The sequence below is a fragment of the Pelecanus crispus genome, chromosome 1 (assembly GCF_030463565.1).
Source record: "Pelecanus crispus isolate bPelCri1 chromosome 1, bPelCri1.pri, whole genome shotgun sequence".
Classification (NCBI taxonomy): domain Eukaryota; kingdom Metazoa; phylum Chordata; class Aves; order Pelecaniformes; family Pelecanidae; genus Pelecanus; species Pelecanus crispus.
The window spans coordinates 146,951,223-147,023,311 of NC_134643.1; positions in this window are offsets into that span (position 1 = coordinate 146,951,223).

Here is a 72,089-nt window from a genome sequence, read left to right on the forward strand (position 1 = left end):
TCTTAAAGGTCTTTTCCAACCTAAATGATTCTATGATTCTGTGATTCTTGATTTGCATATCTACAGTATTTTTTTATTCTCCATGTTTTGTTACAGAAGTGGCTACCACATGAGCTGACTACTTATTCTAATTCAGTGAGATTGGAAGGGATTGGAAGGTGAATAGTACAAGAGTACTAGAATAAAATGTCATTGATTTAGATGGGAAGATGGTCCTATCAGCTGCATTATCAGCTGAGAGCAGTGTATGCTGCTGTCAGTGATTAGGAAACTAAATACTCTTCTCACTTTAGTGAAACTGCCCTTTTTATTTTTTATCCCTGATGAGACTTTGGCTTATTATATTTGGGGGAATTAATTAGGGAGTTTGTCTGTTAGGAATACAAAGGATCTGTAACAATTAAAAGATGACACAGGAACAGCAGTTCCTCAGCACAGAAAAAATCAGCAGTCTTTAATTTGAGTCATTTTAAATATAGATAAACAAATAATAAGGTTATTCTGTATAATTATAGGAGTAATTTATTTTCAAATTTTCACTATAGAACAATCCTTTGCAAGTAGGTCATATTATCAGAAAAAAATGACCAAACATTGCAGTTTTATTTGAGACTGAGATTTCCATGAGTTCTGAAATAGTGATATCCTCTGTGATTAATTAAAAGAAGAGGTATTTCTCGTTTTAAAAAATTGGTATTTTTTTATTATGCAACATGAACGACACCCTGAGCCCTGTTTTAAATAGATTAGTGGCATTTCCAATTTGTAGGTATTAGATAATTATTTTATAAATTTTATAAAGTTCAGGTGTCATTTTTAAAGTGTGAGTTTCTGAAGCAAGCAACACAGTTGTTTCAGCAAGGAAGGAAATAATGGCAATTATTACCAGTGGTGGTAATCACTGTCCCCTAACTCTTCTTCCCTTAAGATCATTGGACCATCTGAGTCTGATTCCTTTAGTGATCCGTCACTACTAGGGAGTTGTACTTGATTTATGCAGTGATGTACAGTGAGAGCATGATGAAATACTCCAACTATGTATATGTTAGAGAGACAGTCACACTGGATTGTATAATTAATCTACTTTGTTCAGTATTCTGTATCAGACTAGTCCCTCATGTTGTCTAGGAAGGTGAGATATGTTTCCACAATGTGAGAATTATGTGTAATCTGCCCAAACACAGAGGCTTTTTTTTTTTTTTTTACCAAGGTAGTAAGCACAAGAGATTCAGACTGAATCCTGCCTACAGAAGTGTAGATATTGTAGTTGCAAACAGTGTTCTCTTATTTTCTTTACTTTAAAAAAAAAAAAAAAAATTTTGTTCTTGTATTCAGTGAAGTATCAAACCAAGAATTTGAACAATGCTATACTGCATTTTTAAAAGGTGCTGCTGTCTTCCCATTCACCTCTATGATGCAGTAGGTATGTGTCTCTGTTCCTTCATATTCCCCTCCATGCAATTTTATTTTCTTCTTTTTGTATGTCTTATCTTCTTTTTTCTCTCCATTTTTCTCTATTTTTTGGTATATCTTTACTGAAGAACCTTTGTCCCATTCCTTTCAGATTACTACTGTTTTGCTGATTTTTGACCAGTATAGTATTATTTTTTATTTTTCGGTGCAGCTGTTATTATTCCTGAGATTACATATGGTGGAATCCTCAAAGGAAAAAGATTTCAAAGCCTGTTTATACATGGTGACTGAAGTAACTATGTAGAAACAATCATACAGAATTTTTAAGGCAATTACATATACCAATCTTAATCATGTGCCATTAAAAGGGCTACATAGTATAAAGTTAGCATATAGCCTAATTGTTTCTCTTGGAAATCTAACAACCACAGCTCAGAGAGAAACTTACTGATTTTTTTTCATACTGTATTTTCTCAAAGACTTTTTTTTTTTTTTTTTAAAGATGCTTATAGGACTGTGCAGTCTGAGTAACGAGTACAGAATCTGTATTCCTGCAACTTCTATATCCCCCAAGCACTCTCTCTCTAATGTCTTCTTCTCTGTCCCAGAATAATAATAGCTTTCAGTTATGATCCAAAGAGGAGGAGGGTTGAAGAGATTTCTTCAACTTTTTAACTTTATGACTTTTGGGAATCCACTGAAGCAACTCCTTTGAATGTCAACAAAGTTCCCTATGATCTATTGGAAATCTAAACCACTATTCAGTCTCTGCATTAGACTGCCAGAAGTCCCATTAGGCACAGAGTAGACATTCACTACATTATAGCTGCATTTGCAATATATAAGGAACAATGTTAGAAATCCTTAAAGACATGGTAAACACATCTATATAGTTTCTTGCAGATCTGCACCGAAAATTTATTTTAAAAATACATGTTAATATGTTGAAGTCAGCTTCATCTTTTTATAATTTTATTCATTAGCTAGTGTTTATTAAGCACCGACAGAAACATATTGAAAAGTAATTGGATTGTTTCTTGAAGCTAAGTGTGTTACACAGTCTATGCTTTATGAAAGCTGACCGTAATTAGATAGACCTGCCATTTGAAGAACGAAGAAGAGACCATTAAACACTATAAACTCTTTGAGATAGACTGAGTTAGAATATTGCATTTTTGCCGGGACTTAGGCTAAAACATTGACACTATTCTATCATTTATCCACACAATTTATGCATGTGTGGATGAAAGCAAAAATGGTTGTGGGAAGAAATATGATTCAGCTTTACAAAATATCACATAGAATTTACAATATGAAAAAGAAGTGAGAAAAAGGAGCTGTAATCTTGATGAAGGGCACAGCTGTCAGGTGTAACTGAGAGGCTGGGATGAGACACCAGCTTCTGGGAGGTAATATACTATATGCGTGGAATGAAGATATTTAAATTTGATGAAAAGCAATGAATGGAAGAACATTCTGTTCAAATGACTTCTACTAAGAAATTAGAGATGTCATCAATGATTCTCTTGTCCCTGAAAAAAAAACTTATGCAATGTCATAATTTTTATTGTCCCCTATCATGACTGAAATGGAGAACTTCTGAAATCAGTCAGGAAACTGATGTAGAGAAGTTATGTTTTAGATGCCTTCATTTGATGTGGAAAATTCATCACCAAGTTTTCCATTTGATTTAATACTAGCAGGGTCTCGAATCTGTCTTTTACACATTCATAGAGGATATCCTAAACACTGACATTTTTAATGAGGAATTACATCTTAGAATTGCGACTACTACTACTCCGAGAAATTAGGTTTATACCCAGGTATTTAGTATGTACTGAATTGTCTCTATGTTTTTTAAACTTGAACCTTGTTTAAATGGATACATGTATGAGCTTCAGATCCTAACTGTGAACGTGAACCAAAGGGAGGGTCATGGCTGAGTCACACATCAAAGAGTCCTTAAGAAGTGTTATTATTCCCAGTGGAAAGCCTCTTCTCTGATGAGGTAGTTCATCAGAAAGTTCAGGAAGTTGGTATGCTTTTTTCCTGGCAAGCCAAAAATAACTTTACCTGTATCAGTAGGCCTCTGTAGGTCTTCCAATTAAAACAAAGGGGGTACTATGCAGCTACAGTGAAACTCTTCTGACCCACAAATCAACCACGAATTGTGTAAAAATGGAAAGTCCCAAATCCTCTGTGTCTAGTATAATGCTCCATTTAATAGTCAGACTACTGGCTGCACTAAACTGGCGTCAGGTTAGGACTCTATCTTCCTGAAATGGTGAATTAATCTGCTGGCTGATGTTGAAAGAGTGGCAGAGGAATGTGCCTGGAGGTCTTTCAGCTGCCTTGAGAGTGAGAAAGCCCAAATGCAGACCCTCTTCGGTAATCAAATACATTAATAAAATGTATCAAAGGGAATCAGACAGAAAAATTGAAAATTAATAATAGATATGGATTTCTCAGAAAAACTGAAGGCGGCTGTTATTTTTCTAAATATCAGTTAAAGTTATTCTACATATCAGTTAAAGGCTTCGATTCCAGAAGGTATCCAGCTATCTAATGATGAAAAGTAAATAGTTTATACCTGAATTTCTGAAGCCAAGTGTGAATGAAGTCCATGAAGAGACTGCCACTGACTTCAGTGGAATCTTGATCAGATTCCAAAATTTTCTCTGGAGTGCTCTAAGTCGTCTGATGCTGAGCACAGGGTACTCCACAGCCTGCAGAAGTTAGTCATTCTGTAGTAGCTTCATAGACAAAACTTTGTATTACTTCTATCTGCATGCATTTTGAACAATTAACTCAGCCTATGTTTCATAATTGAATGAAATTATTTTAATTAAGGTTTCAAAGTGTCAAAAAATAGTCTGTGATGTGAGAGAACTGCATATACATGCTGTGGTTCTGAATGTATAACATTTTTTTGTCATCTGAACTTGACTGTCAATTCATCTTTGAAATGAAGAAATGTCTTTTTACATGCTTAATGATTAACATGAACATTTTAGAATGGTTCTGTTTTAAAAATAGTTTTGGTTTTTTTCAGAGCACTGCAATGGTAAAATTGCATATTTAATTACATAACAAGTCTAAACAAGAAAGGCATTTCCTCATAAATAATGGACACATTGTCAATCTTTTTAGTGAATAGTTCAAAATATATTGGCGATGACTCATAGTTATTTTGTACTATATTGGGAGAAAATGCAGAATTACAGCCTAAATATTTATGCTCATAAGTTGTGGTTTTTTTATTTTGTGCACTTTCACATAAGCAACTACAATATGGTGCCTCTTTAAGGCATGAGCTCATAGGGAAAGGAACTAGTTGGTTTATTAGGTCTTAATATAACTGAAGATGATACACAATAGTTTCCTAGAGAGAAACTGATACTGGTAACATTCCCATTTCTCAATCCATTGTTTTCTGTGCCTTTGAATTTTTATATGTGGATAGCATGCAAGATGATCCATAACAGAGCTCCCAGTGGAGCCTATGACCTAGACTGAGATCATATGACTGAATATTTATTCTCACGTCATGTTCTTATGCTCTTCTGAGAGGTCTTCTGTTTTGCCTGCATTGCCCTTGACTTCTCATTTGAAATGAAATAAATAAGCTGTGAAATAAGAGATGCATTTGTAATATATTCATCCAACATTAAGAAAAAAGTAATTAAGTAGAAGATGAAAGTGATATTGAAAATCAATCACTAATTTGAGTTCCAGGCACCTAAGGCCTACATATTGATAAAAACTATAGGTATTAATCACTGCTATCTGTAAAATAAATTATTTGTGAAATACTAGACTTTGTGTGTATGCAGATTAAATACTATGACTGAAACCTTCTGGGTGCCAAGGGTACACCCGAATCTATTGTCTGGATCATTAATAAAAACACTAAACATTATCAACCTTCCCCTAGTAAGAAAAAGAACAGCAGGCAACATGACACTTTTAAGGTTAATTTATTAAGTAGACCAAGAGAGGGATAGGCTGTGTCAGGGAAAGCTTTACATACACACACACACACACGTATACACACACACATCTACGGTTCCTTGAGATATGCCCCCAGCTCCACTCAGTGAAGCTGAGGTGAAGGCAGTTCGTGCTCCCACCAGCCTTATGCTGGCAACTAATACGTAAGCCTTCCCCCCTTTCCTTTGCCTCCAAGGTAGTATCAAGCAGCTGCGTAACAATGCTTTTTTCCCCATCCCCACTACTGAGGTTTTATAGGCACATGTTGGCACATGACATCCATCAAATCAGTTCGTGATCAGTCACGCTGTACCTTTCCAGCAGTTTCAGGTGTTGCTCTCCTGTCCCATGCCCATCCCACACTCAGGTCTCCTTTGCTGCTGGCTGTAGCTTGTCATACTCAGTCACTCACCTTGATCAAGGCGAGGTCATAATTCTCCCATTACAAGCCTTTTGAGGAAGAAGAGTATTGATACCTGAGGAATACCAGTAGCATTCAATTGTTAATTGGACTAAGAGCAAGGACTGAAGGCCTTGCTAAGGTCAAAGCACACAACAAAGTAAACAACACTTTCCACTTACAGAGCCAGTCATTTCATTGTAGGATGCAATCAAGTTGGTTAGGTGCGATTAGCCTTTGGTAAATCATCTTGGCTGTTCCTAATCACATTTAGCATAACTCAACCAGAGAAGAAAATTATTGGCACTCAGTCTTGAATTCATTTTGCTAGGCTTTCAAGCTTAGCTTATGGGAGCCACCTTTCTCGAAGGGGAAAGAGGGTCTTTGCACAGGAGCTTGCGGGGATCATTGACAGGGCTTTAAACTAGATGTGAAGGGGGAGGGGGAACACTTCAGGCTTGCCTGTGACAAGCTGTGGGATGGTACGCAATGGTTAGAGGGACGGGGTGCTACTGTGAGCCCTCAACCTGTTGCGCAGAGGCATGATGGGGACACTGCAGCATAGTTGAAGTCTGGCAGAGATGAGCCGGGGGCTCCTGAGATAGTTAGAACTCACAAGGAAACCTTCGTGAAACACCCCGAGGGAAACACGGGATGTTCCACTAAGAAGGTGACATGGCCAACAGCCCAGATGAAATGCCTCTACGTGAACGCACGCAGCATGGGGAGCAAACAGGAGGAGCTGGAAGCTGCTGTGCTACTAGACAGCTACGACCTGATTGCCATAACCGAAACCTGGTGGGACGAATCCCATGACTGGAATGTGGCTATTGATGGCTACAGGCTCTTCAGAAGGGACAGGCGAGGAAGGAGGGGTGGAGGGAGGCATTGCCCTCTACGTAAAGAAATCGATACAGTGTGAAGAGCTGTCCCTGAAGAATAGCCACGAGCAGGTCGAAAGCTTATGGGTAAGAGTCGGAGACAGAGGCAACAAAGGGAACCTTGTGGTTGGTGTCTACTACAGGCCGCCTGATCAAGGGGAGCCTGCTGACGAAGCCTTCTTCCTCCAGCTCCGGGAGGCTTCACGCTTCCAGACTCTTGTCCTGCTGGGGGACTTCAACCACCCTGACATTTGCTGGAAAAGTAACACGACGAGCTGTAGGCAATCCAGGAGATTCCTGGAATGCATAGACGACAACTTCCTAAACCAGGTAATAGACACACCTACCCGAGGGGACGCGACACTGGATCTGATGGTCACCAGTGCAAGTGAGCTCATCGGTGTTGTCAAGACTGGAGGCAGCTTGGGCTGCAGTGATCATGCATTGGTGGAGTTCACGCTCCTGAGGGACATGGGAAAAGCGAGGAGTACAGTCAGGACCCTAAATTTTAGGAAAGCAAACTTCCAGCTCCTCTTCAAGGAGTTAGTCAGAAGGACCCCCTGGGAGATGGTCCTCAGGGACAGGGGAACAGAACAGAGCTGGCAGATCTTTAAGGACACCTTCCATAGAGCGCAAGAGCTATCAGTCCCCAACTGTAAAAAATCAGGCAAGGAACGGAAGAGACCAGCATGGCTGAGTCGAGACCTGCTGGTCCAACTAAAGAGTAAGAGGGAACTGCACAGGCAGTGGAAGCAGGGACAGGTGTCCTGGGGGGAATGCAGGGAAGCTGCCCGGTTGTGTAGGGAGGAGGTCAGGAAGGCCAAGGCGAGGACAGAGCTGAATTTGGCAAGGGATGTAAAGAATAACAAGAAGGGCTTCTACAGGTATATCAACCAGAAAAGGAAGGTTAAAGAAAGCGTACCCCCCTTGATGAACAAGAAAGGCGAACTTGTATCAATGGACAAGGAGAAGGCTGAGGTACTCAACAAATTCTTTGCCTTGGTCTTCACCGGCAACCTCTCTCCTCACCCCTCCTGAATCGATGGACCAAAAGATGGGGACCAGGGGGGTAAAGCCCCTCCCACTGTAAGGGAAGATCAGGTTCGAGACCACCTAAAGAACCTCAATGTACACAAGTCTATGTGACCTGATGAGATGCATCCCAGAGTCCTGAGGGAATCGGCTGATGTAGTTGCCAAGCCACTCTCCATGACATTTGAAAAGTCATGGCAGTCAGGTGAAGCCCCTGGTGACTGGAAAAATGGGAATGTTGTGCCCATTTTTAAAAAGGGAAGAAAGGAGGACCCTGGGAACTACCAACCTGTCAGCCTCACCTCTATGCCTGGGAAGATCATGGAGCAGATCCTCCTAGAAGCTATGCTCAAGCACATGGAGGACAGGGAGGTGATTCGAGACAGCCAGCACAGATTCACCAAGGGCAAGTCCTGCCTGACCAACCTAGTGGCTTTCTATGAAGGAGTGACTGCATCAGTGGACAAGGGAAAAGCAATGGATGTCATCTACTTGGATTTCTGTAAAGCGTTCGACACAGTCCCCCACAACATCCTTCTCTCTAAATTGGAGAGATATGGGTTTGATGGGTGGACTGTTCGGTGGATAAGGAACTGGCTGGATGGTCACATCCAGAGGGTACCAGTCAATGGCTCGATGTCCACATGGAGACCGGTGACAAGTGGGGTCCCTCAGGGGTCCGTACTGGGACCGGTGCTATTTAACATCTTCATCAATGACATAGACAGTGGGATCGAGTGCACCCTCAGCAGGTTTGCAGATGACACCAAGATGAGTGGTGGGGTTGACACACCAGAAGGATGAGATGTCATCCAGAGGGACCTGGACAAGGTGGAGAGGTGGGCCTGTGTGAACCTCATGAGGTTCAACAAGGCCAAGTGCAAGGCCCTGCACCTGGGACAGGGCAACCCCTGGTATCAATACAGGCTGGGGGATGAAGGGATTGAGAGCAGCCCTGTGGAGAAGGACTTGGGGGTACTGGTGGATGAAAAGCTGGGCATGAGCCAGCAATGTGCGCTTGCAGCCCAGAAAGCCAACCAAATCCTGGGCTGCATCAAAAGCAGCATGGCCAGCAGGTCGAGGGAGGGGATTCTGCCCCTCCACTCTGCTCTGGTGAGACCTCACCTGGAGTACTGTGTCCAGGTCGGGGGCCCTCAGCACAAGAAGGACATGGACCTGCTGGAGCGGGTCCAGAGGAGGGCCACCAAAATGATCCGAGGGCTGGAGCACCTCTCCTATGAGGCCAGGCTGAAAGAGTTGGGATTGTTCAGCCTGGAGAAGAGAAGGCTGAGAGGAGACCTTATTGCGACCTTCCAGTACTTAAAGGGGGCCTACAGGAAAGATGGGGAGAATCTTTTTAACAAGGCCTGTTGTGACAGGACAAGAAATAACAGATTTAAACTAAAGAAGAATAGATTTAGACTAGACATTAGAAAGAAATTTTTTACAATGAGGGTGGTGAAGCACTGGAACTGGTTGCCCAGAGAGGTGGTAGAGGCCCCATCCCTGGCAACATTGAAGGTCAGGTTGGATGGGGCTCTGAGCAACCTGATCTGGTTAAAGCTGTCCTTGCTCACTGCAGGGGGCTTGGGCTGGATGACCTCTAAAGGTCCCTTCCATCCCAAAACATTCTATGATTCTATGATTCTATGATTCCAAAATTTTGGAAAAATTGAAACTTTATCAAGTATTAATGTAGGGCAAAACTGATGTCATGTAGGAGAGAATGCAATTGCTTGTCAGAACTAATGAAATTATGTACATATTATCTGTCTATGAGTAGTAGATACTTCACATAAAATTGATTGCTCACAATAGTATTGTTTGCCAGAAAAAAAAGAAGAAATTTTTTTCACTGACTTTTTACTTTTCCTTGTTATTTTTATACCTTTGGTGTTTTGTGAATTCATGTGCAAAAATTGTTAACAATAAGTCATGAAACATATGAGTTGTTGAAAATACTCTCTTGTGTTGATTTGCTGTATCTGCTAAATCACAGTTTTATTTAAATGATATTTGACATTTAAACAACTAGTTTGTGATCATTTGGCTTATGTTTGCCACAACAAAAAGAAGTTAATTGACTGTTTAACCTTTTCACTACTGTTTCTGCCATGTTTTCCTACAATGATGACATTACAAAGAAATTAAAACATAAAAGCATGTTTTTCATATCACAGACTCAGGTCATTAAGGAGCCAATGAAGGGGGTGTCTGCTGGACCTGATACTTACAAACAAGGGAAAACAGGTTGGTGATGTGAAGGCTGGGCTGCAGCAACCATCAGATGGTGAAGGTCAGGATCCTGAGAGGAGGAAACAAGGCAAAAAGCAGGATCACAGCCATAGACTTCAGAAAAGCAGACTATGGCCTCTCAGGGACCTGCTTGGAAGAATCCCATGGAGTACAGTCCTAGGGAGGAGAGCTGTTTGAATTTCAGGGTGACCTCCTCCAAGGTCAATAACAGTCCATCTGGAGGTGCAGGAGGTCTAGCGAAGGTGGCAGGATGTCTGCACAGAAGAATAAGCTTTTGACAAAAGGAACAGACATAAAAAGGAAGTATACAAGAGGTAGAAGCAGGGACAGCATTGGATTCTGTCAGATACTGGCTTCTAAAGGTACATCATAGCAAAAGGAAAACTAGAGAAAATGTGGGCCCACTGTTTAATGGGGTGGGGACCCTGGTGACAAAAGACATGGGGAAAGCCAAGGTACTGAATGCCTTCTTTGCTTCAGTGTTTAGTGGTAAAAACAGCCTTCAGGAATCCTAGATTCTTGAAACTAATGCCATATTCTAGAGCAAGGAAGACTTACCATTGGTAGAGAAGGATCAGGATAGGGAACATTTAGACAAAGTGGATGTGCAAAAGTTGATAGAATCTAATGGGATGCATCCACAAGTGCTAAGGGAACTGGCCAGTCTCATTACAAGGCCACTCTCAAGTATCTTCAGAAGGTCATAGTGATTGAGGGAGGGTCCTGATAATTAGAAGAAAGCAAACGTCTCTGCCATCTTCCAGAAGGTAAAGAAGGAGGATCTGGGAAACTAAAGCCCAGTCAGCCTCACATGAGAAGGTGATAGAGCAAATAATTCTGGAAACCATTTACACACGTGTGAAGGACAAGATGACTAGAACTTGTCCATAGTTAGTATGGACTTACGAAGGGAAAATCACTCACTTGGTGGATAAGGGGAGAGCAGTGCATGTTCCTTATCTCGACTTTAATAAAGCTTTTGACACTGTTTCACATAATGTCCTCATTGAGAAGTTGAGTAAGTTCAGGATAAGTAAATGGACAGTGAGGTGAACTGAAAACTGACTGAGCTGCTGGGCTCAAAGGGTTGTGATCATGATGTCCAGTTACAGGCCAGTCACGAGTGCTATTACCCAAGGTCAATGCTGGGGCTACTATGGGTCAACACCTTCATTAATGACCAGGATGATGGGACAGCATGCACCCTCTGCAAGTTTGTAGAAGACACAAAACTGGGAGGAGTAGCTGATACTTCAGATGGTTGTGTGGCCGTTCAGAGGGACCTTGACAGTCTGGAAAAGTAGGCAAACAGGAAACCCAAGAGGAATGACCTTATGCGTAAGTACACACAGGATGCCAACCGGCTAGAAAGGAGCTTTATAGAGGATGACTTCAGGGTCCTGGTGGACAACAAATAGATCATGAGACAGTGTTTCACCATCACAACAAAGAAAGCCAGCAGCCTCCAGGGCTGCATTAGGCAGAGCACTGCCAACAGATTGAGGGATGTGGTGCTTCCCCTCTGCTCAGCCCTGGTGAGATACACCCAGAGCGCTGGTTACGTTTCTGGTCTCCACAGTACAAGAGACACATGAACATATTGGATCAAGTCCTCTGAAGGGCCATGAGCATGACTGAGATTGGAGCACCTGTCATATGAGGAGAGGTCAAGAGACCTGGGACTGTTCAGCCTGGAAAAGAGAAAGCTCAGGGGGATCTTACCCATTTACCTGACGGGGGTAGTAAAGAAAACAGAGACAAACTTTTCTCAGTGGTGCCTAGTGACAGGACAAGAGCAAATATGCATGAATTGAAATACAGGAAATTCCATTTGAACATATAAAAAACCAAAAAACAAAAGCCAAAAACTTTTATGACTGCAACAGTGATTGAACACTGGAACAGGTTGCCCAGACAAGTTGTAGTGTCACCATTTTGGAGATACCTACAACCTGACTATACATGGCCTCAGCAACCTGCTCTAGCTGACACTGTTCTGAGCACAGATTTCAGGCTAAATGATCTCCATTTCATCTTCTGAACTTGACTGTTCTGTGATTCTGTGAATTTGTGGTTTAGATGGGCTCCAGTATCTATGCTGTATGCCTAGTTATCCTAAAGCACAGCTTCTTAAGCTAAACCTGCTCAAGAAAAGGTCAGTCACAAGCCAATACATGAACTATTCTATGCTATGGTTGCCATTGCTAAGAAGTTAAAGAAATTCTGATGACTACTTCCAGCTGTTTTAGTCCTAGTTCTGCTGTCTGGACCTATTTTAAATTATGGCTCTGTATTTTATGATCCTGAGCAAATGTCATAAAGACAATTTTAAGGAATCTATTTGGAAGATACTATGCTATATAATACTCTTGGTCTTCTCCAATCCAGAAATTGAATTGAATCCACTGAGTAAAGTCCCTCCATGACAAAATTTTCTATTTTTCGGTATGAACTTTAGAAAAATATATTATTAGAAAAGTTTTAATATCAGTATTGCAACAAGAGGTGGTTCAAATGTGTTATCTCAAAATATGAAAAACATGTAGAAACATAAATAAGGAAAGCTAAATAAATAAATAAAAGGGATTAATAAAATGTAAAATTTTATTGTAATAAATTAGGTGAATTTTATAGCCTTTAAGTAGAAATAGGCACCACTGAATTTTAGAATTGGATGACATCTGTCCTAATGGTACTTTTTTCTTGCTATTGACTGTACTAGATATCTGTGGTGACTAAATCAGATATCTGTGCTACAGGTGTTTAAAGTTAGACAAGATGAAATTGTGTGTCTATTACAGATATTAGCTTTACTACAACTACAAAAAAATCTTTTGCTTCCAACTCCAGCAAATGAGAAAAAGTAATATTTTGCCAAGTTACAAACTTCTGCTTTCCTTCATTGTTGCAAACAATGACATCAACAATGTTATGAAGCATAATTCTCAAAGCAAAACTCCATTATATCAAGGGCAAGTCTATTAATATGACATAAAAGTAGACAAGACAAGGTTAATATATATAAAATTTTTAAAATAAGTGTCCTGGTTTCAGCTGGGATAGAGTTAATATTCTTCCTAGTAGCAGGCATAGTGCTGTGTTTTGCACTTAGTAGGAGAAGAATGCTGATAACACACTGATGGTTTAGTTGTTGCTGAGTACTGCTTATGCTAGTCAAGGACTTTTCAGCTTCCCATGCTCTGCCAGGTGCACAAGAAACTGGGAGGGGGAACAGCCAGAAGAGTTGATCCAAACTGACCAAAGGGCTATTCCATACTATATGACGTCATGCTCAGTGTATACACTGGGAGGGGTTGGCCAGGGAGCAGTGATCGCTGCTCGGGAACTGGCTGGGTATCGGTCGGCGGGTGGTGAGCAATTGCATTATGCATCACTTGCTTTGTATATTATTATTATTATCATCATTATTATATTGTTATTATTATCATTACTATTTTACTTTCTTTCAATTATTAAACTGTTCTTATCTCAACCCAGGAGTGTTTCTCACTCTTATCCTTCCGATTCTCTCCCCCATCCCATCGGGGTAGTGGGAGTGAGCAAGCGGCTGTGTGGTGCTTAGTTACTGGCTGGGGTTAAACCACAACAATAAGTTGTTCTGTATTTTGAACTATATGTACTAACACAGTTTGACAGCAAGACGTGTAAAGAATATTTAATTTAATTTCTTATTACTATGTTTTAAGAATGATTATGTAAATCACAAATTTATTTTTTAATAAATGCAGATGTTCTTATTTAAATTCCTTTTTTATTACTCCATGTTACTAGAAAGGTATTGTTATGCTAAATATCATTCTAATGATATCTTTGTAACAAATTGTTCCCAGGTCAATAAAAGGAAATGTAGCCTCCTGTAATTTCGGAAAGTTTATATTTGTAATTACTGCAGACAAGTAGTAAATACCCAAATGTTTCCTTCAGCCATATGCAAAAGAGAGGATTCTAAAATTCATTATTTTCCTACTCACAGCCAAGTACAAATATAATTTTTGCTTTAATCTACCCTCAGTCTAACATCAATACTATTAATATATATGGGCTTAATATATTAGTATATACCTGCTTTCTGTGAATCATTTTTTCTGTACTAATGAGACTTGTTAACTTTTCTGTTAAGGATCATGTGCTAATCTATATAAAATCTCCACTAGATGACAAGAATGTAACTTGGTTGCCCCAGATATTTTGTTCCCATTTCTGAAATCCTGCTGTAATTCAGAAGAGATGATGAATCTTTCAGGAAATACTATTTTCTGACCTTGTAACTTGTAACTTGAGCTTGTAACTCCCTTGTAATTGAGTTGCCTCCCTAGTAAGACAAAGAGATTATGGAACAACCAAGTAGGATTTACTCTACTACTGACTGTTAGCAGCGTGACTATGGGACTGGTCGCGAGACAGATAACACAATCCCACAACGTAATCATGGGGCTACTCCAGCAGAATAAAAAAGTGCTGCAAGAAAAGAAGGCAATGGAAACATAGCTTTATGGTTGACAAAATATCAGAAGTGCTAACCCCAGAAGTAAACAGAGGGGACACATCCACCATGCCTTAGCTGAGTGGGGCCCGCCCTGCAGCACCCACAAGGAGAACAGGGCCTGGCTGGGGATGCTGCCTGGGGCCAGCTCAGAGCCCCACGGCTGCCTGGCAAGGCTGCCGTGATGGAGAGGACCAAGGTCTGCCTGGGGAGGCAAGAACTAGAGCTTCTTGAGAATTCAGTGGAATGAGGAGAGCTGTTCAGTTCACTGTACAGGACAGACATCTGAATTTGGGGCATTGTGAGAAACCTCGTTCATGGATATAGTAACAAGCTTTTTCTAGGTAGCTTTACTCCCTGTAAAATGAACATGTTTATGCATTTTTCCCCTTGTTCTCTCTAATATACTGCATTGATAATTATCTTCTTGCATATGTTGTAGTGAAGAATATATCACAGAACAGCAAGACCTACATTTTTTTGGGGGGGAGAGCATTATTAACATAATCGTCTGCCTTAGGCAAGGCAGGGTGGTAAGGAAAAAACCATTAAAATTAGGCATAGCAGTTAATGCCCTATATTGATTATGTTGCTACAAATGAGAGATTTCAGTGAAGAAGTTAAAAATAAAGCACTAATCCAAAATCATTCTGGTAAAAATCATGAGTAATTCCATATCAGATTTTGGTACTAAAACTCACTACTATGTATAAATTATGATGCACACAATATTACTTCAAAAGGATCAATTAAAGCAATTATACAATCATTCCATTGTAACTTCCCTGCTGGTCAGTTGATAATGTAATGAATGTTTTCAATATTCCATTTATACTAAGGGAATTAAAGTGATTGGAATATAAGGTTGATTATACAGTTATAATAAAACCCCATAAAGCTGCATTTTAGCACATTTACTTACACATAATTTCTTTTAACTATGTGCTGTAGCTCTAATAACTGTTTCTTCTAGCACAGCCTTAAGAATCTCTCTGAGATAGATATAGAACAGATTTTTCAACAAAAATAGATTTCTCTTAAGGGCCAGAAAAATAAAATACAATTGACCTTGGTTTTCAATGTTACTTTTGAGTAATCTAAACAGTTATTATTAGCAGTTTGGATTCAGTGGATCCTATCTGTGTGAAATCCAGTTTAACAAACATATAATGTAATATCTATTTAAGCTCAAATAAACTGGTATGAAAAGTTACCATTTATTAACAAGTAAAACACAGCGTTCCACTTCAAAACAAATGAAACCTGTATTTTAAAATCAATCATTACAGAAACTATTCTAACCAAAGAAATATTTTCCCTCTGAAATGAAATAAAATGAACACTCTAATTTTATTAGGGAAAAGTCAGCTAATTTCCTATTACTTCTTATATTCTGAAATTGAGGAAAATACTCATTTTAAACAATTATCTCTAGGAAAATAAAAATTGTATCAGCTTCATATTAATTATTCTAAATTTAAATTTGAGCACTCCGATCTGTTTATAAAAATTAATTTGGCTGAATTATAAAGTAATCTAAAATCTCCCAGTTAAAAATGGTTTAACAAAGAACTTTTATTACAGGGAGTATTCCAAACATTTTCTTCTATCCTTCTAGCTCTCCCAGAATGTTTTTCAACAAGTAATATCCAAAAATTTCCTGGTCTGGGTTAACTTTTGTTGGACCTGTGAGACAAATTCCATAGAGAAAACAATATGAAGGTTTAGTGTCTGAAGAAGCTAGACACGTTTCAGTTATGGTTGCCATATTTCCAACAATAAAAGCTTTGCCTAATTATAGTAGGGAGCTGAAAGCTGAAAAATATTTATCAACTCATTTTGAAACATTTTTTAAATCTCCTTATTTCTTTCAAAGTTTCTCCCTTGTTAGATCTGTGATTGCAGAGACTCTAAGTCCACCATATTGAAGACGTATGTGTTCTGCCAACAGGACAAAGAAGAGGACAGGGTTATCCTATATCCTGTCATCTTTCTTTGTGTTTCTAGTCATGGAAAGGGGATATACATGTCCTGAAACTGAGGCAATGTTACCTTCCATGTCTCTCCAGCCAAGAATAGTTCTTATAGTCAGAGAGTTAATGTTCACAGGTATTATTCAGAGAAGTAGCAGCAACTCTTCCATTCAAGTTCTAAAAGATGTCTCTCGAGTAAAATAATTCAACACTGTCCCCTTCCATTCCCTTCCCAGAGATATTGTTTCCTTTGTACTGAAAATTGCCTAAATGTGTTAATTAGATGTAAATAGTTTTGTAAATATTTACATAATCTGCATTTAAGAAGGAATGTGTCATATGATTTGCCCCATTTGGTTTTTGACATTACACTTGGTGTCCTATTGTAATGTAGGTTGAAAAATATTTAAAACTGGAATGGGCTTTTACAAATTGCTGAAGCATAGAAGTGTTTCCTTCCACCACCATTACGTTTAGTTTTGTTCAAGTCCATACAGTTGTTGGCTTGAAAACCAATATAGCAAGGACAACAGGAGATGAAGGTGGGAGAAAAAGTTTATTAAGCTTTCTTGAAGTTAGATAATCTCTTAAATAAGTGGCAAATATCCACCATGAACAGCTTTTCAGAAAGTATGTCATACAGGAATCACAACTGAAACCGACAATTAGGTACAATTCTACGGAGACTTACAAATGGGCTTTAAACATGCAGATTTCTCAGGAAATTCGTGGAGAATAACTATGTAGTTACACTTCTGCCAGATGAATAACTAAGTGCCCATTAAAATAGATATTATATTAAATAAAAGAACTCTATGTCATATTATTTGGGAGGAAAGTAAATCATCTTTCTCAAGAGATACAAGATCTTGTTAAGTCATGGATCATTCATTTTATAGTTATCTTTTAAACTATTTGCAATTACTTACTGCAGGCAGAAATCATGGACATGGTATCAAAGAACTGAGAAAGTTAACAGCCTCAGGTGACATGGGCATATTTTGGTTTGTTGGCTCTCATCTGTGGTCTCCTCAGGGTCTCATAATTTCTTCTAGAAAAGAGGATATTTATCCAAGATCATTGTTTCTCCTAAAAAGAAGAAGGGGAGGAACAAAACAATTTTATTCAATCATTTTAAAGACAAATATGGCAAAAGCAAAGTGCCGTGTGTGGGAGAGCAGTGCCTCTGCACTGGGAAGCTGTAGTGCAGAGAGGCTGGGGAGCAGCTCTGCAGGAAAGGCCCTGGGGTGGTGATGGGCACCAAGCTGACCATGAGCCCATGGTGTGCGCTGGTAGCAAAGGTGCGCAACAGCTTCTGGGGTGTACAGACAGTGGCACAGCCTGTAGATCGAGGGAAGGGATTATTCCCTGGCATGTGGCACTTGTCAGGCCACATCTAGATACTACATTGCCTTTTGGGCTCCAACACAAGAAAGACGCAGACAAACTGGAGGGACCTCAGGAGAGGGCCCCCAGAGTGCTGGGGCTGGAGCATTTGTCCTGTGAGGAGAGGCTGGGGGAGCTGGGCTGGGTCAGTCTGTAAAAGGGACAGCTTTGGAGCACCTAACAGCTCTCCAGCACCTATGAGGGGTCATCAAAGAGATGGATATGGCATCCTCACAGTGGTGCAAGATGGAAAGGTGAGGGTCAACAGGTTAAGTTGAAACAAGAGATGTTCAGGCATATAAGGAAAAAAACCCTTTTACTATGAAGATAATTAAGCATTAGAGCAGATTGCCCTGACAGGCTGTAGAATCTCTAAATTTCAGGCAACGCCTTTTTATTTAAAATGTGTATTTTCCTCTGTAGACAATCAGTTGTGTATACATTATGCTATTTTTCCTTAGAGTATATGAATTTATAAAATCAAATAAAATTCAAATATTTACAATATTTTGTGTAGCAAGTCTGGCAGGATTTGTAAAGAGAAATTTCACTTGGAACAACAACTTAAGTCCATCCACTAAAAGTTTAATTTGTCCTCATAGCCATTCTCAAATTATTTTGTGGTGGCATGGGTTGGTGTTCCTGAAATTAAATTATGTACAACAGGTAGTGTTAGTTCAAAGGTACTAGATTAGATTTTATTTGTTGTCTGCCAAAGCACTTTCTGAGGCAATGGAGTACAACTTTGCCATAGCACTTGGAAAGATTTACTCACCTAAAGATTTGGCTCTTTAAATCCAAAATGTTTAAAAGACTCAGATGCAGAGTAGGTATTCATAGCCAGAACATGTAATAATTGTCAAAAGAATACCAATCTGTTCCACAATATTTTTTTTTTCCAGTTAATCTCATGATAACTTCTGTTGTGTAGGTTTTCTACCTTGATATGTAAAATTGTCCACTGGTTTACAGACTTAAGTTGTGAAGGTCTATTTCATGTTCAAATGGAGACTATGCAGCTGAATTTCAGCTCTAAGTGTAAAAGCATGTTTATATTCTGAACTTTATGCACCTTTTTATTGGGTGATACATTTAATTTTACAGCTCTGAGCTTTCTGAGGTCCCTGCGACTAATACTTTGCCTTATGGGCATGCATTTAAACATGTGTTTTAAAACACATTTAAAAACAGACTGTTTTTACAATGATGAATTAGGGAGACTCTCTGTTAAGTGCCTTTTTACCATCTAATTCTATGCATTGCTAAGTTTCTTCTTCTTGTTCCTAGTGTCAATATCAACACATGAAGACCAATAAAGTTCTGGCAGTCATCCTGGATTCTGAAATGGACAGATGCTGCCAACCAAGGCAGATGTCAACACTTCTTTGATGTGGGATATTTTTTTCCATACCTTGTAGCATATCATTTTAGTTCTGTTAATTTACATGAAAATATGACATAAATAGTTCAGCACATAAAATAAATGTCCAGCACAAGATAGTAACAGACAAGTATTTGGACATTAAAGAACTATTCCCTGAAGGGAAAAGAATCCATTTGATCCATTAATAATGAGAACCTGCTCTTTGATCCTTTCTGTTCCTGTTATATTGGAGAAAACCATGAGATACAACATCTTGTGAAATGTGTCAGGTGTTGCCAAAACAGCAAGCAAAGCAGTTATAAACATAACCTTGGAAACAAAAATGTTAGGCAAGATCTAAAACAGATTCAGCATCAAAATTCCACAGGTCAAAACAACAGTTCTCAGGGCTTTCTGTCTCCCATGCTTTAAATCACATAGATGAAATGCTTATGAAAGCTAAAAATATTCCCATTTAAAAAAAAAAAAAAAAAAAAAGCACAACCAAACCCCACATGGTAGGTCTTTCATATTCATACTAAAAATAACATTTTGTTTATTAGGAAAGGAAAATAATTCAGGATTCACCAAGCAATATGATATTTTATGAGCTGTAGGCAACTTGTCACTTGTATGACAGAATTGATAACTTTTCATAAACATTTCTTGAGATAGCTAGTGAAGACTTCACAAGTGCTGGCATGTTTTGATTTCTCATCATACTGACCAGGCACACACATCTGTCCTCTGGACTAGTAAAAACTGACTATTGATGTTGCAACCATGGATCACCAGTACATTGAGCCAATACACCTTAAGCGCAGGTCCAAGATCAGCTCCAGAGGAGAAGGACAGCTAAGGGCAACAGAGTTGTAATTCCAGTGAGGGTAGTGTGGCAGATTGATTGGATACAGTTAAGGAATAACATCATTACTTAACTGGAAATGTCACTGTAATACTGTTCATATATTAAAATTTTATATAAAATGTCAAAATCACAACTTTATTCTCTTGTATTGGTTTTAAGATGTCAGATGTACTACAAAATAGCTACAAAAATAGTGTATTTTCATTATTTTTATGCTAATGTGAAATAAAAGCAAAATGTCCAGCTACTGCATTTTTTTCCCAGGTGGAAAGGCTGGTCATTGACCATTTTTGCTCATACAGTAACATCTCTCCCACTTGTAAGACATATAAGAAAATTATTTTGAGTAAATCTATACTGTCCCAGTGACATATGTAAACAATCTTATTGTTACAGGAAACATTTTTATGTGTACTTCACTGGTCTTAAACTCCCTTAAGATATGACTATATTGGGTACAATGGAGAATAGCTTAATAAGCAAAACTGCCTGAAATGGTTTTGGAATAAGGAGCTATATGACTGCATCAGCGTAAGTGCGATCTTGGGATTTTCTAGAACATGGTATCACATCATATTGACCTGCCCTTTGTCCTATGTCTATGTATGAGGCTGATGTGTAAGAAAGATTGGTACCAAAGAAAACAGAATACATAAAAAAATTAGTTAACTCCATAACAATTTTACAATTGTAAATTAAACTTACTGACTTTGTACTGAAGCAGATTAGGTGTGGTCACATGGTCTGTTTTGTTCTGTTGACCCAGTTCTCCATGTCACTGACCTATAACCAAGCAGTTGCAATAAACAGCTATGGACAAGGAGGAAGAGGCTGGTAGCAGCTTAAAACACCACCACATTGCTGAACACAGTACCGTAGTGTCTTTCATTCAACAAAAACTAGCATCAGAACTGGTTTCTATTGAATTACAAAAGAGGTCAGTGTACTTCATGCAAGAAACATGCAGGTTTATGAGCTGTCTTCTCTTTTCCAGAGAACGTTACCAAGATCTGTTGCATCTATTTCATTAAAGCTATGGTTTTAAAATGCTCAGTGGGTGTAAGATTAGTGCAACATAATTTCTCTCTGCAACACCAACATCCCTGTTTTCATGCTCCAATTGTCTGTCAGATTTCCCTTAAGACTGTTAGAAAAATGTCTGTCAAAACTTGGACATACCTCAAAGGAAATGATTCACATAAAAAAGTGAATAATAATCAAGAGAATAGATGGTGTTAATAACAACACTGGAGAATGAAAGCAAAATGTGAATATACCTCAAAAGGAAACTATAAGGGGGGAAAAATGCATTGCACGAGAGTTAGTTCATCTGAAATTGCTAACTAACCACAGAAATCCTACGAGACACTCAGAAGCTGTAAATACAGTATTGGAAGTTTTCCAGTTAGAGATACATGAATAATAATATCTGTCCTCTTTTATATGTCTTTCAAGTAATATCTAAAAATAATTCAACTCACTACATTGCATGCAACCTGTAAACAAACAGCTGTATGTTATGGAGGGGTAAACTAGGGACAAATAAGAGCTCAATGCTTAAGGTTCATTATGCGTAAGAACATAATTCAGCTAGAATTTTTATTTGTTTATTTTTAGAAAGTTATCATTATACCTTGAAAAAAGGTCCATGTTCTTTACATTTAATGTTATATTCTACAGAAAGACAGTGGCAGAAAGCAGAGGACTGGTGAAGTGTCCGTGATAGTGTACACTGCTGAAGAGACATATGCCTTCATTCTGCACTACTTGGAGTTTTCTAGAAGTGAAATTTTCTTCTTCATAGAGATTAATTTCCTGTATTGGGCTGGGAGCTTTTAGATAATATCTAAAAGTCAGAGATACCAAGCCATAGAAGGCTCTAAGAAGAACTTGGGATCATAACTGGAAGTCTGCCCTCATGTAGTTGTAGATCTGTAATCAACATCTTCATGGTGGTTGCAAAGTTCTCAAATGGTAGTTAAGTAGTATCAATTTTGACCAGCCATTCTTTCTTCAAGTTGGTCATGGCTAAATCCTTTCACCCCTTAGTAGTGATAATAAGTACTGATGCCAAGAAGTAGGCTTTTTGGGTTTTGTTTTGTTTTGTTTTGTTTTGTTTTGTTCTGTTCTGTTTGGTTTGTTTTTTAATGAAATTTTAAATAAGCCATAGGAATGAAACAACCTTTTGTCAGTAAAGAGCATATAATAATTGTTCAATAAAAAATAATGCATCGCTTGAACTGAACTGCAACGAAAATGCTACATAGATATCTGGTAATATAGGGGCCCCATCTGGTTTGAGTGAACAAAGTTACTTGCCAAAATTAGAAGTTTACAGGTTCCTTAAATATGGTGTTAAACCTAGGATTAGGGTAGGATTCAGGAATTAGACTTTGGCAACAGCAGATTCTAAGAGAAAGATTTACTGCTGAAAGCTTTTGAGCAGGGTGCAACATTCTTCAGGGTTTAGACTATAATCTGTTTTGGGGGAATGTAGAAGTTGTTTGGAGTGTGGGCAACTTATTTTATGGACAGTGGATTGCTGCTAATCCTGCAGTTTGAATTAAAGGTGGGAATGGGAAGACAACATTTGAAGAACTTCATTCATTTCTAGAATGTACATGAGCACTTCATTTCTAGAATGTACATGAGCACTGACGCAAGTAAGGAAAGTAACTTCTGTTTCATTCTCAATTAAATAGAGGGTTCTGAAGTAAGATTAGGTGCATCTGCTGTCACCTGAGGATAAAAAACTAGGTTTGCAGAATTTTTCAGACTTCATGGAGTACTGCACTGCTGTGATTTTGCTTTTAGTGTAACGTCAACTCAAGTATCCACGTATGTCCACAGCCTTCTCTGAATTGGGGAAATCTGCCTGACAGCTGGAGTTCTATGGTCCAGAGCCATTAGTAGCCATTATTGCCTCACCTCAAGCCCATCACACTTTCACTAGACAGAATTCAGGCATCAAAATTCTTCAAGTCATATGTTTGTAAAAAGAGAATAAGTTGCCAGAGAGAAAATATTGAGATGGAAGTCTCACTTCAACAGGTAAAATCAGAATCTGAACATGAGGTTATTTCTATGGTACTTACTGCCAAATAGTTACACTGAAAAAAGAACATTTTAAAATGTTGATTTTTACGCATACATGAATAAACTATATTACATTTCTAAGACAAATGAATAAAATAATTATAAGGTAGGTGACAGAGCAAAATGCTTCAACATCAACAGGTTGGTAGCTATATAGGAAGAGAGGGAAGATATTCACAAGAGGTAAGTCACTAAGAAGTCTTAGCCTGACAGCTGTATACCAAAGATAGTGTCACATTTTTAATCTTCCAAATCTGAATAGGAGTGTAGATAGTGAAGTGTTGAGCAAAACACTTTGCTGTTACTCTGCCTGTCTACCTCCATGCTTTTAAATAAAATGGGCCAGGACTATTCTCTGATCTTAAGTCAAACTGCTATATTATGGCCCCTGTCTGTAAGACTTAACTTGCTTTCTCCGTAATAGCATGGTTTCATCCCTACTGCTGACTGAGAACAGCTGCTGGCCTGTGCTGCCCTTCAAATCATTCCTGGGTATTGTTTGGAAGAGAACAAGTTGCTCAGGCTACAGAATGCTAAGGAACATACTAAGCATGCAAGAGAAAGCCCTATTTCATTTGGTTTAAGAGGTCAGCGAATTTAGACTGGTTTTTCACTTACACGTTAAACTAAATTAGATAGATTCTCCTTCTGAAGTGGGTGGTGGGCTTCAAAACAAAATAAAAAATGTGTAAAGTGTACCTGCAATCTGTAACGAGATGCTTTCAAATATCTTGACTTCACCATTTTTCCACTAGTCATCTATATTGGCTGCCTGTTCAGCTCAGATCAGTATTATGAATCAAATCAAATGGAGCAGCAATTGTCACAAGAAAGCAGCCACTGGTTACATATTGTATGACATGTTTTACGGATGTGTTCAGCAAGCTTTGGGAACTCATACTGGATGGATGCAGGAAGGGTACAGAAAACAGCTCCAGGAATCTGTGGAATAAATATTTGAAGCTGCAGTACATGACCGCATGAAAGGCAACCCAAGAATAAAACCAGCCCTAAATTGCTGGAGGTGGCTGTTCTGTTCTCCCGACAGTTATGGATTTTGTATTTCCACTGTTATCCTCACACTTCAAACTGCAGCCTTCAAGAGATTTGGAGTTTGTATTCGGTTTGTGTGGCAAGGTTTTGGGAGCAGGGACCTACAGGGGTGGCTTCTGTGAGAAGCTGCTAGAAGCTTCCCCTATGTCCGATAGAACCAATGCCAGCTGGCTCCAAGACGGACCCACTGCTGGCCAAGGCCAAGCCAATCAGTGACAGTGGTAGCTCCTCTGTGATAACTTATTTAAGAAGGCGGGGGTGGGGGGGGAAGGCACAACTGCAGCCAGAGAGAGCAATAAGAATATGTGAGAGGAACGACTCTGCAGACACCAAGGTCAGTGAAGAAGGAGGGGCAGGAGGTGCTCCAGGCACCACAGCAGAGATTCCCCTGCAGCCCCTGGTGAAGACCATGGTGAGGCAGCTGTGCCCCTGCAGCCCATGGAGGTCCACGGTGGAGCAGATATCCACCTGCAGCCTGTGGAGGACCCCATGCCGGAGCAGGGGGATGTGCCCAAAGGAGGCTGTGACTGCACGGGAAGCCTATGCCGGAGCAGACTCCTGGCAGGACCTGTGGACTCATGGAGAGGGGAGCCCACGCTGGAGCAGGTTTGCTGACAGGACTTGTGACCCCACGGGGGACCCATGCTGAAGCAGTCTGCTCCTGAAGGACTGCACCCTGTGGAAGGGACCCACGCCGGAGCAGTTTGTGAACTGTAGCCCGTGGGAAGGACTCATGTTGAAGAAGTTTGTGGAGGACTGTCTCCTGTGGGAGGGACCCCATGCTGGAGCAGGGGAAGAGTGTGAGGAGTCCTCCTCTTGGGGAGGAAGGAGCAGCAGAGACAACATGTCATGAACTGACTGCAACCCCCATTCCCCATCACCCTGAGCTGCCCTGGGGGGAGGAGGTAGAGAAAATCAGGATTGAAGTTGAGCCCAGGAAGAAGGGAGAGGTGGGAGAAAGGTGTTTTAAGATTTAGCTTTCATTTCTCATTTTCCTACTCTGATTTGGCTGGTAATAAATTAAACTGATTTTCCCCAAGTCGAGTCTGTTTTGCCCTTGACAGTAATTGCTGAGTGATCTCTCCCTGTCCTTATTTTGCCCCATGAACTTTTCATTATATTTTCTCTCCCCTGTCCAGTTGAGAAGGGGAGCGATAGAGCAGCTTTGGTGAGCACCTGGCGTCCAGCCAGAGTCAACCCACCACAGAGTTCCTCAGTTTTTAGACAGCATCTGAAAAGTATCACAACTTTGCATTTCAGGTGTGATTTAAGCAAATAGGTTTTCAGGGAGTTGGCAAAGCAATCCTAATCTGCTTTCAGGGAAGCTGTGCAGTGATTGCACAGGAAAACTAAAATTTATTCCCTTACCCTTGTAGCTGGTTCTTTTAGTGTCTTAGAATAAGCAACTGGATGAATTTTTGGATACTATTGTTCATATTTTACTTGTCCTACTGAAAATTATGAAGTCCTAAGCAATGTAAAACATGGTATCCATTACTAACAAGGTGCATTCAGGGCCTGGCTTGGTGTCCTGGTTTTAGCTGGGATAGGGTTAATTTTCTTCCTAGTAGCTGGCATACTGCTGTGTTTTAGATTTAGGATGAGAGCAATGCTGATAATACACTGATGTTTTAGTTGTCGCTAAGTAGTGATTACACTAGGCAAGGACTTTTCAGCTTCTCATGCCCTGTCAGCATTGGTGGTTAGGGTTAAAGCACAGCAGTCCTTTTTGGCACCCAACATGGGGCACAAAAGGTTTGAGTAAAAACAGATTAACCAGAGTGTATTGAGGAATTTGTATCTGTTAATAGTTGCGGATCATGATATTGATTCATCTGTTCTCAATATTAGTTTATCTGATCTGCACCATGCTTCTTTTCCTGATGTACATGTTATAAAGATTGGTGTTGATTTTTGCAGTTTGTTGTGCTCTGCAATGATTAGTGATGTTCTGCCTGGGAGATTTGTCATTAAAACACTGACCTTGAGCTTTATCTGGTATTTGGGTTTTGTATTGAAGCCATTACTGTACTTCAGGTACTACCTCATGGAGGTAATTAGAAGTTATACGTCTTCCCCTGAGAGGGTTTTTATGGAGGAAGTACAGAACGGCACCTTCACAGCCTTCTTCTATGATGTTTCCTCCTTCCTTAAAATAGCTTTTCAGTGTTTTGAACATCCTTGGGTAGCTAAAATACATCTATTGGTATTTCTTGGGAATATTGTTTTGGTTTTGTCTAAGGTTAATAAGCAATTTAAGAATATCATCCAGTGATCTACCCCAAGGCTGGATAGTTATGAGTGGCAGGGTGTGTGGGATAGCATGGGCAAACACCTAGGACGGTGGGCACCTCCAGTGTGGCAACCTAACCCCTGAACTAGTGCAGAATCCTGAAAAACTAGTAGAATATTTAGAAAAAGTATGCTGTCACCCTGGCAACTCCAGAGACACACAAATCACTGCAACGTGCTGGGGCCTGGCTTCGTGTCTTGGTTTCAGATGGGATAGAGTTAATTTTCTTCCTAGTAGTTGGTATAGTGCTGTGTTTTGGATTTCGGATGAGAACAATGCTGATAGCACACCGATGTTTTAGTTGTTGCTAAGTAGTGATTACACTAGGCAAGGACTTTTCAGCTTCCCATGCTCTGCCAGGTGCACAAGAAACTAGGAGTGGGCACAGCCAGGGCAGCTGACCCAAACTGACCAAAGGGCTATTCCATACCATATGACATCATGCTCAGTATATAAGCTGGAGGGCAGTTGGCCGGGGGGCGGTGATCGCTGCTTGGGGACTGACTGGGTGTCGGTGGGTGGTGAGCGCTTGCATCGCCTGGTGTTTTCCTGGGTTTTTTTTGTCTCTGTCTCTCGGTGTACTTTCAATTACAATTTTATCATTGTTGTTGTTGTTATTATTATTATTGTTTGTTGTTGTTATTTTATTTCAATTGTTAAACTGTTTTTACCTCAACCCACGAGTTTTCTTAGTGCTGCCCTTCCAATTGTCTCCCCATCCCACCGAGAAGGGAGAGTGAGCGAGTGGCTGTGTGGTGCTTGGTTGCCAACAGGGGCTGAACTGCAATGCCACTGAAGAGGAAGTAATATAAATTTGTCCTAGCCTTACATTCCTCCCTTGGCATTTTTTAATAACCCTTCTGGAGGCAGGATTTTGGGTTATATAAGCCTATGAAAATACCCTGGTGGCCATTCTTATGCTCCTCTCCTGAATGTTGCCTTGCCTAGTGTTTTGAGCAGATAATAAAGAAACATTCCTTTTGTGGCTTTACTCCTTTCATAGAAACTGGCAGAATATGTAGCTTCATGTTCTGAACTGTTTCAGTGGTATCACTTACTGCAACTGTAACTAAAAATTGTAGCAAGAGTCCCTGCTAGAGAACAATCCATCTCATCCTAAAATGGAACAATTTATGTAACCTGTCTTACATGCCTCCAGACGTGTCCACTTTTTTCTATCAGTAATGGGAGAAATTACCTCAAATTCAGTTTAATTTTAGACATCTGAAGCCAGGGAAAATAATAAAACCATATCTGTCCATTGCCTTAGAAGAGCTACATTGCATACAGCTTTCCAAAATGGAAATATTTCATCACAGAACCACAGTCTCACAGAATGAGTGAGGCTGCAAGGCACCTCTAGGATTGTCAAGTCCAAACTCCTGCTCAGAGCAGGGTCACCTAGAGCAGTTTCCCCAGGACCTCGTTCAGTTTTGGGTTTAGTATGTCCAAGGATGGAGGCTTCACAAACTCCCTGGGCAACCTGTTTCTGTGTTTGACCATCCTCACAGTAAAAGAGCTTTTTCTTATGTTTAACTGGAATTTCCTGTATTTCAGTTTGTGCCTATTGCCTCTCATCCTGTCACTGGTTACCACTGAGAAAAGTCTGTCTGTCTCTGAAATAATATAAGTATAATGGATTGAATAAATATTTCCATTACTTTGCAGACTTGGCCAGAGGTATCTGTTTAAAGGAAGGTATGAAGAAATTGATCAAATAATGAACAGGCAGATGCCTGGCCAGCTTGCTTTCAGTGGTATGATAATGAACTCTCTCTTTGGGGTAAACATAAGTTTTCATGCAGAGCACTGCAAGCAACAGAAATCGCTTTCTTGGAAGTGTAATGGTGGGATATAATATTTGTATTTTAAAAAGAATATTGAGTTGGAAAAATTAAGTTTTGACATCCAAGTTACAGAGAGTTACAGTTACTATTGTTTATAAAAACTCACAGACACACGAAATTTTGCTTCTTAGCAATCCAAAAGAACCAACAAAATAATCAAGAATGATGCACTTCATACTTTAAACCATGAAATAATTTGACAACTGGCCAAGTTAAAAATTTTCTGCTAATAAGAACTTGATCTCAGAAAGCACATGAATCATATCATTTACAGAAGATGACTTACTGAGAATATGCTAATATAATTTATTTTCATTCATAAGTGATTGCAAGAACAAGTCCAAAATTTGCAACAGACAATAGACAAAATGTTTCTTTTGAATGTTTTTTTTTTTTTTATATCCACACATAGGTTTGCCATGTACCCATTTTGCTTTTAGAGTTAAAGAATTTGTGTGTGTTTATGAATTATATCTTTTTTATTTTAATGATGCATGGCCATTTGTGCAAGATGAAACAAGCAGAACTTTGACTCTAATGTATTTGAACATAATGTTCTGTGATCCAGTACACTGTCACCTCCAAAACCTCCAGCTAACATTTAAGTCTAAAAAAAGAAATTAGAAGTATCACTAATCTTGAAAAAAAGGAAAAGGAATGGAGAGGGATATTCTCTGAAATCTCAACAAAAGCTTTAGTGAAGTATCTCCTTAGTTCTCCTCTAACAAATGAATAAAAAATTATCTCTGTGTGTACGTGCATTAAATATTAGTGTGTTATTTCCACTGCACAACAATGAAAGATTTATTAGTAGTCTGTGATTAATTTGTGGTATTTGCTTTGTTCTGACATTGAAAATTATAATTTTTCTTAATTAATAGAATGACATGTTATAAGAATGAATTATTCGGGCTGTGAAAATTCATTAATATTAAATGAAGTATCAGAAATAGTTTGGAATTTTAGTATTTTCACTCACAGTGTAAAAATTACCCTATCTTTGGTTACTCAAATCGGTAAGTAACAAAGCATATAATTTCTCATTTAGCAGCTATCTAATTTGAACGCTTCCTTTAAAGGATATGACTCTTCTAGAGTCTGAAAAAAATTACTTTTCTAGACTATCTTATAGAATCATAGAATCATAGAACCATTTAGGTTGGAAAAGACCTTTAACATCATCCAGTCCAACCATTAACCCAATACTACCAAGTCCACCACTAAACCAATTCAGGGTAGAGTAATAATTTCATGTTTCCTGGCTTGGTGGATGGATTAGCTTTTAATGAAAGTAAAAACTAGGAATCATGAAGGTTGGAAGGGATCTCTAAGATCATCAGTCCAACCATCAACCCAACACCACCATGCCCACTAAACCATGTCCCAAAGTGCCACGTCTACCCATTTTTTGAACACTTCCAGGGATGGTGACTCCACCACCTCTCTGGGCAGCCTCTTCCAATGCTTGACCACCCTTTCCGTAAAGAAATTTCTCATAATATCATATCTAAACCTCCCCTGGAGCAACTTGAGGTCATTTCCTCTCATCCTATCACTAACTACATGGGAGAAGAGACCAACACCCACCTCACTACAACCTCCTTTCAGGTAGTTGTAGAGAATGATAAGGTCTCCCCTCAGCCTCCTCTTCTCTAGGCTAAACAACCCCAGTTCCCTCAGCCGCTCCTCATAAGGCCTGTGTTCCAGACCCTTCACCAGCTTCATTGCCTTTCTCTGAACACGCTCCAGCACCTCAATGTCTTTCTTGTATTTAGGGGCCCAAAACTGGACACAGTATTCCAGGTGCAGCCTCACCAGCGCCGAGTACAGGGGGACAATCACCTCCCTGCTCCTGCTGGCCACATTCTTCCTGATACAAGCCAGGATGCTGTTGGCCTTCTTGGCCACCTGGGCACACTGCTGGCTCATGTTGAGCTGGCTGTCAACCAGCACCCCCAGGTCCTTTTTCTGCCAGGCAGCTTTGCAGCCACTCTTCCCCAAGCCTGTAGTGTTGCATGGGGTTGTTGTGACCCAAGTGCAGGACCCGGCACTTGGCCATGTTGAACCTCATACAGTTGGTCTCAGCCCATCGATCCAGCCTGTCCAGGTCCCTCTGCAGGGCCATCCTACCCTCCAGCAGATCGACACTCCCACCCAGGTTGGTGTCATCTGCAAACTTACTGAGGGTGCACTCAATGCCCTCATCCAGATCGTTGATAAAGATATTAAACAAGGCTGGCCCCAAAACAGAGCCCTGGCGAACACCTCTCGTGACCGGTCACCAACTGGATTTCACTTCATTCATCACTACTCTCTGGGCCTGGCCACCCAGCCAGTTTTTCACCCAGTGAAGAGTATGCCCATCAAAGCCATGAGCCGCCAGCTTCCTTAGGAGAATGCTGTGGTAGATGGTGTCAAAGGATTTGCAGAAGTCCAGGTAAATAACATCCACAGCCTTTCCTTCATCCACCAGATGGGTCACCAGGTCATAGAAGGAGATCAGGCTGGACAAGCAGGACCTGCCTTTCATGAACCCATGCTGGCTGGGCCTGATCCCCTCATTGACCTGCACTTGCCTGTTGAGCACACTCAATATGAACCTCTCCATAATCTTTCCTGGCACCGAGGTCAGGCTGACAGGCCTGTAGTTCCCCCATCCTCCTTCCGGCCCTTCTTGTAGATGGGTGTCACATTGGCAAGCCTCCAGTCATCAGGGACCTTCCCTGTTAACCAGGACTGCTGATAGATAATGGAGAGTGGCTTGGCAAGCTCCTCTGCCAGCTCCGTCAATACTGTCGTGTGGATCCCATCTGACCCCATAGACTTGTGAGCATTATGTTGTCATATAAAACATTTGAACTGAATAATTAATTTTATTCCATATTAGGGACCCTTTGCTAAGTATGCATAAAAGAACAAAATCACAAAGATACAAACAAAGGCAGTTAAATATCTCTAAGCACCTACAACCCCCACCTTTATCAAACCTGTTTTTTCATCTAGCAGTCCTTTTTCTGTAACATCACACAGAATACCTGCGGCCAGAAGGCACTTCTGAGATAGATGGTCAAGTCCAATCCCTTGCCCAGAGTAAGATGAGCCAGAGCATGTTGTCCAGCACCACCTACAGCCAGTTGACCAGGGTCTTGTCCAGTCAGGTTTTGATTATCTCCAAGGATGAAGACTCTACAACCTCCTGGGCAACCTGTTCCAGTGTTTGACCATCCTCGCAGTAAAAAAAAAAAAAAAAAAAAAAAAGAAAAGTGTTTTCCTATGTTTAAACTGAATTTCCTGACTCTCAGTTTTTCTGCATTGCCTCTCATCCTGTCACTGGGCATCACTTGCTTTGTATGTTATTATTGTTATTATCATTATTATATTGTTATTACTATCATTACTACTTTACTTCATTTCAATTATTAAACTGTTCTTATCTCAACCCAGGAGTGCTTCTCACTCTTACTCCTCCGATTCTCTCCCCCACCCCATCGGGGTAGTGGGAGTGAGCGAGAGGCTGCGTGGTGCTTAGTTGCTGGCTGGGGCTAAACCACGACAATCCCCCAGAGCCTTCCCTTCTCCAGCCTGAACAGTCCCTGCTCTCTGTGACTCTCTCTTATGTTCTGCTTTGTTCAACTATACTCTGGATAACCTGATCCTAATGAGTAAAAGCTACAGGTTACTACTGAGTGAAAGGTTTTGATGCACATGTAAACTCAATTGCATTTTAATTGTTTAACATTGTTTAACCCTGTTAAAAAATATTTTTACTTTTTTCAAGTAATGGTTTTAAACGCATCTTTTGATAAAGTTCCATACAGAGGAAATGTGTCCCACAATAGATGGTGCATTCAAACAACTATGCCTTAAAAAAGTAGATAACTTTTGGTGTGTCGTCTTTGCCTTCTTTTAAAACAGCTTAAACTACTGATGTTGATGTCTACCCTTTGACATGTGTGTTCTATATACTAAAGGAGTGAGTCTTGATCCACTTATTTCTATTAGTTTCTGGGTGGACTGCACCATAAGCTAAATTGTGAGCTATGATCTGAGATTGTGTTTTCAGGCTGTTGCTTCTGAGATGGCCTTTGTAAAGTAAATCCAAGATGACAAGTAAAACCAAAAGGGGACAATTAAGTGTGTAGGTTGATCATTGATATCTTCCTAACCAATGGACCAGAGATCCCAAATTCTCACAAAGACATTATCGCACTGCCAAGCTTTTGCATTTGAAAATGTCTCAATATTGGGTTATTTCACTACTGTGACATTTTTTTCTTATTCCTTTCTCTTCCCTCTCCCCCCGCCCCTGTCATTGAGAAAGAATTATTAAGATAATTTATTAACTGGTACCCTAATTTTTTTTCTGTTCCCAATTAGCTTTACAATCTGGACACAATATAGAGATTAAAATGGTTTTAATGGTTAATGATTTAATGGTTTAATGGTCCTTGTGGAGTTTATGGTAATTTTTCAAATGCATCGGAAGCTTTTGTTATCATTGTTTGCTGTGAAGGCTGTGTGGGGAAACACAGCACAGTTTCTTTTCTTCCTTTCAGTTCCATAGAGAAACATTAGATCGAAAGGATACAAAAAATCATATCTATTATGTCATTTCACAGGTTTCCAGAAAATCTGTTTTCAACCTGTATGACAGGTATATAAACCAGTTGTTAAAACAGTAAGGGAGACAGCTGGTGCTGGTTTTGTATTTTAATGGATTGACCATTCTGCAAATATGCAGGGGCATGATGCTTTCTCTGAGAACACTTGCTCAATACTTTTCAGCAAGAAATTCATTTTCTTCAGCTCTGCTTGTAATAATAGTTTCATGCTTCTGCTTGCATGGAGGCTTTATTATATTTTTTCATCTTGCCAGCTAGATCACTATAATTTGTTGATCATCAATCAGTCCTGAAACAATCTTGAAAGGTAGTTCAGATATAACAAGTAATACAAGACAAAGTCTTGAATTTTGGCTAAGATATTTGAAAGAAATTGATTAAGTTTATAAATTTATAAATATCTTCAACTATAGCCCAGAATGATTAATTATATATTCATATTGGTTTAGCTTTTTTCCAGCTTTTTACAGAAGATTGAAGGTGTGGATTTTTAAAGCAATTTTTCTAGAAGGTGGTTTTTGGGTTTGGTATTTTTTAATCACAGATATACCTTCAAAATTTTTCCTTTATATTCACAATTCTTGTAGTTAAGTTAAAAACTTAAAAACCTGAGAATTTCAGCACTTTAAAAATGATACTTTAAATTCTAGTTTTACAAACTTTTACAAATGAGTACATTTAAATACCAATTTTAGCCATTTTTCACTAAGTTTATTTAATAAAATCAGATTTCTTTCTCTTAGAAGAATAAGGCTTTGACTTTGATGACTGTTTGTACTGCTCTTAATGTTGACCCACCAGCTGTTTGCCACAATGAGAATTCTGCTTGACTCCTTAGTGAAGAAATAGCACTTAAAGTAGACAGGAGAGAAAAGAAGAGAATCAATTATATCTAATCATGCCTGTAACAAGATCCTGATCCTGCAATGAGAATAATGTGAAGTGATGCCTGACTCCACATGCCCAGAGAGTTTCTGTGTAATGAAGGTTTCAGGCCTTGTAATTTTCAAAACTGGACCATAATCCAATCCCAGCTTCATTTGTACACAGACTGTTCCTTCTCAGCATTATGAAATGTCTAAGATTTTAGAGGTTGAAAAAATATGATTAGTAACAGTAATAACCCCATGTAAGTGCTGCAGATTAAATTGCTGTGGTAAAGTAAAATCTTTGGAGATTTTTTTATTCTCATTTTTTTGGGAGGTTTCTTACAGAGGCAGCAGTCAACTAGTGTACAACAACGAAAAAGGTCTCTGGGACAGGTACTGTTGCCTCGATTTGTTCATGTGGAACTTATTACATTACAGCTCAAGTCTTTAACTGGGACCCTCAGATGGTAATGTAATATAAATAAATAAATATAACTAGTGCATCTAAGTTTTCATTAGTTTTTTTTTTTTTTTTAATATGTTTAAACATTATTCAATAATAGAAAATTGTTATGGATGGGATTGTCATAGTTAGCCACAGTCCAGAATATTCAAAATACCAAGATTCCAGTCTTCCATAATGCACATGATTATTTTTAAACACTTTATATTTTCATAGAAGCTAGTAAAATAGGAACATGACTAAAAGTGATAACTCTGTATGATTTCAGTGCTTTACAGTTTAAATTAATCGACACCTAAGTGTAGCCAAATAATGCTCTTGACATTTTTTTTTTCATTCTTTGGACAGTTGTTTGTTTGCTTCTTGTTAACTAAAGAATAACTTAGGATATAGCCTAATGACTAATAAAGATCTATTTAATCTTTGTTCCTCAGTTCTATTGGAAATGCTAGAAAACCCTATCAAACAGCCCACAGCCTACTTTTAACCTTGAGTGTATTTTGCTAGTAGTCTAAAAGTTGATTCAACATACAGATTCTATGGTACAGAAGCTTTAGGAAATGCAGCGGTATGTTCAGTCACAAGGTATGTGGGAATATAATAGATTTAACAAATTAAGGCTAAAGCCAAAAAGAAGATTGTAGAAGAGAGGCAAGTACTTCTTTAATGTATGTCACAATTGCCAGCTGATTTTTAAAGTGTCTTTGAAGATATTTTCTGATTATTTTTATATTGATTATACTCATGAAAATGGAGAGCTTTTTGGCCTCTGGCAATTTTTCTGAATTGAAAAATGGGAAGTTTTAAAAGACCTGTTACAGTGTCTGTGTGTAACTAATGATTATAGTTACCACATTTTAAAAACTGTTTTGTTAAATCTTGATTGGAGTCTCTATAGAATAATAACATCTGCTAGAGAAAGCCTCCAATGTTATGGGTTTATGTTGTGGTACATCCCTGCCATTGGCTAGTCAGTGTTGTTTCCATGTCTTAAATCATAAGTCAATGGCTCATATGTGTAAGAGAAGAATGGTTGCAGAGTGGCAAGCAATGCCCTTAATTCTAGCCAGCCACAGATTTTGGCTTGACAAACTATTTCGGCAGATAGTTAACTGTCCAGTATGAATAGCAAATTATTTGCTTAGCTATTGCCAAGTGTTGTGGTTTAATGCTAGCCAGCAACTAAGCACCACACATCTGCTCTCTCACTCTCCCTGCCCCAGTGGGATGGGGGAGAGAATCAGAAGACTAAAAGTGAGAAAACTTGTGGTTTGAGATAAGAACAGTTTAACAATTAAACTAAAGTAAAATAGTAGTAGTAATAATAACAGTAATAATAATAAAAACAATACACAGAGCAAGTGATGCATGATGCAATTGCTCACCACCCGCTGACCGATGCCCAGCAAATCCCTGGCCAACTCCCCACAGCTTATATACTGAGAATGATGTCATATGGTATGGAATGTCCCTTTGGTCAGTTTAGGTCAACTATCCTGGCTGTGTCTCCTCTCAGCTTCTCGCTGGCAGGGCATGAGAAGTTCAACGCAAAGGGATTGAGAAGATAGCATTAGCATTATCAGTTGTGGCATACCACTTGGCTGCCTTTGACTCCAATTCGTATTGAAGTTCTAGCATGTCTGGCACAGCAGCACTCAGCAGTGGTGCGACTTCAGTCAGGCCACGATAGTCCACTGTTAGTCTCCACTCTCCATTAGACTTTCATGCTGGCCATACGGGACTGTTAAAGGGTGAGCAGGTCTTGCTGATCACTTCTTGGCTCTCTAGTCCAAGAATCAGCTTATGGATGGGAATCTGGGAGTCTCTGTTGGTGCAATATTGCTGCCGGTGCACTGTTGTGGTAGTAATCGGCACCTGTTGACCCTTAGCATTCCCACAACAGAAGGGTCCTCCAAGAGACTGGGTAAGGTGGACAGCTCTTTAATTTCCTCTGTCTCCAAGGCAGCTATACCAAAAGCCCACCAGTACCCTTTTGGGTCCTTGAAATAACCTGTCCTGAGGTAATCTATGACAGGGATGCATGGGGCCTCTCCGCCAGTCACCATGGGGTGCTTCTGCCACTCATTCCCAGTTAGGCTCGCTTCAGCTTCCCATACAGTTAGCTGTTGGGATCCCCCTGTCTCTCTAGAAATACAGATGGGTTCTGCCCTTTTATAGCTTGATGGCATTAGGGTACACTGTGCACCAGTGTCTGCTAGAGCCTTATACTCCTGTGGGTCTGATGTGCCAGGCCATCGAATCCACACAGTCCAGTAAACCTGGTTGTCCCTTTCCTCCACCTGGCTGGAGGCAGGGCCCCTCTAACACTGGTCATAGTATTTGTTGTGTACTTCTTGTAAATGCAAATCAAAAGTCCCTTTATTAAGATTGGAAGTAAGATCAGCCCTTTTATTCTGTCTGGGGAATGGGTCCTTGGAGACTGGAGCAGCAATTTTCCTGGGAGAACCACCTTTTGTAATTGTTTTTCCTTGCAACTCACACACCTGTGCCTCTAGGGTTGAGGTAGATTTTCCCATCCCACTTCCTCATGTCCTCTCCATGGTCACACAGGTAAAACCACAGAGTGCCCCATGGTGTGAACCCTCTATATCTTCTCTATATATCCTCTATATCCTCTCTCTTGAGCAGAGGGACACTTATTCCTAATGGCTGAGATACTAGTCTGTACAGGTGAGGAGTAGGACATATACTCTTTGAGTTGCTGGACCTCCTGGGACAGTTTCTCTACAGCTGAGACAAGGGAGACAAGGAAGGAAGAGATACTTTCTTCGTATTCCCGGAGTCTGCTAGCCACTTCATTCACTGTTGGTGCTGCTTCATCTTTCCAGGCCAGTATTACTGAGTTTGCATACAACACTGGTGCGCTCCATACAAACTTCTGCCACATGGGTTGTGTGCACTGGACTTCATCTGGATCTTTGGATAATTATTCATTGTTCAGGTCATCATAAATCACCCCCAGCATGGCTAATTCCCTCAGGTACTGAATACCCCTCTCTATGGTGGTCCACTTGCTGGGGCGATAGATACCATCTTCCTTGAAGGGATATCTTTCCTTCATACCTGACAGTAGGTGCCTCCAGAGGATAAGGAAGTGTGCTCCTTTTCCAATTGCTTTGTCAATGCCTCCTTCCCTAGAAAGGGATCCCAGCTGTTTGGCTTCCTTACCTTCTAATTCCAGGCTACTGGCCCCATTATCCCAGCATTGGAGCAGCTGGGTGACAATGTGCTCGCCTGGACAACAACTGAAATCTTTTGGGATATCTCACAGCTCACTCAAGGATAAGGATTGGGTGGTTTCCATCTCATTTACAAGTTCTTCCTCTTCCTCCTCCTCTCCTTGTGATGGGCCTGCTTTTTCATCATCCCTTTCTAAATGAGCTGACTTCCGTTTCCCCAATTTCTTCTTCTGTACAGTGATGACAAATACCAACACAGGTTGGTTCCCTGGAGTAACTGCAGTGCCTGTCACCGGGGTTAGAGTAGCTACAGTGCCTGTCACTTTGTTGTCAGATCCACAGACTTTCTCTTTCCCTTGAGGGTACTGAATAGTGTTGAACAGGGCTCGGTAGGCATGGGCCAGGCCCCAGCACGTTGCAGTGATTTGTGTGTCTCTGGAGTTGCCAGGGTGACAGCATACTTTTTCTAAATATTCTACTAGTTTTTCAGGATTCTGCACTAGTTCAGGGGTTAGGTTGCCACACTGGAGGTGCCCACCGTCCTAGGTGTTTGCCCATGCTATCCCACACACCCTGCCACTCATAACTATCCAGCCTTGGGGTAGATCACTGGATGATATTCTTAAATTGCTTATTAACCTTAGACAAAACCAAAACAATATTCCCAAGAAATACCAATAGATGTATTTTAGCTACCCAAGGATGTTCAAAACACTGAAAAGCTATTTTAAGGAAGGAGGAAACATCATAGAAGAAGGCTGTGAAGGTGCCGTTCTGTACTTCCTCCATAAAAACCCTCTCAGGGGAAGACGTATAACTTCTAATTACCTCCATGAGGTAGTACCTGAAGTACAGTAATGGCTTCAATACAAAACCCAAATACCAGATAAAGCTCAAGGTCAGTGTTTTAATGACAAATCTCCCAGGCAGAACATCACTAATCATTGCAGAGCACAACAAACTGCAAAAATCAACACCAATCTTTATAACATGTACATCAGGAAAAGGAGCATGGTGCAGATCAGATAAACTAATATTGAGAACAGATGAATCAATATCATGATCCGCAACTATTAACAGATACAAATTCCTCAATACACTCTGGTTAATCTGTTTTTACTCAAACCTTTTGTGCCTCATGTTGGGTGCCAAAAAGGTCTGTTGCGGTTTAGCCCCTGTTGGCAACCAAGCACCACACAGCTGCTCGCTCACGCTCCCCCTGCCAGTGGGACTGGGGAGAGAATCAGAAGGGCAAAAGTAAGAAAACTTATGGGTTGAGATAAGAACAGTTTAAAAATTGAAGGTATAATAGTAGTAGTAGTGGTAGTAGTAGTAGTAGTAATAATAATAATAATAATAATAATAATAATAATAATAATATTGTCTTGAAAACAAGAACAACGAGAGACAAAAACAAAACCAAGGAAAAAAACAAGCGATGCAACTGCTCACCACCCACCAACTTATGCCCAGTCATTCCCTGAGCAGCGATTGCTGCCCTCCCCGGCCAGCTCCCTGCTCTGTTTATATACTGAGTGTGACATCATATAGTATGGAATAGCCCTTTGGTCAGTTTGGGTCAGCTGTCCTGGCTGTGATCCTCCCAGCTTCTTGTGCACCTGGCAGAGCGTGGGAAGCTGAAAAGTCCTTGCTTAGTGTAATCACTACTTAGCAACAACTAAAACATCAGTGTGTTATCAGCATTATTCTCATACTAAATCCAAAACACAGCACTATGCCAGCTACTACAAAAAAAATTAACTCTAGCCCAGATGAAACCAGGACAGGTTGTTAGGTTGCAGATACTTTAATTTTGGGGATTTTCTGAGCTGACTTCTCAGTCAATTCTCTGACTTCTCAGTGAGTTTCTAATTCATGATTTTTTCCAGTCTCTTTTTTAAACCATGTTATTTTTCTGAAACCACAACATCCCTTGCCAAGGAGACACACAGCTAAACTGTCCATTGTCTCTTTTGAATTTATAATCATGTGCACATAAAATTAGAAAAATATACAAGAAAAACAGTTAAGACCTAACAAGATCACTTTTTATCAAGAAAGGAAAAGCACAAGGCTAATTTTTTAAAGAATTTTTACCTTTTCTTTTTCCTTGTTAGAAGTTCAAAAGTCCTACAATCCAAAAATGTATCAGCTGTACCCAGGAGTATGGATCTCTGCTTAGGACTACCTGCATTCTCTGGAAAATACCACCTTCATATTCATTGGAAGCTTACAATGAGTCAACTTTTCTGAGGGAAAAAACAGGTTTTTTTCCAGTATTTCCCTTCCTTATGATCAAAGTCTGAAGTCTTATGACAGTGTTTTTCCAGTTCCCATAGTCTGTACTGTTACTAAAGACTAAGACCCCCAGATCACCTGTTTGATTCCACTTCCTTCCTTCCTTATGGGAAAGACAAACACATTTCTTCTGTGTAAAGCACTGGTTATTTTTCACAGCATGGTGTCAGATGAAGTGGATTGATCCCGTATTATATGTCTATCAGCTATGATCTAAAACTCTCTGGAATTTTTCACATACTCACCATCTGCAAATATTTACACAGGCATTGGCAGAGGTTTGAAGCAGTGAATGGGACAGTTGCCCCAAAGAGAAATTAAACTGAGATTTCAACATGAGATTCTTCACATGATTAATAATCAAATGATGTGTTATAGGCAGAATTCCTCAAAAAAAGACAGAATCATACAAGCCTCACCAGCTCTGGAGACTCTTCGAAGACTGGCTCAATACAGCTTTATGTACAGCATAAGGACAGCAGATTAACCACAAGCTGTGACCTAACTCTCACAATGTGTGACCAGCTCCTGATTGAAGGATGTATTTGTCAGACTGATCTCCTCACTTAGGGAAATCATGAGTTATTTGTGTCCTCTACTTTCAATGTTTTATATTTTATGGTGTTTAAAGATAGAAAAAGTTCCTGATAACATTTCCCAGTAAATTGCTTGATTAAACTGAGACTGTCAAAAATTACTTCACCTGCAACTTACCCTTATACTTGGTTTCAAGGCAAACTAATATTAATTATATAACCAATCAAAACAGTTATAATTTTTAAGTGTCACAGACCTCTGATTTGGCTATAGAACACTTCAGTACAGTCATATTAATGAGAATACAGAGACAAAAAGTTATAAATGGAATTACAGATGGGGACAAGATATAAAAGAGACAGGGGTGAAGGTGAGGGATTACAGACAATTTCCATAACCGCCCCTCCCCCCGGGGTTGAAAAATGGCATATTTTTTGAATGAAAGGTCCCCTTTTACAGACAAAAAAGCAGATTAAGAACTGTGAAGAAAATGTGGCTGTGAGTCATGTGGGAAGATGCAAATCATTATAAGAAATCACTGCCATTTAGCTTAAAGAAAAAATCACACTATTGCCTGTACATTACCTGTGTTAAACGGAGGACTTTTTTTTCTCAGAACTCAGAGTTTGACAAATTTGATTAATGCTAAATTTCCAGGGACTTTTTTGCAATAATTCTATTTCATCTGTGTGTCCTTGTTAAAGTCTGGTGGACACTTGAGAGAAAATAAAATCCCAAACTTGGCAATGCAGGAAAAAAGTGAAACCAAATCCTAAAGAAAACTAACCTGCAAATATTTAATCATAAGAAATCAGATCAAGGAGAGCAGAACTGGAAGAACAGTGCCAAATGAGGAACCCTGGCAGTAAAATCCTAGCAATGCAACATCCTAAATTCACAAGTCATTTTCATCCAAAGACAGAAAATACATTTCAAGGAAATTCACATAAGGATAAACTTAGATAAATGGGTGATATCAGAATATGCAACCCATTAATATAAAATGCTTGCTTTGAAAGGATATTAGGAGTTTGTTTCCAATTTCAGTTTTGCCTTGCAACATTCCAGTTTTGAAAAAAACAAAAAGAGAATCCATAGTATTCATTGCTGCTTCACTTGCAGAACAGGGTGTCATTACTTATTCTCTGTTTATGCTGGAATTATAAACATTACAGCATTTGTGATGAATAACATTTATGAACACTGCTGGAACATTACTTGTATTTTATCCCAGCAATGCTTTAATTTCAGTAATTAAAGTGATTTTTTAATGCTTATTGACAACAGGTTTTTAAAGCAGTATGAATTACTGGGGTTAAAAGTACAGTAGACATGCAGTTGAATAGTCTCTCAATGAATACCTTCTATTAATAAACACTAGGTTTTGACAGAACATAAAGACTTAGATTTCCTGAGCTGATTTTTATCATTCCATCTTTCAAACAGTCTTACTAATTGTGATCACAGTTTTCATTCTAATTCCTTCTGACTCTGATATCACTATAAAGATGTATTTTGAGTCGTAAATGTAGGGATTTACTTAAGGATTCAGTTCTTTTGCCTACACATGGCTGCCTGAAGTTGTCCAAGCCACGTGTGTGGAATATGTTCAGGGTTGCTGGGAGACCTCTTCTGGAGCAGGACAGCCAGTGTCTGTGTTTGGGAGAGAGATTTCTACCAATGGAGTCTGAAGAGCAACTGAGCTGACCAAATGTAAATGCTTATTTCAGGAAGAAATATAGACTCTCATAACTACACCATCATGAAGCTTGGGTCCCTAGCTAATTTGTAAACACCTGTTTTATTAAAACTAACATTTGTGTGACTGAATCCAGAGCTGAGTGTGATCCATGTTTTCCAACAGAACACAGGGAAACATTTACCAGATGAGTCAGATGGTACGTGGAAGTATTTGTAGGAAAAGAAGTTCAGTGTAGACTTTTTTGTTATTTATGCTTCATGAAAACATGTTCTTATTTATGAATTATATTAAATAATTAAAAAAAACCCCCAACCTAAAAAAGTAGCTAAGACTTTGAAGATTTCAGACATTTTCACAAAATTGATGTAAATGATAGGTTGAATACAACTTTTTCATAATTCAGAATAGGGTTTTTTTCAGATAATTACATGATGATATACAAATATTACTGCCAGCTGGAATTTATGCATTGTCTGTGTACACAGAGCACACAGGATATAGGCACGATGAAAAGTTTTCTTTCTCTTTTTCTACAGAACAGATTGAACTTTTACAAGTTTCACAGGTCAAAAACTACATGGCTTTCTTACTTTAACTCTCTTCTTGTTGTGTTTCCTCAGAAGTGGCAAACAGTGGGATAAAAATTGCACTGGAATTCATGAAGATTCCAGATCCTGCTTGCCCTACCTTATTTTCTCTGCTTTAAACAGACATTTAAAGACATCTCAGTTATCTTTCTTCATCTTTTTCATGCATGAAGGTACAAAATAGCAAAGGATATGCTACCATTGCTGCTTAATTCCCTGTCTCATTTTCTTTTTGCATAAGCTTTTTTCCCTCTGCAAAGATAAAACAAAACACTGTCCTTCATGTGCTATCACAAGGCACTCACTTTGAGCAGGTAGAAACAATTTTTAAAAAGCATGAAACAAGAGTATCTTTTCCTGAGACATTTAGATTAATTTAATCTTCAATGAAAGAAGTAATGAAATAATACTGCAAACATGATAATGACTGAGGTCCATTCCCTGGTTTTCTGTAATAAGCTTAAGCAAGGTGTCTAAAAACTTAATATCAGTCAAAAGTTACCTATGTATACTGTGGTTGATTGAGTTCTCAGTCCTAAATTAAGTGCTCAAGATGCCCCTCGAAGTATGTGAGAGAATTAGAGGTCTAAGAAGATCTCAAAAAGAGTTCAGTAAGGAAGTGCCTTTGCAAATTTTTGCACAGATGTTGAGACAAGCTTATGTGCACAAATATTTCTTCATCGGGTCCATAGGTGACAGCACATGCTGACAGCAATGGTAATTGTTACTTGGGTGGAAAAAATAAAAACAGAAATTGGGCAAAAAGGGAAAGGGAGATAGGGAAAATTAAAAACCAGTAAAGACAAGAGTAGACAAAATTCAAAGGGGAGGAGAAAGGAAAGGTCCCCCAGTAGCCAGTAAGGAAGAGATGCAACAGGGTTCCTAGGCAACAGGGTTCCTTGTTGGACCACTCTCCTCTCTAGCAAGTGGTCACCCATAAAGCTTTTTCTATAATAACTTTAAGGTTTTCATCAGAATGTGCCTAAACTCCCTAACGGTTGTTTTTACTTATTAGTGCTGATTGAAGCATGTTATGACAGAGGTTGGGAGGGGCAGGGTTTTACGTGCTGACTGATCAATAAGCTTTGTGCATGCATATTATTGAATAAACATGCAAAACAAGGGATAGGAAAAGATGGAAGGGAAAGACGATGCGATTCTCAAGCCAGTGGCAATCACTTCAACCAATGGCAACCCAACATAACAATATCAGGGTCTTCAGGTTCAGGGCAGTAACAGTATTAGCACAAGACAATGGGAAAACTACAGAGGTTTTGGAAAAGCCACACCAACATGCATGAAATGTTAAAGCTTGGAGGAAAGGCAGACTACAGAACTGCATATGGCAAGCCCTGACCATGACACAGTTGAAGACATTTATGGCACTCTGGGAAGAAAAAAAAATAAAAATAAAAAGGACCATAGCTGTCTGAACTTAAAAACCTGATGAAGGAAATGCACTCACCTCTAATGAGTGAGATACCTCCCTCTTTTTCCATCTTAAGATATGATGCTTAGATTTTCGTAAGTTCAGTTTCATGAGTTGAAGTTCAACTGAGATTTTTCCTAAGTCCATAGCAAAGACAGACCTTTCCTGTTCTTTGGTTTGGAGCAAAGAGAATCATCCCATGAAAAGTAATAGTAATTGCCAGGGCTTTTCAATTTTTTTGTATGCAGACTGCAAGAAACTTAGAAGCATAAGAAATTTATTTGCTTAAAGGAGTAGGCAGCAGTTGAGCAGTGTCAATTGCTCAGTGATATCTAAAACATTGAGGTTAAGTGTCTAATAATGTATTTATATATTGATATACATATAACAGTACACATACATATTGATATAGACTCCAAAGGGAGTGGGTTTGTTTGTTTGCTTGTTTGTATTTTCAGGAAAATTCTAACATTCCAAAAAGTTTTGAAACCATCATTCAGAAACATTTTTGCATAAAGAAAAGGAGAGAAAAGTAAAATACTTAATTAGACAGAGAAATAGATATACTAGCTATGTTCTAAGTCCTTACTATCTGTTGGAGTATGGATAAAAAAGAAAATAATTATGGGAAATGTACTGAGGGGTACTGAATTTGCCTTTTTTCTTAGATTTTGAGGAACAATTTTTATGCATACTGTTAATCCTGAAATACAGAATTTTTTGTTCCATTTACCTTGGATAAACTTTTGAAAAAGCAGTCTCAGTAATGAGTAGATGCAACAGTCAACATATAAATTGCTAGCTAAAAAAAGTATCTGACTCTTCCTGTTTTCCATACAGAGATGAACAGGATATTTACCCCATTAGCACAGTGTGCTAGGAACATACCTTCCACAGTTCTTCCCAGTAGAAAATGACCAGTCTTACGCAGCTGATGTGAAATTGGGAAAGTAAGCAAAGGATTTCATCACAAAGAACTGAGAGTACACTGCTAGACTCAGCCCTGGATCCATGTGTGGAGACACAATAACAGAAGGCTGGACCTCTCCCAGTTTCAGGTATGCATGTATAATATATAACGCTTCTCCAAGCATTTGTGAGTCCTGTTTTTTCACATTCCATGCCAGTCAGCTGGAGATCAGGTTCTGATGTCAGTACCTAGGATGAAATGCATAATGTAGGCAGGGACTCAAACCAGGTACCGATATTAACAGGTGAGAAAGCTGCTAGAAAAGGATAGGGCAGAGTTTTACTCTTGAGGATAGTTAACAAGACATTTGGATGACATAATTTTGCATGGAAAGTAAATTACAATCAACCACTTAGTTAAGCGACATTGTCGCTTCAGCATCTTTGTTGACTCAAAGATCTTGCCTATATTATCAGGCACGAGGAATAGAGTAACTAGTTGGCAACAGAATTAGTCAAATCCATAAATAGCATTATTTTTTGTAAATTGTATATGGGGCACAGGTATTCTTACCATTATTTGAAACAAGCTTTCATTACACAAAAAACTTATAGAACAACTTGAATATGCTTTTGCTACATCACCAGTCCAGGAGTCACTCTTACCACAGTTTCCAAAGAACAGATAAATCTCACTACTATGAATCCCCTACAAAGTAATCAGAAGGTTAAGAAGCATGGAAAAAATCTGTTTGTGTGTCATCAATGACATACAGTTACTTTTAGAAGTATCAAAATTACAGGGAGATATAAATCTTTATTATGTATAGGTACAAGACATATGGGTTTCTTTGTCTCTGGTCAGATTACAAGGATCATTCTCTTGGAAGGAAAGGAGAGCTAAAAATATTTCATGCTAGCTGTGTCTTCTATTAATAAACAGTGTGCTGTTTCTGTCTATAACATCTCAAAAAGGACTATATTGTTTATCAGCAGTTATAGTCTGCTTATGACCTGAAAGCATAAACATGTTGAGGTTTAAATTATAAGGACGAAATTGGATGAGGTCAGCTGTATAGAGCACTATATTTTTTAAATCAGCTCAGGTGTACTGATTTACACCTCAAAAATTGACCTTCTGTCTTTGGAACAGAGGTGGCACAATGTATGACTCCTGAAGAGGAGAAGCATTTTTTTCTTATCAAATAATCTTCTGATAACATTTAGGCTGTAAAAGAAATATGCTGTAGTTCTGTCTCTGTTACAAAGTCAAGTCACTTAATCTCCTTGGCTGAGATTCACCTCCATTCTGCAACAGATTTATGCACCCTCTGAGACTGAGCTTGAGGAAGTTAGTGATGCATAGACTTGAGTGAATTTACTCTCTTAGTTAGTTCCTTGTCTGAAAATATGGAATAACAGCTTCTTTACCTGCAAGAGGTAGATATATTTTAATAATATTCTTGATCCTTCACACACTGCAGATGTGGAGACTGTATTCATTCTTTCTGTAAGGTATGTAGTAGTTCTGCCTCAAAACCTTGTGAATAATTTTGTACGACTGATCCATTTATTTCAGTGCAAATTGTAGCATAAAGTACCTCTTAATTAAAGTTGTTTTATCTTGACCCTGAACATCTCTAAGCTCTGGCTATGCATACAAGCATGCTTCTTAGAGCATTTTTTAGTACTATATTTTTCATATGTGAATTCTTCAGCGTTGTGCAGCTAACAAAATGCAATAGCTCTCATGCATACTTTTCAGGCTGAAGTGATACAATTCAATGTGTTTCTCTGTTCATGCTGAAGCATTGCTTGAACTATTGTGACTCGACGAACTTTAAATATTCCTTGTCTTCTCTGAGAACAATTCAAGGCCATCAGATAATGTGGCAGTCATTCATTTTGCAACAATGCACGTGGCTCAGTAGCAGAGATGGAAGATTTAAAACCAGAAACACTCCTAACATTCTTTAGAAGTACTAGCAGCCCACTGCTGATATTTCCCTGAAATGGATGTGCTGTCTTTCTTTATTCATTATTCACTCTTTTTCCTTTTAACTGAAATCAGTTTGGGGTGGGGTGTGTGTGGGGAATAATAAAAAGAAAAGACAGTCTTCCCTTGATAGGTCTTATTTCATCACTGCCAGGCTTTGACTCAAGCCTTTGTGTTATGAAGTCTGATATTTTCTATTTGATATTAACAGTATTTTTGCTGTGTCCTTATTAAGAATCTTTCTTAATTCTAAACTCTTGACTTAACACTTCCCATGGAAATGAATTCTGTAATAAGATTTTTCACACAACAAACATATATTTGTTCTGTATTTGCTATCTTTCAATGTATTAAGTTATTCTTTTTCTTTCATATTTCAGAAAATTTCCCCATCTACTAAATCTAGAACCCCCATATCCAGTCTTTATTGTATTATTTTACTGAATTCATACAGTCAGAGCAAAATTTAGGTTACACTGTTGCCCTCTCTGGGAAACCTGTTCCTGTGCTTAACTACTCCTACCTTGAAGAATTTTTTTCTTATGTCCAATCAAAATTTCCCTTTTTGCAAGCTGCGTCCATTGCCATCTGTCCTGTTGCTGTGCACTTTTGAGTAGAGTCTGGCACTGTATTTTTTAGAATCAACCATTAGGTAAATGAAAACTACATTTAGATTCCCCTTTTCTTCCCCAAACTAAACAAACTCATTTCCCTCAGTCTCTCATTGTACTGTTGTATCCTGAACAGAATAATAATTTATGCAAATAATTTTGATCTCTTAACAGTAACACTGCTGTGGATAGATGTATATAATTGAAAAGTAGTTGCAAAACATAATCTATTATGCATGCATGCACACACATGAAAATACACACAAACACTTTTAGTGAACCACTACTCTGTAGAATTAATTTTCAATGACCATAAAACAAGAATGTATGCAAGATCAGGTCATTGAACAAGAATATATTGGAATACACTGGGGCTACCAGAAAGTCACTTCTGGAAAACCCTACCAGGATAAAGTACCTTAAAAAATGTTAAGAAACAGCTGAGAAATGTGAGTTGTGATATCAAGGAATTATATCTTGTTGGATGATAAAGTCATGGAGCCACATATAGAAATAATATCAGAAAACTGTATCTTGAAGGGTGCAGAATAAAAACAGGAACCTTGTTTGAGAAAATCTCTCAGCCTTTGTATTGGGATTGCTTAACATGACCAAGTATATCATATTTTGAAGTTTCCCACAACTGATAGCACAGATCAAATTATCTTTAGATTGTTTATATGAGATTGAAGCATAAAGCAGCTGTCGTCTGGGCTCTGCTCCTTCAAGACAGGGTAGGCAGAACTGATCATTATGGTTTCCTGCAATTTTACCTGTGCAAGAGTTATCTCAAAGGAAATACATCTCTATTACTTGCTTTCCATCTAGTATCACACCATTGGCACTTGGTTGTAATTTTTGTGCAACTGTCATGCAGTCTAGATTCCTTTACTCCATGTCTACCCACTGCAATGTCTCCAGTCTGTCAATCTCTCTCTTGTAATGTAGGGCCCAAAAGTGAACACAGTATTCAAGAAGTGGTCTAACAAGTGCTAAATAGAGGGAAATAATCACTCCCCTTGACCTTCTGGCTACCCTTTTGCTAATGCAGCCCAGCACACAGTTAGCCTTCACTGTAGCAAGAGTGCAATGTTGACTCATGTTGAATGTGTCATTCACCAGGACCCTGAATTTCTCTTCAACAAAGCTTCAGCCTCTGAGGTCATTGCCCAGCCTATACTGATGCATGGTGTTGTTCCATCTCCAGTGCAGAACCTGGCATGCACTTTTGTTGGACTTCATGAGGTTCCTGTTGGTTCATTCTTCCAGCTTCTAGGGGTCCTTCTGAATGGCAGTCCTGGTACACAGCATATTGATCCTTCATACCAGTCTGCCCAGTTTAATTAATCTTTATGCTACTCAATTCAAAGGAACAACATATAATATTATAAACGTTGCTTCCTAGACTGTAGGACAATTTAAAACTAGACCTTCACTTTACCTTAACTATAGCTAGAAGTGAGGACTAGTTGTAGGTAGTTTGTGCTATTTTATTTTCCTAATAAGATTTTCCAGATATAAATTATGTTAAAATATTTATTGTGTGTATATTGCTACATCCAAAGGAGAGTAACCTAAGTAACAACAGAAAAAGAGATCTAAAATTGGCTTACTGGAAAAAAAAAGAACAAACAACCCACCAAACTTAAAAGCCAGATGTTAAGAAAACCTGACTGAAATGCTGCTGAATAATGACTGAGTAACAGAACAGAGATATGTGATTTGCTATGACATACATAAAAAAGAAATTATTTATTTTGGAAAAGTAGTCATATTTTATAGTACAACTTGAGCTGAGGTAAAAGCATAGGTATGTCTGATGTTTTGAGTTTTTTTTCTCTAAAAGAGGAAACATAATGAACACTTTTTGACTGAAAACCTCAAGCTTGGGGTCCAAAGAAAGACCTATATCTACCCTTGTTTTTATCTTTTCTTGTAAGTTCCTGATTAACTACCATTCAAAAAAGTTAAAATAATCTACTTTTTTTTTTTTAAATGAAAATGAAAAGATGCCATATGCAAATCTGCCATACTTAAATGAGTTAGTTTTCCTCAACAATAAAATGCCTTATGTTCAAAATCAGTATTATGTTCAAATCTCCTCTGTATGAAAAGGAATTTGAGACTCTAGGATTAGAATTCAAAGAAAATTAGGCTCTGATTGGTTTACACAAGAGTCAGATTTTCCACTGGAGCTGATAGTGAAGTCCACAGATTTTGTATGAAAGGGAAGTTATCTTAGTTTTTACCTTTTTGTTTCAGAATAAGTACAATCAGTCAAACCTATTTTTTTCTAAGTGCAACTGCCTCTTACCAAGCTAAAGGAATTCCCTTTGAAAATTTCTTTTGATGGAAAGAAATCTAAAAAGGTTGAACTGCTGGGCAGTCACCACTCTGCTAGAGGATAACTAGCTCATTTACTGATTTTCATCCAGTTGTGAAGCCTGCTGCTTCAGAACAGAGTACAGAAACTGCCCCTGATTTAGGATATCTACACATGCTCTTCCCCATAGGAAATTTATTTAGTAACTCAAAGAGGTATGATATACAAGTTTTCCTAGTGTGACTCCAGATGTGTAAGTAAATACTTTTACAATTAAGGTACTAGTCATCCTTTTTGCACTAATTTTTTTCAGGGTAATATACGCGGGAATAAGCAGTCAAACTTTACATAATTTGTACACCTCAAAAAGCAAGTGCAAACAAATACTCATTATCAGTAATAAAATGCTACATATATTTCCTATACTTCCAGCTCAGTCTTTCCTTGCCTGTCAAAAGGGATCAATTTACATTTCAGATAGTAGGCTTTCTTTGCTTCCCGCAGCTCCTGGCAGAGGCAGCAAATTTTCAGTCTGAATTAATGAAAGTGACAAAGAAACAAGTGCCATTTGATCACTTTCTAATCCAGTGAGTCAAGGATCACCCCTACCATATGAAACTTTTGCAGGTATCTTTATTGCTAAGGTATGTTCTACTATTAAAGAGTTTGCTTTGAAAGGAAACAGCTAATTTTGGATGCCAGATACTGGAGTCTTCTCTAATTCCTGCAGGTTTTGTGTTACAGTTTTAATCGAAAAGGCAAGCAAACAGACAACAGAAAATGGCTGAAGCTGTGATTCAAAATGAAGCTGGCACCTTCCTTAAGATACACACAGAGAATTCAGAGCCTCACACCAGGCTTAGGACTTGGACAGACTGATTCCCCAAACTGCCATCCTTCCTAACATTTGTTCAGTGTTATTGACATCAGTGACCTTGGATTGATTCTTAATTAGGCATTAATTAGATCAGCTCTGAGCAGAATAAAATGACACCATATTAAAACTGTAATCAACAGGCTCCCTATGCTAAGGCTCCAAATGCTGGCAACACCAGTTAAGGGGAACAGATGTTAGGAGCAGAAGAATCTGGGAGGGGGGAAAGAAAGCATCCAGTGAAAGTGGGCTACAGGTTTGATGCATTTTAAAAAATATCTTGTCACCTCATGTGTCACATTAATGTTGCCTTTCTAAAAGAACATCTTTCAAACACTGGGGTTTTTTTTAAGCCAGCTATTCACTTTCTTGTGACCCTAATATACGTTAGAGTTTCAGGATGGTGCTGCTTTCTGCAACTGGGGCACAGGAGGATGAGACAACACAGTCTTCAGAGACACTCTTCTTCAGTAACATTGAATTCAAGATCTCTCAACGTCCTTTTCACTGTGCCACAAACCACACGTTGACAGTGTCTGTGTGTCACTATTACTTTTCTCTCTGATTTTACAAGCTTGCAGCAACTATTAGATAATGCAAAAGTAATGTAGGAAAATGATATTTTGTGGTGTTGGAGAAGTGTTCACTTTATGTAATCAGAATAATCCCTTTTGCCACAATATTTTATGAATCCAGATCAATGAACGAAATATATGTAAAAAAACCAGTACACAGTATACAACATGACATAACATATATATTATAATGACATATAATGAATAACATATGATATATAATATATAATATTATATATGCAATGCAATTTTTATATAATATATATAACGTGATTTCATATGATATTTTAAATAATAACATCAGAACTCCTTTATTTTTCAGACAGTTCTGTCTTTTTCCATGTGCTTATGTTGCTTTTAATGAAGGAGAAAGGAAATTTTCTTTAGCATTTCAAAGTACCATTCAGTCTTATTGTCATCGCTGAGCTAACTGTACTGTGCAGTTCACAGAAAAAGAAAAATATTTTTATATTTTTGTTGACCTCATGCTTTCACAAACTTCATTGCCACTTACCCATCTGTCACTCAAACAGGATATATTCTGTCCACTGAAGGCAAAAGAGAAGTGTTCACAACACTATGGACAACCAAAATTAAATAAAACATCAAGACAGAAGCCATAGAATCTTTAATCACTCTGGGCTGCATGTATACAAATATACATGCCTTCCACCTTCACAGAGTTAGCTAGCCAAGATAAGAACAAACTGTTGAGTCCACAGCAAAACTGGTATCAGAGGAAAATGGATCCTCCACTCCACCTCAAGAGGTCTTCAGTAATGAAAAGCTTGAGGACTTCTGAACCATGTTGAATACAGTTATCCACTGTGACTTGCTTTTTCATAAAAACAAAGACAGAACTGTTCCTTTGTACAATTTAATTTCTTTTCACGGCTGTAATTTTAAAAGCTTGAGCTAGAATTTAATTGGAATCACTAGAACTTTAGTAATGCCAATGGTATCTGAAATAGAAGTATTTTATACCATAAAAGGATTATATAATTTATTATAAAATCTTTTTAAATTTAAATATTGCTTACATTCAGTCTCCATTGATTTGGTCTTTAAATGCATTTTCTGCAAGGCTTTCCTAAGAATCTAGGAAGCGCTGTGTTATTTGACTAGATGTCTGTCTAAAGCCATATTTTAAAAGCAGAGTACTGTTTCAATCGTAATCAGTATCATATGAACCATATCAACATTAGTAAGCCCTTTTACAGGCAGGTAAGAAGTAATTCACCCTCATAAGGAGTTTTCTCTTTGACCAGTCAAATGGCTGGCTTATGCTTTAAAGAACAGTTTCATATCTCTTAAAAAACTCTATAAAATATTACTTTACCCTCAAAAAAAGTTTAATTATATTTAAATCCTTCTAACTTCTTTGCCTCAGTGGTGCCTTCTGGCAATAGAAACTGCTGATTAATTATGCATTTAGAAAAAAGACCCACTTCTTTTATCTATTTCTGAGCAAAGCTGTCTTTGAGTAAATTGCACTGCAGGAATCGGGATCTGAGTCTTCTTTCTATTCTAACTTCTTCATATTGTGCATTGCATTTTCACTGAACACAAAAGATGTAATGCAGTGGGAAAGTAAGCCCCAGTCCACCAATGACAAAAGCATAAATTACAGCCTCAGTCAGAAATGGAAACAAAGATAAAAGAAGTCTTTGCAGGGTGAAATCCAAAGACAGCAGCACCATTTAATATTATCTCTAACAATCTAAATGCAACAGGGAATCCTTTGGGCGTGTACACTACTCACCTTACTAGCAACAATGCCCTTTGATACCAACCTCATTCTCTCATATATTTCCTGTGGCCTGACAGCATTATCATTACCTTGTGTGAAAGTGATACCACTAACCTCAGTTTGCTCAGTGAAAGTGTAAGACACCCTGGTATCTACCCTCCGAACCTTGCTTCAACATAAAAGAGCACTGACAGACAGTAGCTTCATGTCATAGACACACTGTAGCTCCTGAGTCACAGAGGGTGCAGAAGGGCAATCACTACTTTACTTTCTAGGTCTCTCCATGTAGGAAAAAAGGAAAAAAATAAGGGGGGGGGGGGGGGGGGAACTCATCACTCCTACACAGTAATCTTTCCAATTAATTTCCTGATTGGACATTAGTGTAAGAAAACCACAAGATATATGGAAATGAAAACATCTTTTCAAATGGTCCAGAAAGAAAACTGAGTTAATCATTAAAAAGTGCAATATATTGTGAAAATACATTAATACTTTGAATATCAAAAAGGGTGAGGAGAGAAAGAATATGAAGATTTGAAGTAGGCTGAAACAAGCTGTCAAAAATCAATGGCAAAACTGTCAGCAACTTTGTGAGAGACAGGGTTTCACTAGTAGCTCCTCTAGAAGTTTTTCTGAACTAGATTTTTCTTCTATTTCCTTTCGGTGTTGTTGTTATTGTCATTTTATTATTATTATTCATAGAATCATAGAATTGTTTAGGTTGGAAAAGACCTTTAAGATCATCCAGTCCAACCATTAACCTAACACTACCAAGTCCACCACTAAACCAATTAAGCGTAGAGTAATAATTTCATGCTTCCTGGCTTGGTGGATGGATTAGCTTTTAATGAAAGTAAAAACTAGGAATCATGAAGGTTGGAAGGGATCTCTAAGATCATCAGTCCAACCATCAACCCAACACCACCATGCCCACTAAACCATGTCCCAAAGTGCCACGTCTACCCATTTTTTGAACACTTCCAGGGATGGTGACTCCACCACCTCTCTGGGCAGCCTCTTCCAATGCTTGACCACCCTTTCCGTAAAGAAATTTCTCATAATATCATATCTAAACCTCCCCTGGAGCAACTTGAGGTCATTTCCTCTCATCCTATCACTAACTACATGGGAGAAGAGACCAACACCCACCTCACTACAACCTCCTTTCAGGTAGTTGTAGAGAATGATAAGGTCTCCCCTCAGCCTCCTCTTCTCTAGGCTAAACAACCCCAGTTCCCTCAGCCGCTCCTCATAAGGCCTGTGTTCCAGACCCTTCACCAGCTTCATTGCCTTTCTCTGAACACGCTCCAGCACCTCAATGTCTTTCTTGTATTTAGGGGCCCAAAACTGGACACAGTATTCCAGGTGCAGCCTCACCAGCGCCGAGTACAGGGGGACAATCACCTCCCTGCTCCTGCTGGCCACATTCTTCCTGATACAAGCCAGGATGCTGTTGGCCTTCTTGGCCACCTGGGCACACTGCTGGCTCATGTTGAGCTGGCTGTCAACCAGCACCCCCAGGTCCTTTTTCAGCCAGGCAGCTTTCCAGCCACTCTTCCCCGAGCCTGTAGCGTTGCATGGGGTTGTTGTGACCCAAGTGCAGGACCCAGCACTTGGCCTTGTTGAACCTCATACAGTTGGCCTTGGCCCATTAATCCAGCCTGTCCAGGTCCCTCTGCAGGGCCATCCTACCCTCCAGCAGATCGACACTCCCACCCAGTTTGGTGTCATCTGCAAACGTACTGAGGGCACACTCAATACCCTCATTCAGATCGTTGATAAATATATTGAACAAGACTGGCTTCAAAACTGAGACCTGGGGAACACTATTTGCCAACTGGACTTAAGTCCATTCACGACAACTCTCTGGGCTCAGCCCCCCAGCCAGTTCTTTACCCAGTGAAGAGTACTCCCATCCAAGCCATGAGCTGCCAGCTTCCCAAGGAGAATGCTGTGGGAGACTGTGTCAAAGGCTTTGCTGAAGTCCAGGTAGATGACATCCACAGTCTTTCCCTCATCCACTAGGTGGATACTATTAAATATTAATTAATTTTCCTCACAAAACCTTGAAAAAATAACACTTTTTTTTCATTAATCATGAAAGAAAAGAAATCTAGCAGGTCAGACCATAAGCATATGTGGAAGGGGAGAGCATCTGTCTCACAGAGCTGACCCCATTAAGGACCTCTTCAGTGCAAAGTGGGTGATACGTAAAGGGGGAACTGATGAACAAGAAGACATACAGACAGAAAACTGGTAGACAAGGGACAGCAGAGTCAGTGCCAAGGATGAAAAATCTCCAGTCACCAACCAATGGGCCATTAAGAAACTCCATGCACAGCTTTGGAGAGTGACAGCCTGGGCTTTGCCACTTATAAGAAGGGGGAAACAAGAATAAGGGGATTTGGGATATTCAAGGGTAATGACAGTGGGAGTACACAAAACTTAGGAGGGAGCATATAAGGGAAGGGGATGGGGAGGAGCAAAGGGAGAACAGGCAGACAGGGCTGTGTATAAGAGGGCCTGGCTCTGTGCAGACCATGGCCGGTCAGCAGGCTTGTCTGACTGAGCCCTGGCACCTGTCTTCTCCTTAAATCCTGTGGTAGGTCTCCCTGCGCCACCTCATTTGTTATTCAGTGTTGGTGTAAGTGCTGTAGGGATGAGGTGCTGGTTACTGGGGGTGTGAGTGAATTTGGGTCCAGACACCACAGTCAGATGAGGGTGCAGGTGCCCTGGGATGGTGGTGTCAGCAGCTAGAACCAGTGGGGTCTCAGGGACACCAATCAGAGTGGGTGAGGGACATGGCCTCAGCTGCTGGTTGAAAATGGTGTGTGTCCTGAAAATCAACTACTGGGGGGGCACCAGGTGAGTGAGGCAAGTGAGGGGCTGAGTGGCAGGTACATGGTGTGTGGTGCTGGCTGCTGGTATCAGAGGCAAGTGTCTGCATCTCCCCTAAACCTGGTATTGGGCAGGGGCACCAGGCAGGCAGCGGGGCTGTGCCAGTGTTTGGGAGGCCCCATGAGCTTGGGGCGGCTGTGAGACAAACTTCTGTTTGTTGGTGAGCACCAGGAGGGACTTGATGTGAGTCAGGGACCTGTGGAGAAGGTAGAGGGTCCCCAGATCCAGACAGACAGAGAGGCAGTACCAGTACTCAGAGAATCCACAAATTTGCATGTTCTTGTGACTCTGGAGAGTAGGGCAAGTGTGTGTGTGTGTGTGCGTGCACATGCATGCATGCACGCTTATACTAGTACCCTTCAATCCTGAATAGCCAGCTAAGATTCAGTTGACTGCCTGCAGTTGTGTTTATGTGAGCACTGCATCTGGGTGCTGCTGAAAGCAGCACCTTGTCTGTGGCAGTATGTGTAATCAGACCTGTATGTTTTTGAGCGTGTGTGTGTGTGTGTGTCTGTGTATTTGTCTTTGGGATGCATGCTCAACTTTCCTACTGGTTGAACCTGCAAGCAGGAAAGTGGCAGCCACACCCCCCGGCCTGGGCAGAGACCTTTGGTCCCTTGGCAGGAGGAAAACCTGGCCCTGGAGCTGATGGAGAGTGTGTCTACTTACAACATCCCTTAGCACAGAGAAAGGGCAAAAAAGATATTGGCTGAAATTATGTTTTTGCTATTCTTTGAAGAATTTTAATATAAGAAAAATATACAACAAATTATTTGATAAGTGGAGGAGTTAAACATTAATGTGAACCTCAGTCCCCCATTGCTGTAACCCCCGCTTACCTCTCATTTAATACCTGTCTTGGATACATCACAGTTGCCTTGAATCCATAGGTTGCCTCTAATGGCTTTATATCTTAAATTTTCCCCAGAATTTCCTAAGTTCTTCCACAGTACTTGTCTTTACCTACCATGGCTTATGTGGTCTCCGCAGTACTTCAGTAATTTTTACCTTTCTTTGTGTTTCCTACTTAACTTTTTTTGGCCTGCCTGCAGCATAACAGGGAACACATAATACCCTTCTTTAGAACGTCAAAAAGTGAAGGTGGACTCCCACACTTTCACTTTCAAGGTTTTATGTGTTCATATTTGAATTGTGTTGTAATGGAAAAAGTTTGTAGAACTCAAGAACAAATTCATGTGCAGTATGGTTTTCTGTATCTTGACTGAATGTCCTCAATTCAAGGCTGTTTTGTAGATGGCTGAAAAATCACTGTGTTTTGTCCTTTCCACAACATGCAGGCAGACTTAAAATACATAGTGGAAATGTAACTGACTCTTCTGAAGGATATGACCACAAACAAGTAGAGACAATACATGCAGACTGTGGTACAAGATGTACCCGTTAGTATTTTCTCTAGGTGATGCTTTAAAAAACTAGCTATTCACTGGCATGGCCTTGTCTCGATTGAATCAGGTATCTTACATTAAGAGTACTTCAATCAAGAAACATGACAAGTTTGACATTTAGAATGTGAGTGATGTGACAGTCACAACAAGATACATCTTACAGCTACATCAGTGGATTTATACATTTACAAGAAGTCTGAGTCACGTCTTCATGAGCAGGTGGTGTTTTCAATGTGAAACTCTTCCAAAGGTATCACTCACATGACAAAAAAAATATCCTTTCATAACTGAGAGGTTTTATATCAAGTACTGCTTGAAAGCAGGCAAAGATCTGATAAAACATCATGCAACAGGTCATGTCTAGGTAAACATGCTTCCAGATGTTTACCATGGTAAACTGTGAAGACTGTGTTTTATCAGTAGACAAAAGGGGGGGTGGGGTGGGGGTGGGTTGGTTACTGTTATTTTTATGTCAGCAATATACTTTTCATTTAAGGAAACAAGAAACAAGATAGACTGACTTATGCTTCAGGAGGTTTTTTTATTTGTCACCAGCGGTATATATATTCCATGTTCTTATAAAATTTAACCAAATAAAAATAAACATTTTCTCATGATCAATAAGAAATGAGTAAGGATGTAAGGTCAACGAGTATGAGATGCCTAATTCCAGTAACGCATGGAAACACCTAAAATGGAATTGGACATAAATTAAAAATCTAAATACAAAATTTTCACCCAAAAACATGCTCAGCCATTGACTAAGTCCAGAAGTATTTACACACTATATGCACTTTACCACTAATGAATTATATATACTTCAGCATGTTAAAGCTATTCTATCCTACTGCCAGCTTGGTAGATAACTATTCTTCCAAATAAACAGATGAGATTCTAAGGACTTTCCAAACATATATTAACTGAAATGTTATATATTCTTACTTTCTCTTGTGTGTGCTCTCAGTGTAAAACTGAGTGAACTAGAAAATTTGAGAAGGTCAAGCAAAAGAGGCCTGGAATTTATTTCAGTTAAAAATCTATTAAAATCTATCCAAAACTACAGAGAAGTGGAAGAACGGACTGAAAATCTAGCTAAATGAATGGTTATATTGAGGAGGATATCACTTAAGAAGGGAACCTATAAATAATGGGAAAATATTGATTGAGGAATATAAATTAAATACTTTAGCAAGATATAGGGAAAATCTAAGATGTTTAAGGCCTGGCAAAATGCTTTAAAATGGACAAGACAAGACTGCCAATGTGAATGGAGAATAGTAACAGAAATGATACAGGATTTACAGTATTATAACAGCATCAAAACAGAGCATGTAATTCCATTGTGGAAGAAATAATCAGGTAACACCTCTTCTGAAAACAGTGCCACATGACATAGCAGGTCAGTAACAATTAATTGTATTCATTTTGTCAGGGTGAAGATGACACCATGACAGGAGGATATAATTGGAGAATATTAAAAAATGAGACATTTGAGAACTCATACAGGTCTTGAAAATAAGGTATTAGCAGGGAAGGGTATGTGTTTATGGGAAAGAGTCACGTAAGTGCTGTTCTATTAGTCCAGCTGAAATATTATGTGATACTTTGAAACTAATTTGGAAAGAAAGAATGACATAGACAGAGATAAGTGGGAAAAAAAACCCCATAAAATTCTATGTGCATTTCAAAAAGAAAGTTCATGCTAGATTGTAAAAGTTAGTTTATTTTCTAGACAAGAATGAAGTAGTATTAGTCAAAGACTTAATGTGGCTCTTCATGGGAAATTATAAGTGAAGGCCGTGATTATGGGGATTGGCGCAGGAATGTAAAATGCGTAAAATGCTATCGAAACTGAGGAACTGGAAATGACTGTGATTGTGTTGGAACAATACCAGACTAGAGGAAAATATCTACTAGAAGTTTTCAAGTATTTATTTTGGGACATATCTTGCTTAATATGTTCATGTTACTGATTTAAGATTAACAATGAGAAGTTAATTTCTTGATGACATAAGTCTGGGAGATATCAAAACAGAGGAAAACCAAAATGTTAAGCAGAAATGCCACAATGAACTTAAAAACTGGAGTCATACTATGCTTTATATAAACTAAAGTGCTACGTGAAAGCATACAGCTATGGACTTAAAGCAGTTACTTGGCGATTGTTACACTGGGTTAATTTTTAGTGCAGAATCTCTCAAACTGGCCTACAGAGAAAGAGGAGAAATAATTGGGTCACATATAAACATAACAGCAGAAAGACTTTTTTTCATACCTAAGGCATCTATTGACTGATTGGTACTCTGAAGAGTAAAATTTCATGTGCCTGATGCGTACATACCTGCCAAAATCAAGTGTTCATGTTTACATCATTTACATAAATATCTGAAAATTCTTTGACTTATAGTCAACTGAAGCTGGGTTATGTCCCAGCACTGATGTGAATGCTGTGCTTTGCAACAACGTTCTAGGGCATGCAAAGTGGAGGGGAAAATAGAGAGCAGATATGTGCACCTCTCTTTCTGTGAATATTACGTTTGATGGACAGTCACTTATCAGCACACCTCCCTGACACTCAGTGTTGCAGTGAATGAATGGTCTTTGCTCTTTGCCCTGCTCTAAAAGCCTTAGTGGCAGATGAGAAGCCTCCTAAAATGGCACAGCCCTTAAGCACTGCCTTTTTACCAAGTACTTTTGTTTACTCAGCAGATCTTTCTCGCCCCTCTCAAATTATCTTGTGAATATACTGATACCAAGGGTAATTAAGAAAAGATATAGATCAATTCACTTCACTGGCAAGTGCTCAAGCCACACCGTTCAAGTTGCAGAAGGCAAAGGCAGGGACTGCAAGAATGAACTGCCCACTGTAGGAGAAGATCAGGTTCAGGACCATCTAAGGAACCTGAAGGTGCACGAGTCCATGGGACCTGATGAGATGCATCCGCAGGTCCTGAGGGAACTGGCAGATGAAGTTGTTAAGCCACTATCCATCATATTTGAGAAGTCATGGCAGTCTGGTGAAGTTCCCACTGACTGGCAAAGGGAAACATAACCTCCATTTTTAAAAAGAGGAAAAAGGAAGACCCAGGGAACTACAGGCCAGTCAGTCTCACCTGACAAATTTAGTGTCTTTCTATGATGGGGTTACAGCATTGACGGATAAGGGAAGACAATTGACATCATCTCTCTGGACTTGTGCAAAACATTTGACACTGTCCCACATGACATCCTTGTCTATGAATTAGGGAGACATGGATGTGATGGATGGACCACTCAGTGGATAAGGAATAGGCTGGATGGTCGCACTCAAAGAGTTCGATGTCCAAGTGGAGACCAGTGACAAGTGGCATTCCTCAGTGGTAGGTATTGGGACTGGCACTGTTTAACATCTTTGTCGGTGACATGGACAGTGGGATTGAGTGCTGCATTTTTCCAAAAAGATATAAATGCACCTTTTTCCATGATCCATTTTTTTATATCTTCTAAAAAACTATTAATTAAAATCATTGATATTAGAACATTACCTTTCTTCTTTTATTTCCTAATAAATTTAGAACACCTATTATGTTCAACCCTTCCTACTGATGCATAATTTTTGTAAAAAAGATAGCAATAGAACTGCGATTACATAGCTAAATGATTTCTCTCTAGTAACCAAAAGACATACTTTTTAATGACTGACTTCACTGATTTCTATTTGAGGAGTGCAGGTAGAACCCTGTGGTTCAGAAATAAATCTCTGCCTAATAAAAATACATAATCTGATTTACTGAACAAATTCCTCAAAAAAAGGGCATTGTAACGTCTCAAAAGAACATGTATATTTTTCCACATATGCGGTATCAGATGCTTTAAGTAACAAAAATGAGGTTGAGTAGAAGGTGTGTGCAAAATAACAGAGCTACATTATTACGTTGTTGTCATCAACACCATCTACTGTCATCTTAGATGTTCATTAATCTGTCACCAGACCAGCTAACCTGTTATAGCTGCTGTGAGGAGTATATAGTGTCCGATATAATTAATTACGTCTCCCTTTTTCTTTCATCTTCACAGCAAAAAGACTGATGATGTCCTGTTTTTGCAGAGTTATTATCTACAGTTTTGTCAATGATAGATTGCATTAAGTGTTATTGTCAAATAGCACAGGAATTAATAACAAGTTAATTGCAGAGATACCATATCCAAAAGCAATGCATTTGTTAAAAAGATGGGGGTAGATATGCCTTTTGTGACCTGGCTCATTAATTAAAAGACCCTAATAAACAAAGGGGCAAAGTCTGCATTAGTTACTCTGACAGGAATGAAAGTTTGGGAACACAGAAAGCAGAGACTGTTTCTCCATACCAAGGAGCTAATGTAAGGATCAAAATCTCATTTAAAGGAAAGATTTTCATTGTGGAAGTGTTAATCTTTTTAGTAAAAGTAAACTCTTCTGACTCTCCTTTTTAAGAGATGTAAAAATTGCCTGTTTAAAATATCAAGCTAAAATATGTTATTACAGGTCTCATCTGAATCTGACCGTTTACCTGTTATACAGCCAATATTAAAACAAATCTTACCCTTTTAAACTTTTTTGTTATGCTTCTGTGAGGTTCCTGGTCTTCTCATTTCCCACAGGCTCACCTTAAATAGACACCTTAAACAGAGTTTTGTGGTTTTGTGGACAGACAATAATAACTCTTGCTCTCCTCTTCTAGTAAAACAATTCTTGGTATCAGGTAGGAAGCTTGGACATCAATGAAAGATGATTCTTCTGCGTTTCATTGGCTTGTTAATATAACAGTAGATAGTGAGTGCATCTGCTGACTTATTTTAAAATACTGTTTTAGAAGTTTCTCTGGACTCTTAAATAACAATCATCCTAATTTTTAAGTATTACCTACCGTTTCTGTGATACTGCAGTGGAATATTGTGATGAAGCTTGGATATGAGTGTGAGGAACTCCCTAGCAAATATTAATCTTTAAATCAGAATTCTTAGACAAACGTTACAAAATCATCAGTGTTATAACACGATAAATAGTCAAGGTTATGGAATTTGACACCCAGAATAGACTCAATTTAATGTAATTATTATTCATTCAAATGACTTTCATTTATTTATCCTAAATGCGTTTTTGGATTAAAAATATACAAGATTCTTATGAAAATTATTAAATTGTATCCCAGTTTTTAAGTATTTCTGTAGTTCAAACTGGAACACAATTAGCTGTGAGCAGGGGGAAAAGAGAGCCTATTTTGCTGCATAATAGTTTAAGAATTAAAGGGTGGAAAAATATATGGAATGTCAAAAAAACCCAACCCCAAAACACCTGCAAAACAATATTACCTAAAGCTGATTTAATTCTATTATAATTAAAGTTAATTCCTGAGAACCTTTTAAGTGGGCATTGGCTTCAGAGGATTTTGGCCTAAGTTTTCCAATACACAACAGTTGAATGCTGGACCAAAAATACTGGTGTTGGTGTTGTGGTTTAACCCCAGACAGCAGCTAAGCACCACGCAGCCGCTCGCTCACTCCCCCTGCCCCGGTGGGATGGGGGAGAGAATCGGAGGAGTAAGAGTGAGAAACACTCCTGGGTTGAGATAAGAACAGTTTAATAATTGAAATAAAATAAAGTAAAATAATAATAATATAACAACAACAATAATAACAACAACAATATAATAATAATAGTAATAATAATATGCAAAGCAAGTGATGCACAATGCAATTGCTCACCACCCACCAACAGATACCCAGCCAGTTCCTGAGGAGCGATCGCTGCTCCCCAGCCAACTCCCCCGTTTATGTACTAAGCATGACGTCATATGGTATGGAATAGCCCTTTGGTCAGTTTGCATCAACTATTCTGGCTGTGCCCCCTCCCAGTTTCTTGTGTACCTGGCAGAGCATGGGAAGCTGAAAAGTCCTTGACCAGCATAAGCAGTACTCAGCAACAACTAAAAACATCAGTGTGTTATCAGCATTCTTCTCCTACTAAATCCAAAACACAGCACTATTCCTGCTACTAGGAAGAAAATTAACCCTATCCCAGCCAAAACCAGGACAGTTGTTTTGAGCCTTGATGAAGGTCCATTTCTTATTTGATGATGAGGTAAGATTCAAGAATGCCTCTGTCTCCCTCCTGCATGCCCTCTTCTTCTCTTTAAAGGAAATGGGGTAGGGAACTACAGGGCCTCAGGTAATGCTATACAGACCATTGCAACCCTGAGACTGCACACCACCTTTTCATCTTTCAGTGACAGCAGTAGGAGGCCACAGACATTGTCTTCCTCTGAGAGTTTAAAAACACTTCTTGACAGCAGGGCTTTCTCTTCATTACACTAATTTCCATGGCATGAGGTCAGTCCCAAAGAAAATAAAGCTCAGCCATTGACAAAGTAAAGGGTTCAGTATCTAAGAAAAACTCCATCGTTGTTTCATAGTCAGGAAACTGTGATTCCCAACACTTCAGCCTCTCTGAATCTTCTTTCAGGATAACCACAGAACCCCTCAGGGAAGAGATAAAAATTTGCCCAAAGACCACTGAAGAACACTTCAGACATCTTTGAACAATCTTTCTGACTCTCTGCAAGCTCAGTCCCATTGTAGTACACCAGAAGTGCTTCAGACTTTCTTTTTTTTTTTTTTTGAGTATAAACATAGCCACTAGAAATGTTAGAAATATTAGAACATTACACACTTGCAGTTTTTCAGATGCTGTAGCCCAAAGGACTTATCCATAACGGCTGCAGCTAAAGCCATCTTTTCTCATGACATCATACCTATTTAAAAGATGATTCCTACTACATTTTTCTATCTTTGACTAAGAATATCAGGATCTAGAAAGTGTGCTTCTCTTTTTAGCTGTATGTCATACTTCTGTCTCTGCTAGAGGCATCGTTTCTATTGAAATTTCTCAACTACATATATTTTTATTTCCTCCTCAAACCAATGTGGAGGAGCCTTCTCATGCATCTCACAGCTGGATCAATCCACATATTTTTCACATATTTAGTACATTAAAAAGTACCACACCCTTTACCTAATCTTCAACATTCCCAAGTCTGTTCCAATGTTACTTCTACATTTTATTTGTCTAGACGGTGTTACAGATTTTAATGACTTTCATTTTAAAAAACAAATAAACAAAACCTGAAGAATATATCTAGTGTTTAAATTACTTGAAAAATGCCATATACTGAAGAGATAAAAGTTTAGGATTTAACTTACTGATCTAATACGTGGTGGGTTTTTTCCAAACCTAGCCTTTCTTATATGCTTAGATCATCATAGCAACTATAGTATTATCAACATATTGAAAAATGCAATCAGAAAACTTTCAAGCAGTGAACCACTGTTTCACATTTATCAACAAATTGATTCAATTTCTTCAGTATTTATGAACAAAATGAAAATGTTATCTTACCTTGATAACCCCCATCTTAGAAGGTAGTATGGTTGTATACCACCGTCATTTGAGAGACTTCATAGCCAAAATGTGTGCATACTCATAGTGATCTATTCAGAGCAGACAGTAAGTCCTGAAAAAGTCAAGTTTAGTTGACACCACTCTAAAGAACGTATGGAACTTGTAATAATCCCTCATCTGCCACAACCTGTTGCACTAATAAGTATTCATACTAAGTCACTGAAAAATAAGTTAATTATTAGATAGGTACTTTTGTTGGTTTGTATCATAAAGACATTTAACAACAAAATGAACCTAGTTTTCTAATGAATTGTCCTTAATCAAATAATGTAGTATTTTCTTTGTCTTTTTGTTTGTTTGTTTTTAAACAAAAAAGGTGATTTTTTTTGGTAGATTTTTTTTGTTGTATTTTATTTATTACTTCTTTTTTAAAAAAATATAAAATTATCCTTTTTCTAAACAAATAAGTTCATAGGGTTTTTTTCAATGTTTTCTTCTTTTTCAGTAGGTCATGGAAAATGTTTTTGCTATATTTTGTTATCTAGAAACAAACAATTCTGTTAAATTGTTTTATAAGTCTTTAAAGAAGGAAAACGTATATTTTACCAGAGCCTTGCCTGGAAAATTTTTCTTCTTCTCATAAGTTCCTGAGTTACTACACATAAGTTTTACAATTTTAATATAGTTGTACAAAAGCAGAGTGTATTTGCTAAAGAAGACAAGCCACATTATTAAAGTCTGTAGTAGGCGCCACTATTTAGTATAGCATAACCAGATAAATCAACATCTAGATATTTTCACAATAACTTTACACAATAATTGCACAATGAAGTAATCTTTATCTCCAGAGTCTGACACTTGTTTTAGAGAAGCTATTCAATAAGTCTTTCTACTGTTGCACCACATGCACTTAACGACATGTTCAGTCTTTCAGGTCAAGCAGTCGAGGCTCTTCTTTTTAACCGAGGTGAAAGACAAACACATGCTTACTGCTTCTGTATCCCTATGTATGTATTGCATATAAATCAATGTTTTGTGTTAATATCAAGTCCAGAACTCAAAATTATGGCTTTTTCCATTCAAAGTCAGTCTTTCTCCATTTCTATGGTTCTCGTATGGTCTCCTTCCAATTTCAGATTCTTTGTGGTGCTGACTGTGCACTACTTCTTTGTGGACACAGGAGAAAATTATGAATTATCACAGACCTTCTTTACAGTGTTATGAAAATTTTACATCTTATTCTAGCTTTTAGGAAATGGTAGTCACCTACCAGTTTAGACTGACAAATTATTGCCAGTGTTTAGTGTATGTGCAATGGCTAAATTCCCCTAGAAAACATCTTGTCACACTATGTTCTTGTAGCTGATAAAAGAAATTACATCCTGCTGAAAGCCGAGGAGAAAGGACATAAATTGGCAGCAAAAATTATTATCTCTCTTTTTCTGTGTGATAACCAAACCATATATAGTTGCCACATTAGGATCTTCAGTTAATTGCAGACAGAATCATAGAATCATAGAATTGTTTAGGTTGGAAAAGGTACGTTGAAGTATCATGGCAACACTTAAACACCTAAGATATCAGAAGTGAAAGTCCTGAAATTAGCAATAAGGCAGGTTGAGAGGCAACAATAGCTAAAGTGTAGCTGAGGAAGGCTGACCATCACCTACTTCAATTTTCTGATACCAGGGTCACCTTAGGGACATTTATTAATGTTAATGAAGTTAACGTGAAGGTTAGTAAATTCTTCTGTGATTGACAAAATAAATGTTTAAAGACCATTGGAAGTCTAACTCATAAGTGGTAGAATTTCTACTTACTCATACATGTGTATGAGCATGACAGAAGAAATAAATTACAGAAGCTGAATATATGATGTCATAGCCATTTTTGAAACATTTGTAACTTGCTAACTGAAGAAAATAAAATTAAAAAGCAATTATAGGGAAGAATAATTCCTGGTCTATGATCAGTGACAGCCAGCCATTACTATAGACCCATAACCCATCTTCTCCTCCCCCCACCCAACACCTACTTCAGCAATTAATCATTTCCACAGCTACTTCCACATTGTCAGCTGCTTTTATTCAGTGTTCCAGTGGTAAGACCTTACTCTACATCCATCTGTCTTTCTCACTTGTATGCCAGGGCATTAACAGAATAATTTTGAGAATAAGAGAGCAACAATGTCCTGCATTTCAGTCCTCATAACTGTTCTGGTGATCTTTTTGTTGCCAGATGAACATACTTCATGCAAAGTCTCATTCACCCTCTTCATCTCTATACTGGAACAGTGCTGATGAACAGTTACTGTGTGAATAATTAATCTTCTAAAATTTATGAATTTTCTCCTGCAGATTTTAAAATTGTGATTTTATTTAGGGTTTCATATCTTGGTTAAATGAGGGCAGACTTCCTGAAGAACAGTAAAAATTGCATTATGCTACCTTGACAGCATGATGACGGTCTGTCATTAAAACATAAGTTTTGTGTGAAATAAATTTGCAGTGAAAACTCAAAGATTTTTTCAAATGTACAAACCATTTATTTTCCACAATGTCAGGCTGCATTATTTAAAAAAAAAACAACTTAAAAGACAAAGTTCATATGGTAGCAGTTCAACTTAGGACTGATTCCTGGCACTAAACATTATTCCATTTTTAAAGATCAGCTAAAGTATAAAGAACAAAAATTTGGTCTTTTAATAGGAATTTTCAGGAATCATTAATAGCAGATAGTATTATGACCTAAAATGTGTATTTCTCCAGGTAAGTTACAAAAATATCGCTTTTTGTTTATTCTAGGCATCTGGTGTCCTGGGTTGATTTCACTCATTTCTGATGAAAAGAGAGAGAAAGGAGAACTAAGTATGAAAATTCTGTGAGGATTAATGGAAAGAATTGGTAATACAAGATGCATTAGAAAAAAAAGGAAAATAAGTAAGGAAGAAAAATAATGATGCTAAGACAAAGTGGCAAAACAAAGTGGGGACTGAAAAGAGCAACATTTGTAGAAATAAAATTATGTAGGGTATGATTTCATTATCTAACTTTTTTTTTTTTTTTGACAGTTGACAAAAAACCCTGTCAGATTAGAAGACCCACTGCTGAAATAAAGAAACCCCAGGGTATGGGCAAGTGATGAAATATCCTAGGTATTTGTCTATAATTACCATGCAGTAATCATCTGCTTTGTCTTCCAGATTTGTCTCTAATGACAGTTCTCAGTTTCTACACTATACACCTAGCTTGTGCCCCAGGCATGAAATTCTTACTGGCATTTATTTGGTGAATTTGCCTTTCTTTGATATGTATGATGCTTTCAGGTCCTCTGAAGCCAATATTCTAGTTTACTAACAGTTGAATGCGATGTACCAATAAAATAATATGTATTGTTATTTTTCTGTTTTTCTCCAGAGGTCTCAGTATAACAGATGAACTGTTGTGTACCAACAAGAATATTCAATTGGTAATACAATAATATGATGGTGTTAAAACTTTACTTCATTGTTTGAATTTTTTAATCCTAAAAGGGGTAATACTTGGGTTACATTAGGCAGCATTAACTCAGAACTTGTATAAAAGCATTACAGATAATTTTCAGAAGAGTAATTCTTTCCAACTAAATATGAACAGGCTCACAGAATATTAGACATGAGAATGTTGCTAATTGTAGTGTAATTACCACTGAATTTATGAACCTTTCCTCTCTTCTGTATTGTAGGACCCAATTGTCCCTTCAGCACATGCACATCTAGAAGGGAAAAGGAGAAGAAATGTCTCTGAAGGTTTCATCACAGATGTCTCCTGATCATTATTCTGTTCTTTCTCATAGTAAATAAAAGCTAAAATAAACTGTTCACCCATGGTGTCCCTTGAAGCACTATAAAAATGCCAGAGTTTCGTGAAAGCCTCTACTTTCATTGGGTCCTGAAGCACAGTGCCATCAATCTTTCCCTGATGGTGTGATTTGAATAAATTTATAATTCTAAGGGTTCTACGCTTATATCTGTACTTCTATCCTTCCTTCAAAGGAAAGGTATAAATTCCTATAACTCAGCATGAAATTATAGGACAGGAGAAAGAAAAAAGAGCAGGGCATATCATAATCCTAACATTCTTTCTGTTAAATCACTCTTCCTGGCTACTAAAGGCTCAACAGAAATACTTCTTGGGCTAAAATCATGGCTGTGCAAGCAACTTCTTCATCAACTTCAACTTTTTTAACAACCTGAGATGATTACAAACTGCCCATCTCGGATGACAGTAGCTCAAAACATGTAACATGTAAAATTGATGCTACACTAAGTATTTGGGAACATATTAATATTTTCCAGTGTGGACTCACATCAAGGGAACCAGAATGACTTCAACTGAGGCAGCATTAACTGAACACAAAGCCATCTGAAATATCAAATAATATCAATATAAAGGCAAATTACAGAAAAGAAATAGATTTCTCTAGCATGATGTGACTAGCAGCCTATCTGCAAGGACATTAAGGATTCAGAAGACTATTCTTTAACATGCACCCAGTGAGACATCTATTTCAGTGTCTCTATGTCAATACAACAACGTGAAATTTTTTACTGTAGAATCATAGAATCATTTAGGTTGGAAAAGACCTTTAAGATCATCCAGTCCAACCATTAACCTAACACTACCAAGTCCACCACTAAACCAATTAAGGGTACAGTAATAATTTCATGCTTCCTGGCTTGGTGGATGGATTAGCTTTTAATGAAAGTAAAAACTAGGAATCATGAAGGTTGGAAGGGATCTCTAAGATCATCAGTCCAACCATCAACCCAACACCACCATGCCCACTAAACCATGTCCCAAAGTGCCACGTCTATGCATGTTTTGAACCCCTTCAGGAATGGTGACTCCACCACCTCTCTGGGCAGCCTGTTCCTATGCTTGACCACCCTTTCCGTAAAGAAATTTTTCCTAATTTCCAGCCTAAACCTCCCCTGGGACAGCTTGAGCCCATTTCCTCTCGTCCTATCGCTAGCTACTTGGGAGAAGAGCCCAACACCCACCTCACTACAACCTCCTTTCAGGTAGTTGTAGAGAATGATAAGGTCTCCCCTCAGCCTCCTCTTCTCTAGGCTAAACAACCCCAGTTCCCTCAGCCACTCCTCATAAGGCCTGTGCTCTAGACACTTCACCAGCTTTGTTGCCCTTCTCTGAACACGCTCCAGCACCTCAATGTCTTTCTTGTAGTGAGGGGCCCAAATCTGGACACAGTGTTCCAGGTGCGGCCTCACCAGTGCCGAGTACAGGGGGACAATCACCTCCCTGCTCCTGCTGGCCACATTCTTCCTGATACAAGCCAGGATGCTGTTGGCCTTCTTGGCCACCTGGGCACACTGCTGGCTTATGTTCAGCCGGCTGTCAGCCAGCACCCCCAGGTCCTTTTTCAGCCAGGCAGCTTTCCAGCCACTCTTCCCCAAGCCTGTAGTGTTGCATGGGGTTGTTGTGACCCAAGTGCAGGACCCAGCACTTGGCCTTGTTGAACCTCATACAGTTGGCCTCAGCCCATCGGTCCAGCCTGTCCAGGTCCCTCTGCAGGGCCATCCTACCCTCCAGCAGATCGACACTCCCACACAACTTGGTGTCATTGGCAAACTTACTGAGGGCACACTCAATACCCTCATCCAGATCGTTGATAAATATATTAAACAAGACTGGACCCAAAATGGAGCCCTGGGGAACACCACTCATGACCAGCCACCAACTGGATTTAAGTCCATTCACCACAACTCTCTGGGCTCGGCCACCCAAACAGTTTTTTACCCAGTGAAGAGTACTCCCATGCAAGCCATGAGCCGCCAGCTTCCTTAGGAGAATTCTGTGGGAGACTGTGTCAAAAGCTTTGCTGAAGTCCAGGTAAATGACATCCACAGCCTTTCCTCCATGCACCAAGAGGGTCACCAGGTCATAGAAGGAGATTAGCTTGGTCAAGCAAGACCTGCCTTTCATGAACCCATGTTGGCTGGGCCTGATCCCCTCATTGACCTGCACAAGCCTGTTGAGCTCACTCTAGCTGAAAACGCTCCCAAGGGACTTTCCCAACCAGGGTCCTGAACAGGCCAAAGTCTGCCCTCCAGAAGTCCATGGTAACAGTTTTGATGCCCCTCCTCTTTACATTGCCAAGAATCGAGAACTATCGTATTGTGGTCGCTAAGCCCAAGATGGCCTCTGACCATGACATCTCCCACGAGTCCTTCTCTGTTTGTAAAGAGCAGGTCAAGCGAGGCACCTCCCCTGGTAGGCTCACTTACCAGCTGTGTCAGGAAGTTATATTCCACACACTCCAGGAACCTCCAAGACTGTTTCCTCTCTGCTGTGTTGTATTTCCACCAGATGTCTGGCAAGTTGAAGTCCCCCACAAGAACAAGGGCTAGCGATTGCGAGACTTCTGCCAGCCACTTGTAGAATACTTCATCTATCCCTTCATGCTGGTTGGGTGGTCTATAACAGACTCCCAACAGGACACCTGCCTTGCTGGCCTTCCCCCTCATCCTTACCCATAAGCACTCGACCTTATAATCACTACTGTTAAGCTCTATACAGTCAAAACACTCCCTACCATACAGAGCCACCCCACCGCCTCTCCTTCCTTGCCTATACCTTCTGAAGGGCTTACAGCCATCCAATGCAGCACTCCAGTCATGAGAGTCATCCCACCATGTTTCTGTGATGGCAACTTGAGTCATAGCTATCCTGTTGCACAAGGGCTCCCAGCTCCTCCTGTTTGTTGCCCATGCTGCGTGCATTGGTGTAGATGCACTTGAGCTGGGCTATTGATTTCACCCCCAATGTCGCTGTGCCACCCTCAGTCTCCTCCCTGGTGAGCCTGTTCATATCCCCTTCACCCTTCGAACCTAGTTTAAAGCCCTCTCAATGAGTCCCGCCAGCTCATGGGCAAGAATCCTTTTCTCCTTTGGAGACAGCTGATCTCCATCAGCCACCAGCAGGCCTGGTGCCGTGTAAATGTCCCCATGATCAACAAGACAAAATTCCACCAACGGCACCAGCCTCTGAGCCACCTGTTAATCAGGGGAGTTTTCCTTTTCCTTTCAGCATTCTCCCTGCCAGTGACGGGATTGAGGAAAACACCACCTGTGCTCCCGATCCTTCAACCAATCACCCCAGTGCTCTGAAGTCCCTTTTGATTGCTTCTGGACTTCTCTCTGCAACCTCATCACTGCCAACCTGTGTCATCAGCAGTGGGTAATAATCTGAGGGCCATACCAGATTGGG